Below are 64,238 nucleotides of genomic sequence, written 5' to 3' on the forward strand. Positions count from 1 at the left end.
TGACGATCTGGCGAGTTGTCCGAAGACTAGTTTGCCTGCTACCCTGTGCAAACCTAAAATCATAAGACCGTTCGACAACTAAACAATGAACTGGTAGGTTTAATGTGAGGGTGTGTGCATTTGTGCATATATTTATGTGACAAATTAAGAGCTTTTGGTTTTCATTTTACAGAGCATGACATGCAGTCGTGGGACCTCTCAGAGTCACCACCATCAGCGCTGCTAATCCAGACCCCACAGACTCCTTCACCCTCTCCACAATGCTCGCAGGACCCCCTCGTATCAGACCTGTGTGAGGAAACAGTAATCGACATCAAGCTTGCAATTCTCCACCTGCTGATGTTGGCGCGGAATGAGTTTCTACAGGAGACATGTTACGGATGTGAAGCAGGACACCCCAGTCAGGTGCAACACAGTTGCTTGCAGGAATTGCCTGAGTATTTCTTCGTATTTCTTTCGCCTGTTTGTACGCTCATACACCATAGATGGGACTGGAACACAAATCCGCAGGGTTGCAGAACACATCATGTATGAACTGAGATCAGAGCGACATATAGTATGCGCCATTAACGACAACATCGCGCACCTGCTAGAATCAAGTCGTTGTGCCTGCCGTGTTAAACCAGCCATGCTTCGCATGATTGGAAACTACTGGGCTGGGTTACATCTGGTTTAATGTGTGCTGTTCAGTATTCATTGTGTGTGTGGGTGTGTGTGTGATAATTAAATAAAAAGACGTGTTGACATCAACATCTTAGTCATTTGTGGCTTGCACCAATCATGGAAAACACATTCCATTAAATATATCATGATCCTGCCCATCCTGAAGGGTTGGCCAGTTTAAATAAGCTACGTATAGCGGCAGGGGAGGCATCAGGTGTAACGCCTCCACTATCTCAGGTCAAACATTATTTAGAACGAGACAACACTTACACACGCCATAAACCAGCAAGGATCCACTTCCCCAGAAATAGAGTATTGGTGAATGGGCTCGACAAACAGTTTCAAGCCGATCTGGTTGACATGTCTGAATATGTGGCAGATAACGATAATGTGAGATACCTGCTAACATGTATAGATGTATTCTCAAAATACGCATGGGTTAGATGCCTCACAAACAAGACAGGCACCGCTGTATCAGCCGCTTTCAAGGATATACTTAGTGAGGGAAGGATCCCTATGAAGCAACAAACAAACTACAAACTACAATGAAGGCAAAGAGTTTTATAATACAAGCTAATGAAGAGATATAATATCAAGCATTTCTCAGCAGCTAGCGAGGTTAAATGCAGTATTGTCGAGAGATTCAATCGTAGCTTCAAGGGTAGAATGTGGAAGTACTTAACATCTACCAACTCCCGAAGATATGTAGATGTCATACACAATCTCACACAAGCATATAACAATGCTTATCACAGGTCTATCCAAATGGCTCCGGCAGAGGTGAATAAGGATAATGAGAAGTCAGTCTCCAACGCGTTGTACAAAACGAGGCCTCAGAGGGAACTGCGCTATGAATTTAATGTTGGTGATACGAATATCAAAACTGAGAGAAGTGTTTCGAAAAGGATACAAGCAGACCTACACCGATGAGATTTTCACAGTCAATAAGCGTATAGGGAGACAGCCCCCCGTGTACAGACTAGCAGATCTAGTAGGAGAGGTATTGAAAGGGACATTTTATGAGCCTGAGATACAGCGTGTGGTTGTTGATAAAAACAAAACATTTAAAATTGAAAACATATTGGCTAGAAAAAAAGTGGGTCGGAAAAAGCAGGTGCTACTGAAATGGCTAGGATGGCCCGACAGCTTTAATTCGTGGATTCCAGAAATAAGATATCTAATTTTAGAACAGAGCTAGCAAAACCTATTGTTTTGAATCAGCCGTATGGGAGATACAGTACCCACGCATATGGCTACCTTTCCACAATCAGATTCACGAGTGGAAATTTATGACTCAGTCAAAGATGAAACCACCAGCTCAATCACCGTGACCGTGATTGAGCTGTCTGTGGGTCATTATGCATCTGTGGAACAGATAATAAAATAATTTAATTTTAAATGTCAGCAGCTCCAAGCCACAGGTGACATTAAAATGCAATACAACGCAGTTAGTAACCATAGAATAGAATAGAATTCAACTTTGTCATTGCACATGTCAGACGTACAAGGCAACGAAATTCAGTTTGCATCCATCCAGAAGTGCTTTAGCCATGATATAGATATATTACAAATATATATTAGCAATAATATAGATATGTAAGTATATTACAGAAATGGGTCTATTATGGTATGTTATAATGTACACAGTATGAAGTATGTACAGGCTGTAGTGAGTACAAGCTATGTACAGGCTATGAACAGGATATAAATATGAAAAACTACAGGGAGTGCAGAATTATTAGGCAAATGAGTATTTTGTCCACATCATCCTCTTCATGCATGTTGTCTTACTCCAAGCTGTATAGGCTCGAAAGCCTACTACCAATTAAGCATATTAGGTGATGTGCATCTCTGTAATGAGAAGGGGTGTGGTCTAATGACATCAACACCCTATATCAGGTGTGCATGATTATTAGGCAACTTCCTTTCCTTTGGCAAAATGGGTCAAAAGAAGGACTTGACAGGCTCAGAAAAGTCAAAAATAGTGAGATATCTTGCAGAGGGATGCAGCAGTCTCAAAATTGCAAAGCTTCTGAAGCGTGATCATCGAACAATCAAGCTTTTCATTCAAAATAGTCAACAGGGTCGCAAGAAGCGTGTGGAAAAACCAAGGCGCAAAATAACTGCCCATGAACTGAGAAAAGTCAAGCGTGCAGCTGCCAAGATGCCACTTGCCACCAGTTTGGCCATATTTCAGAGCTGCAACATCACTGGAGTGCCCAAAAGCACAAGGTGTGCAATACTCAGAGACATGGCCAAGGTAAGAAAGGCTGAAAAACGACCACCACTGAACAAGACACACAAGCTGAAACGTCAAGACTGGGCCAAGAAATATCTCAAGACTGGTTTTTCTAAGGTTTTATGGACTGATGAAATGAGAGTGAGTCTTGATGGGCCCGTGGCTGGATTGGTAATGGGCAGAGAGCTCCAGTCCGACTCAGACGTCAGCAAGGTGGAGGTGGAGTACTGGTTTGGGCTGGTATCATCAAAGATGAGCTTGTGGGGCCTTTTCGGGTTGAGGATGGAGTCAAGCTCAACTCCCAGTCCTACTGCCAGTTTCTGGAAGACACCTTCTTCAAGCAGTGGTACAGGAAGAAGTCTGCATCCTTCAAGAAAAACATGATTTTCATGCAGGACAATGCTCCATCACATGCGTCCAAGTACTCCACAGCGTGGCTGGCAAGAAAGGGTATAAAAGAAGAAAAACTAATGACATGGCCTCCTTGTTCACCTGATCTGAACCCCATTGAGAACCTGTGGTCCATCATTAAATGTGAGATTTACAAGGAGGGAAAACAGTACACCTCTCTGAACAGCCACCTCCTCCCTGTAGGCGGCTTCATCGTTGTCACTGATGAGGCCAATCACCGTGGTGTCATCTGCAAACTTAATGATGGTGTTAGAACCATCAGCAGGTCTGCAGTCATGGGTCAAGAGGGAGTAGAGGAAAGGGCTCATCACACAGCCTTGTGATTGTAGATGAGCAGTGGTTATCCAGGGGACATGTTGGGTGCGGTTGGTCAGGAAGTCCAGTAACCATTTGCACATGAGGGAACTGATGCCCAGATCTGTCAGTTTCCTGATGAGTTGTGAGGGGTGGATTGTATTGAATGCTGAACTGAAGTCTATAAACAGCATTCTGGCGTAGGTGTTGTTGTTGTCCAGGTGTGAGAGGACAGAGTGCAGTGCGATGGAGACTGCATCCTCTGTGCTCCTGTTCTGGCGGTATGCGAATTGGTGGGGTTTCAAGGTGGGGGGGAGACAGGATTTGAAGTGTGTTAGGACCAGCTGCTCTAAGTACTTTGTGATGATGGGGGTCAGTGCTACTGGGCGTAGTCATTTAGGCTAGATGGGTTGGAGTTTTTGGGTATTGGGATGATGGAGGTGGATTTGAAGCAGGCCGGTATCACAGCGTGGGCCAAGGACAGGTTGAATATGTCTGTCAGCACTCCTGTAAGCTCCCCAGAACACACTCTGATAACATGCCCGGGGATGCCATCAGGACCTGCAGCCTTGTGGACATTGATCCTGCTCAGCACCACTCCTACATCGGTGGGGGAGAGAGTCAGAGGTTGGTGGTCTGGCGTCATGTCTGCTTTGGTTGTGGTTGGGGGTTCCCTCGCTCAAAACAAGCATAAAAGTTGTTGAGCTCGTTGAGGAAGGAGACATCAGAGGATGCGGGGGAGGGGTTGGTGGTCCTGTAGTCTGTAATGGTCTGGAGTCCTTGCCACATGCGTCGGGGGTTGGAGAAGTGTTCTTCTACCTTCTTTTTGTAATGGTGTTTGGCTTTTTTGATACCGTGGCTCAAGAGTTGGGAGTTCGCCTTGTAATCGGAAGGTTGCCGGTTCGAACCCTGGCTTGGACAGTCTCGGTCGTTGTGTCCTTGGGCAAGACACTTCACCCGTTGCCTAATGGTGGTGGTCAGAGGGCCCAGTGGCGCCAGTGTCCGGCCTCTGTCAGTGCGCCCCAGGGTGGCTGTGGCTACAATGTAGCTTACCATCACCAGTGTGTGAATGGGTGGATGGCTGGATGTGTAAAGCGCTTTGGGGTCATTAGGGACTAGTAAAGCGCTATACAAATACTGGCCATTTACCATTTATTTACCTTCTTTAGATTAGCCCTGGCTGTACTGTAGGCGTGTGCATCTCCTGACATAAAGGCGGTGTTGTGGGCCTTCAGGAGGAGATGAACATCCCGGTTCATCCAAGGCTTCTGGTTGGGGTACATGGTGACCCATTTCAGGGTGGTGACACTGTCTGTGGTTTTGGAGATGTAATCCAGTACAGATGAGGCGTACTGGTCCAGGTCTGTGTGGGTGAACGTATTCCAGTCTGTGTTTTTAAATCTGTCCTGGAGCACTGCGTCTGTCCCCTCTGGCCACACTTTAATTGTCCTCACAGCAGGTTTCACACGTTGGATGAGTAGAGAATACCGAGGTGTGAGGAACAGGGAGAGATGGTCCGATTGTCCAATGTTGGGGAGGGGTGTTGCTTTGTAGGCTCCAGCCAGGTTGGAATAAACATGGTCTAAAGTCTTGTCTCCTCTGGTGTGGCAGGAGACATGTTGGTGGAATCTGGGGAGGACTGTCTTTAAGTTGGTGTGGTTGAAGTTGCCAGCAACAATAAAAGCAGCCTCGGGGTGTTTATTCTGCTGTTTAATGGCTGCAGAAAGTTCTTTCATGGCCAACCTAGCATTAGTGTCAGGGGGGATATACACTGCAGTGAGTATTGTTAATATAAATGCACAAACCTCCACCTCTGGTCTTGCCGGAGTCATCTGCTAGCCTGTCGGCTCGGTGTGTGTAGCATTCTGCTAACTCAATAGGCAGCTGTTGTTCAACCATGTTTCGGTGAAAAACATGACATTTGAGTCCATAATTTGTCTGTTGTTAGTGATGGAGAGCCGTATCTCATTCATTTTGTTTGCCAGAGAACGGACATTGGCGAGGAAAATACTGGGTAAAGGCAACCGGTGTGGTGTTAGCTTTAGCTTTAGCTTAGCCCGTAGCCCTCCGTGCCTACCTCGCCTTTGTTTACGTTCTCGGCGTCGTCTGCACCCCTCTTCCGCCCGGCCGGGGAGAGTGGGCAGCCTCCGGTGTTCTGGAGATCTCTGGGATGAGTCGGAGATCGGCGATAAAACTGTTGGAGTTATGAGTCCAGATGTCCAGAAGCTCTTGTCTGCTGTAGGTCAGCAACGCACAGCAATTCTGGATGAATAATCCGGTTAAAAGTAGATAAAAGTAGATTAAAAACAAACAAACAAAAAAAAAAAAACGCTAAATAGCAGATTCTGGAGAGACACTGAGCCTTGCGTTATTCACGCGCCGCCATCTTGCCCCCATCTTGGGGGGACCATTCTCACATTTAGAGGGAGGCTGGTAGAAATCCTAGGATTCAAAACAAGAGACTCGTTTGTACTTCATTACAAAAACACATACGCCCCGCATCCATATACGGTGGAAAATATAACATCTTTATTTATGCAGATATTGTTGGTTACCAGCTTGTGGGCGTCGCCCACACGTGGCTATTAAGGGCTATAAATATTACAGACGATGACCACCCACACTACACATAGACATAGAAATTGATTTGAAAGACACCAAAATCAACACATACCCTTTTTATACAGCAAGGTGTTTGTCAAGCTCCACTTCCGACCAATAACCCAGCATTTTTTTAAAAAGGATGGCCGTCTACAACCCAGATGAAGCAAAATATGTAAAATACTACGTATCGCAGGCTGGAGGAGAGCTCGAAAGGTATATCGGGACCAGGATGCAATATGGGGCAGGGCTGGGGGGGCTTGTTCCGCAGCATGTTTAGATTTGCTGTACCGTGTGAGAATGATTTAGGACCCAGGAAGCGGCAGCTCTGGTGCAAGTGAGTTTAATAAACAAAAGTCGATACAAACAGAAATGGCGAGGGTGAACATGAAACTAAGAAAACCTAAACTGGGCAAAACTAACCAGAAATGAAGATGCAGGGAGGCACAGGAAAATACACGGGAAGACGGACGGAAAGAAGCAGACGAACCAGCAACGAGGACGAGGGAACACACACTATAAATACACACACCAGTAATCAGGGGATGGGAAACAGGAGGGGAACACACCTAGAAGACATCACAGCTGACAAGGCAGGGGAAACGTAAACAGAACACACTGACATCAGACAGAGACCTTCAAAGTAAAACAGGAAACACACCGACTGAACACAACACACACCAACTAAACACAGACTGGGGGACACCGACATAGGAACATGAAACGTGAAACAGGAGAGTACAAAAACCCAAGATAACCAAAACCACAGAATAATAATAAACTTAACATAAACATAGAGTCATAGACTCCGGACCATGACAGTACCACTGTTTAAAAACGGAGTCAGCATAGTCAAACCCCACCTAAAAACAGCAGGGAAGCTGACATAGGATTTGTTAATTATCCCGGCTGTACATTATTTTCCCAAGTAGATATAAATATAAATATAATAAAGAAATTTAAAAAAAAAACCATTTCAGCTGTGATAAGAAAAAAGTCTAAATTCAAAAATCTAACCACTCTACAGGACACCCCTTTAATTTGTTTTTTTTATTCTTTTTTTTTATGTACTATGTCACAGTGGTCCGCCAGGGGTGTTCTTTTTTGGCGTGTTTTAAAAAAACTAGGGTCTTCAGGCAGTGTGTGATTGGTTTTATACATGGCAATGGTCTTACGTATGCCGGTGTTGGATATGGCTGATAACGGTATGTTTAAATCTGAAACAGCCTTTAAAAACTCTGTCCAGCCCATAGATCTTAAACCCTCAGAAGGTGTGTGCGTGGTTGTGATGGCTTTAATCAGATCATGAATATGTGAACCTGGGATGGTGTGTTTATCAACAACAATTTCACCTTTGTCATTGTAAGAAATGAAGTCTGGCGAACGGCTTACTGCTCACGGCAAGTTCTGCATTCCTCCTACTCCTTTTAGGTATGTGTGTCAAAACATTCTCCGCAGCAAAATCCCTCACCCCTGCATCACCATAAACAGGCAGAGTGTCCGCCGGCTGGGTTTGCGCATCCCTGTTAAATTATTCGGGTAGTGATAAAGACAATACATTCTTTTCACGGGTACCTTGTCTTACATGCGTAAGGTATTTTTGGAGAATATCACCATATTTTTTAGCTTTCTCATGCACATCTATGTCAGATTCTTGTAACACTTGAAGCATCTCCTTGTCCAACTCATTCTGAGCCTGTTGTTGATGCTGCCTGTGTGCTGCTGCTGTTGCTTTAATAAGTCCAACTGGTGTTGGTGCCCCAACACCAGTTGGACTTATTATGGGCCTGTGCGCCTGGTTTTAGAACTATCACTGCAGTATTTTTTTCTAAAGGGCCTGAATGTTATTTGCGACCATCTACTGTGTTAAATAAAAACCTAGCTGGCTCTGTCTCCCTCTTAGTTCAACATTCCGAAATCCCAATTTTTAAATATGATGATCGTATCACCCCGCGAAAGAAACCCCAGTAGATGCGTACAAACTAGTTAAATTAAAACTAGTGGTTTGATTAAATGAACAGGCTGAAATTTCCCATACAGAAGAAATTCCCATTTGTGGCGTTTTGTTTTTAAAATAAAATGCATGCATCACTGCATGCTGAGACATTTTCAGAATGACAAAATTAGTGTGATTAAAACACAATTAGTAACACTTTTGACTAGATGCAAATAAAAAGCATTCCAGCTTTGTTAAGGTGCACAGTGAAACAAAACAGCTTCCACTCCTCCACGCAAAAACAAAGAATTGCTTTTAAGAACACATATGTCTGCATAACTGAATGTTGAGACACGCCATGACCTCAGATAACCCCGGAGATATCTGAACACGCATGCATACAGGTACGAAACCTGTCAAACCGGTTTGGTTGGCCGCCATAATCGACTGCCGCCAACGTATTCCTACTCTCGGGAAAGGTGTTTGGGACTTGTGTGTGTGTAAATCCGTGATTTAGTCCGGTGAAGTGGCAGAAAATGTAAAACAGGGAGTTGATCGTGGCAGTTCAATCAGTTTCATGCGGGTGAAGAAGTGGACCAAAAAAGAGAAAATTCCCAACTACAGGCGTCAGTTGCGCTGCCATCTGAGATCACACTGGGACCTGTATTACGCAGCAGGATTTCGTCTTATCCAGGTAATTGAGGGTTAACTCTGGGTTTTCATATATGTCCTCTGTAATGGACATTTGTTTTTGGTCTGAAATGACTGAAAGATTAATAGGCTCTGTTTTGAGTTTTGTTCAAAAAAGAATGACTTCATATAGGGAAAAATATATATCACATATGCAGGACACTTTAAACTAGTTTTTTAATTAAGCAGCACAGCAGAACAAAGTCGGGGCTGTATCAAGACACGAGGACTAAACCCCAATTCAACCAGACCCAGAACTGATCCGCAATTAAAACAGGACTGCAACAGTTCAAAATCAGGACTACTGAGGACTTAACCAAGACAGAACCAGAATCAGAACTAGATGATAGTAGCACTAAAAATCATCATAGACCTGCACTACACTTTTTAATTCTACCAAAGTCCACTATTTAGATTGAGAAAAGTTTATACAATTATTTAGCCTTGTTGTGCAAACAAGCTGCAAAACTTAATAAATACAGAATTTGAAAAATAACAAACCTAAAAAGAAACACTAGGTACGAGATACATGAGGACCTATGATACGGTGATACTTTTGGTAAACAACCATTTGACTAACGTGTGTGTCTCACCTGCTCTTGTTCATCTCTGTTCTGTCCTCATTCTCCATCTCCCTCTCTGTCCCCCTCTCTCCCTCTTTGTGCTGACAATAAAGCCAAACACCAACATCATCAAATATACACTTGAAACCAGATATTTACACACTCTTCAGATAAAAACACTTTTTTAATTTTAACATCAAATCAGACTAAATGTTTTTTTTTTAGATTGATAAATATAAAAAACATATTTGTTAACTTTAAGAGTAAAAAGAGAACCTATCTGTGTTTCTTAATTGCAAATGGCACCAAATTGTATTCAAAATTGAGCCACACTTATGGAGCTCCACAATTATTTTCCTGGTGTTTTGGTTGACATCTCTTGATTTTCCCATGTCAAAAAAACAGGCTCTGTGTTTTTCCCTATATGCATCCACAGCTGTGCCACCAATTTACTCACATGGACTCTACTAACCTATCAGAAGCTTCTTCAGCTCAGAATGGAATCGTCTGGAGTTTTCTTATTAATTAACAATAAACTTAGTGTATATGTACTCCTAAATTTGATGAAAGTGATTAAAATAGACAGTTCCCTCTTTTTATTCTCACATTTAACTAATTCAAATTTAATTCAATATTTATTTATCCAAAACAAAACAAGTTTAGTCTAAATTGATGTTGTACAGTAAAAAAAATGTTCTTGTGTTTTCCATAAAGTGCATGTAAATATCTGGTTTCAACTGTGAATATACTGCTGTGTATTGAAGTTCCTCTTGTTTTGCATAGAAATATACTGAACAACATACAAAGCATAATATATAAAATAACATTTACCTGAGTTTTTTCTTTGAAAGAAGCCACTTATGTCCATTCTTGTATATCAGTGCATTACTGAAACCGATTTATTTAGCCGTGGAGGGTAACAACTGAAAATATGAAATAAACATACATGTAAGCTAAGACTCTCTAAAGAAACAGCATTGTTGTTGTTCGGCTTTTCATTTCACCATTTGTTGATTCACTTGAAGAGCAAGTACGGTAACGTAATATGGGTCAAGTGATCAGTTTGATATCAATCTTTCGTGATACACCGTCATGTTTACATTATTTGTACAGTACGAATGATTTGTCTGTGAAGGTTCTCAGTCATCCAGGTCATCGTAGTCAAAGGAGCTTGCAAAGAAAAGCGTCTGGACTTCTTTAAGTTGCTTGAAGACGTTTCACCTCTCATCCGAGAAGCTTCTTCAGTTCTAAGGTCAAATGGTGGAGAGTCCCAGATATAAACCTAGTGGGAGTGACCCCCCACAGAGGGACAAAAGGACCCCCTGATGATCCTCTAATCGCCTGAGCCAAGGTGTGGGACCCAATCAGCCAGAGAGGTGAAACGTCTTCAAGCAACTTAAAGAAGTCCAGACGCTTTTCTTTGCTCCTTCGACTACGAATGATTTGCTTTGGTATCTAGTCAAACTTCAGTTCTCCTCTGTCTGCCTAGCTCCATTTCTCCAACAGCGCACTTGTAGGCAGCAGCTGCCCTGCTTAGTGCCTGAGGGATCATACCAATATTAGGGGGGATTTACACACAGTCATAAATTCCCACAGTGTGCACTATGTGCTTCGAATATTGTGTGTCGTTTTTTGTTTTATACAGTTGTCAACCAGGCATCTAACTATGAAAAAATTACATACAAAAGACCCCGGGTTTCTGAAAAAACAACCCGGGCTTAAGCCCTGTAAACCACCCCCCCGCTCCGCCACTGGTACGAATGATTTGCTTTGGTACCTGGTCAAACTTCAGTTCTCCTCTGTCTGCCTGGCTGCGTTTCTCCAACAGCGCTCTCGCAGGCAGCAGCTGCCCCGCCCCCTCACTCAGTCGCTTAGTGTCTGAGCTCAGATCATACCAATATTAGGGGGGATTTACGCACAGTTGTAAATTCCCACAGTGTGCACTATGTGCTTCGAATATTGTGTGTAGTTTTTGTTTTATACAGTTGTCAACCAGGCATCTAACTATGAAAAAATTACACTCCAAAAGACCCCGGGCTTCTGAAAAAACAACCCGGGCTTAAGCCCAGTAAGCCACCCCCCCCCGCTCCACCACTGCTATAAAGGATCACTGTGGCTTATACTGAGGTTGGGTTTAAAGATGAAAAGATACCAAATCGCCATTCAATGAACTTAAGTGATCTTCAAAATAGCGCCCCCATTTCGCAGAAGATCCCTTGGACCTGTTAGCAGAAGTATGAAAATACACAGAGAAGTCCAACATCAATAGTAAACTGCACAGACGAGGATTGGGGAGGAATGAACACACATCACCTTTCGGCCATTTTGGATGAATGAACATACATGTTCGTATACAATGTCCAAACATACATTTTTCAAACCTTCAGAACTTAGGTTTTCTTATAGGTTTTGTCATTACATCTGCTACCATCTCATCTGTTTTACAATAATCTGAAGTTATTTTTCCTTAACTCCCATTTGACCTTACAAAGTGATACCTTATGTCAACATGTTTACATCTGTTACAGGATTCTTAGCCAATGCATCAATGTATCTTTTTAAACTTTTCACGGCGCATATTTCTGCTCATCAATACCTCGTAACAGTTGAGTTAAGTACAGGCACTCCTGTGAGGTTGTAGATAAAGCCATGAACTCATCTTCACAGGTAGATAATGCAACAGTAGGTTGCTTTTTGGTTTTCCACAAAATCAAAGAACCATTTACAGCCATACTTATACAATATCCAGTTGTACTAAGTCTGTCTGTTACATTACCTGTCCAATCAGCATCCCTGTATGCCCACAACCTCAGTTCTTCATTGTTACATTTCCTGTAACACAGTTCTTTCTCAGATGCCCCTTTCAGATATCTCAGTACATGTTTTACTGTAGTCCACTGGTCTTCAGTTGGCTCACTAAAATACTGCGACAGTTTACTGAGTATAAAACTCAAGTCTGGTCTTGTGCATGGTAGATCACACTACCCACTGCCACTCTGTACCTTTTGACATCATTCATCTTTTCTGCACCATCAGTGTAGTTCAGTTTTTGTTCACAAGGTGTCAGTCTAGCTTGGCAATCCTGCATGTTGAACGTTTGAAGTATTTTTTCTACATTTTGTTTTGTTACATTTTTACACAGTTATCATGCTGTGTAAGCATCATGGTCAAAATATATACCAATGAAATGTCCAAGTTTACTCAAATCCTTCATTTTGAATTTTGCTGCAAGGATTTTCTTCAAAACAGTTCACTTCCGTCACTGGCAGGAATGATAAAGTCATCTACCCATTTGATCAAAATCACCTTATTTTCTGTCATCTTTGCGTAAACACAATGGTCAGTGGATTCTGCACAAAGTTGTTCTCCCTCAGATATTCATGTAACACATTGTCCCAATTTCTACCTGACTGTTTTAGCCCATATAGTGACTTTTTCAGCTGATCCTGAGTATCTGTGTGTTCTGTACTCACATCAGTCATTTCTCTGGTCCTGCTGGACCTGTTTTGTATCTCAAAGTCAATGTCATCATCTGGCATTATGTCAGGTTGTGTTTGTCTCTCTGCTCTTGTTTTGGTCTCAAACTTCATGAGTCAATGCTTCTGTACTTGTCCACTGTTTGGGTAGCAGACCATATAGTCTGAACTGTTTTTGTCATATCCAACAAAGATTCCTTTCTCACACCGTGAGTTTAGTTTTCTCTTGTTCTGCTTGTAGGCATAACACACTGACCCAGATCTTTGCAGATTTGTCCTTCTTCCTGTCAGCATTAAATATGATGTCTGTTTTTTGCATCTGTTAAAACATCTCTTCCTCACTCCAGCTGCTGTTTGCACTGCATAGGTCCACAACTCCTTTGGTAACTCTTTCTCCATTAGCATACACCTGGCCATATCAAAGAGTGTGCGCCAATTTCGTTCAGCAGTAATATGAATAGCAAGTGGTTTGAATGATTCTGGCAGTACCTTCAAAACCAATAACCCATCACTCAGTGTTTCACCAGCATTTTTCAGGGCAGTGATAGCTGTCTCTGCTCTATAACATAGTCAAACTCTCACTGCTGGACTTTTGGAGCGAAGTCAGTTCTGTATACAGACTAATTATACGAGGCTTTTATCATCCAGAAACTGGATCAGCTCCGCGTATACCTCTGCATTTTTTGGTGTCTTCTTCTCCCTCCATGTTGGTAGGCTGCTTCAAAATAATGTCTCTTAGTCCTTGCAAACACAGGTGGCCCACAAATTTTGTCTCCCACAGTTCATAATTCTTTTCGTCCCCATCAAAAACTAGCCAAAACCAGCAGCTGTTTGACTCAGTGGCTCGTCGACTCATGGCGCTAGCATGGTATACTGATACTCAACGGGTACACTGTACATTGCGACGCTTCTCTCGGTGGCAATACTTTAACTCCTTTAGAAACGTCGTAGTTATCTGGGCCCATAGCCCGTCAGCAGAAGTATGAAAATGGGCAGAGAAGTCTGACATCAATAGTAAACTGCACTGACAATGATTAAGGAGGAATAAACACACATCAGCCTTCAGCCATTTTTGATGAATGAACACGCCCCCCGAGAGAGCGCAACTTTATTAACAGCCAGCAAACACACACGTACACCATGCATCAAACAGAACATAAACCCACTGGCCGTTTCCATAACTGAGAGCATTTTCTTTCTTCATGTCAACTGGACCTCTGTGCTACGATAGCAGGAGGCTCTAATGTTTTTTAAGACCGATGCTGTTTCCCCAATGAGCATCAATATTGATTAAATATATCCTTATACGCAGTTTTCCCTGTTTTGAGTCCAGCTTTGAATCCCTTGGGGAGTGCATCAAGGACATGATGCACCATTGGCTACAAAAATCTGTCAAATCCAATATGTGGAGTTACATACTCTGACTCCTCTGGGTTAAGGGAGTAGCTAAAGTAGCTTTCACTTTGTTATACTTAAATGCACTTTGCACCCTCTTGTTTGATTAGTAAAAAAGCAAAAAAAATCCCTTTGATGTAAAACAGCTGCAAACTGATCCTGCTCATTTTAACTGTCATTTCAGATAAATAATCATGGCCTCCGGTGGTACTCTTTTATTCATTTTCACTGCCCTCTGTGTTACTGCAGTCAAGAGTGGTAAGTTTATTCATAATCTGAGAACTTTAAGCATGGAATGGTGTTTGGTACTCATGTAACCTCAAATCTATTTTTACTTTCTTTTTCTACAGGATTTGTGAAAGTGGAATGCAAAGCTGAAAATGTGGGACAATATGGCCAACAGTCACTGCTGGAGTGTGTTGTCAAAACATCAACAGCTATAAAGGATCCAACTATCCGTATGGTTGCTTGGAAAAAATTGACCTCGCCAGAAGACGAAGGTGATCCCGTGTTGGATTTTAAGAGAGGGAAATTGGACCGGCCAAAGCGAGGCTACAGGTTTGCTGAACCATCATGGAACGGGAAGAACATGAATGTATCTCTGCTCATCACCAACACTGCAGTGGCAGACGATGGAGATTACAAGTGCATAGTGATCACAGACAGTGGTGATGGCAGCATAGTCACTACGCTTAAAGTCCAAGGTAACACTGAAACATTTTTATATTTTTAAATCAAGAATGTTTTTACATTTTTTAAACACCTTGTAAGCAATCAAGATTGCCTAGAGATGTGGGGACTTTCCAGGCCAATCAGATTGGTATTCCCCTTGAGCAACTCTAGGCTTGTCTGCTTACTTTCACTTCATTGTGACAGCAGTAACATCTAGAAAGGTTCAAGGTTCAAGGTTCAAGGTTCTTTATTTGTCACATGCATAGTTATACAAGTATAACACACAGTGAAATGTAGCCTGACACGCTCCTCGACATGTGCAAAAATTGGGGGGGGGGGGGGGGGGGGGTGTAGAGGAAGAACATTATATATATATATATATATACATACATATAGTATATACATTGGGTGAATGTGCAGTAGTAGCAGCAAGCAGGTGAATTCTGTACATTAATATGAATAGAATCTGACTATTTTACAGGATAGACAATATAAACATATTTAAAATTAAAGGAATTGAAAGGAATTGAAATGTACATTGTGCCTTGGTTTAGTGTCTGGAAGAGTCCTGTCTCTAAATACTAGTTGTACAAGTACTTGCAGCCATTTACTTAAGCAGCTTGTACTGTTTGACTTGTAACTTCTTAATGCATGTGAACTACTATGATTATCACATCTTAAGATACTTAATTGAGGTAATTTTATTTGACATCAAGGTGCAATGTTCAGCTCAGTGATTGTGCTTTCCATTTCGTCTCTGCAGCCAAATACAGTATCTCGACTCTATACTCCATCCCTGAGAAAATTGTCCCAAATACAGACAGTACCCTGGTCTGTGAGTCTCGTGGAGGCTACCCACAGGGAACAATTCGCTGGTTTGATGAAGAGAAACATGACTGGACAGCAAGCTCTAAAATGGAGGCAAAACAGTCAGACGATGGTTTGTTTCAACTCACAAGTAGACTGTCTTTGTTGGGAGGATCCACTTTCTCAAAGTATACCTGCGCTGTGTTCAATGCCAGTGGAGGCAAAGAGGATGAGAAAACATTTGAAATGCCACCACCACCACCATCATCCCAAGGAGGTATAGTTTATGACACACCACACATGATAGTTGTTATGCCTGCTGGCACCATCCTACTGCTCACAATACTGTTTAGTAATTTCAGCCAAAGTGGAATCAGAGAGAATTTAAATCTGAACCAGCCCCCCACCTCCCCACCCCCAAAAGATGTCAGAGTTACATAAATATTATGTAACCATTAAACACTTTGTTTGTGCATATGGGAGATTTAATGGGGGCTGAATTGAAACGAGGAACCATGCTATGTAAAGCGCGTTTTCTCAACGATATTAAAAGTCCTGAAGTTTGTTGCAATCCACTTGGCGTTGTGTCAGTCAATATGTCTGAGGTAGACTTACTGAGTCCCCAATGCTCCATGAGCAGTTTGTTGCAAGCTGGGTGACGCGCTAGCCAACGTCCTAGCAGCATCCCTGACTAACGCATACGTTGTGTCAATATGATATTTTAAGCTGGAAGTGCTTTGGTGAAAAGAAAATTCCTTCTTGCACAATGTGCATAATACTTTCTATCGGTTGATTGTTCCGTCTTGTTATTTTTTTAATACTCAAATTTCCCATCGAGAGGGCCACTGTGCATTTATCGTCTTCCAAATTGAGTTGATGGGTTCAGCTGCTCGTCACTACCAGATCTACTGCCCATTTGCGCATGTGCAAATGTAACTCTACTTGGACAAACTGCCCGAAATGCGTTGACAGAGACATTTCAGAGATTTTGAGTCATTCTGCGCTCCAGATGCACTAATTTAATCACACATTCATTTGCGTTAACACATTGATTTTGACAGCATGAACTATGACAATAACAAAGATTATTATGGCTATCTTGCTCCCACACGGAGGTGGCAGTCTGCTGCAAATCTTCCTCTGTTCAGTCTGACCTCGCCTCTATCTGCTCCTCCTGGAACCTGAAAGACAAAACAAAAAACAACCCCTGCCGAACCTTGATAATAATATTATCTTCTACTGATTCTACGGTCTGGTTCAGTATATCTTGCTCGGCCTCTCTGACACAGAGACTTGTAGAAAACCATTATCAGTGTGTATGTAAGCGTTGCTGCAAAAATCTACGTGTCCCTGCAATATTTCAGCCTAACACCAGATGAAGCTCATGACCCTCAAAACACGGAGCGCCAACTTGTTATAAGCACAATTGCATTGTGCATAAATAAAATAATTAAAACAGCTTTATTTAATAATTGAAATCAAAAATGAAAAATTTTCAACCCTAACAGGCCCACAATACTGGGTCCCACAGGTGTGCCCTATTTTTTTTTTTCTACATCTGTAAATAACAAGAAAAAAAACAGATTGGTTAATGCTTGCTGTGCTATGGAAAATCCCCCCACACATACATGTTTTAATGTTTCTGATGAAAAGAATTTCAGGTTCTCTTGGTAACTATCCCACACAGCAAAATCTCCAGTGTTAATTCAACTCCTATAGTGTTAAAGTTAACACTTTTCCAGTGTTTATATAATTCTCACTGGTTTAGAGTTAAAGTAACACTTTGCAAAGTGTTATTATTTTAACTCCATTGTAGTGTTAAAAATATAACACCCATAGTGTTAGAATTTCACTCTGTATGGTGTGAAGTGTCTTCACTCAGAGTGTAACTACCTAACATTTATAGTGTTGTTTTAGGACACTGATAAGTGTTCACTTTTACACTGGCTTGGGTTAACTCTTTTCACTGAGGGTGTTACTACACAACAACTATGGTGTTATTTATGACACTTCTAAGTGTTTATTTTCACACTGGATTGTGTTGACTGTTTTCACTTAGAGTGTTATTCTGTAACTTTTACAGTGTTATTTTGGCACTTTAAAGTGACATATATGAGCTTTTAAATACTAGTCTGTATTAATTGTCTGAATACAAAAATGCATTAAAGTGCAATTACTGTATGACTACTGTGTTACATTCAGTGAAAATCCTTGTTAAGTCCCTTTACAGGATAAAAGGAGAAAACATAAAATTGGTCACATAAGCATTTTAATAAATATTAAATTCCAAGCACCATACAGCATACGTTCACAACAAAAATAATGGCACAATGTACAGACCATCATCATCACCATAAGCACTTTGCAAATCAAAGGGCTTGTATATTTCAATACAGTCTGCTTTAACAACATCTTTTTCATCCGTTTCAAACACTTTATAAGCATGGCAATGTTCACTGAAATTTTCAACCACAAGCTTCTGAACTATGAAGTAGGTGTGACTATTGACCAAAACTATTGTTTTTATTCTGCAAAACACCGGCATCTCATGTTCAGAACCACAACAAATGACCAATCCTGTTCTGTACTCAGTCCCATTAATGTTAACCCAATTAGCAGAGAAAGCCTCTTCTGCAACAGCAGGCAAGCCTAGGGAGATCATTTCACTATTTTCCTCACTATCAACATCAAATGATTTCAAGGGCCCATACTCAACATGGCTTAAAGGACATGTCTCCCACTTGTATGCTATGGATGTTTGATGTTTTTTGGCAAGTGACACTGTGATGTTCTTAAAGTTCTTAAGGGTGTCTTTGAACACCCTATGTTTAGCCTCACCTCTCATGCTCCATACATGCAATAATGGCCCAATTTTTCTGATGCAAGTTGGGTAGTGCAACATAAAGTGGTGTTTGGGAATCATGTTCCTACCTGGATACAACAATTTGAACAAGTCATGATGTTCCATTGTTAAATGTTTTAGAAGCACAGTCATGCCATGTGTAACAGATGGAGAGAATATGATGTTAATTATTTGCAACAATAGCAATAGCATAGTCCAGTTCTGATTTCCTTCTGGCACAATATCACCAAAAATTAAAGGAATGTTTCTTATCAGACAAAGAGTCTGAATGGAGTTAAGACCTATACTATTACCACTACTGTCTAAGTTCACCCTTGTTGGACGATTTTTGCTCTCCAAGTAGCCATAGTCAAAAGCATAGATCCGTGACAAAAGAGCAGGTTTCGGCAGAAAATTGTCTGACAGATATTCCAACAGTAACTTTATCTCATATTGTGCTACCCCTTCGAGAATATCATGCATAATGTCCAAGGAAAAGTTCTGGCAAACATGAAAGAATTGAAGAGTGTTCAGTGTAGAATTCTTTCTTAAGCCAAACACATGTAGCTTTTGAGGATCAGATTGCAACTCACTGCAGTGCATTTCAAAAAGTTCTTTCCCTCGTAAGATGATCTTTGGATCATCCTCAGTATACACACTCTGTGCATCCTGTTTTGCAATTAAACACAAACGACAAAAGTAACGTCCACTGAAAGACTCAACAAAACCCAAAATTGAGTGCATCCCCAAGTTGTCCCCAGTTATCTGACATATAGTGCCATGGACCTTTTCAGATGAGAAGGGTAAATCAATGCCATGGCTCTCCAAAAACTTTATGTCATCAATCAGAGGCTGTAAAATAGGATCAAAGCCGTATTTTTTCACATCTTCTGCATGAAACAATGCAACCAAATGAATGTTCATCAATGCAGAATTTAACTTTGGAGGCAGATTTCTGAGGACAAAATAGATTGCACCAACTTTGTGAACACCACGTTTGGAACCAAGTGGATTAGCAGTCTCAAAGTCATCATAATAAAGCTGAATTTGCAAAGAAGTCTGTGGTTTTGAAAACAATGGATGACTTATAGTAACTCCCATCACAAAAGTCTTCATATCTGTCTTCTTTTGATACACATAGTTTAGCAAGCAGCTCGCAAATATAAGAATTGCGACATATAAATTTGATTGTTTCCAAAATTGGAATGTACACAAAAGTGTCTTTTACTGGTACCTGGTCATAAGTGCCTGATTTTTTTATTTAACCTTGTATCATAGCGTATTCCTAAAGTCTTTTCCACTGGATCCACAATTCCCCATTTTTCACGGAAATATGACTTTCTTTTAGCTTCAGTGTCGAACTTCTCAACTGGATTGTCAAAAGTCTCAAGACATTTTTCCACTGGAGATCTAACAGGATTTTCTGTTGGCACAACGTTCAGTACTTTATGTTTAAACTCACAGTGCAGTCCATCTGCAAAATCTTCCAAATCACAAACAAGTGATGACACAAAACCATTTGCCAAACCACTACCATTGAGTTTACCAATAATTTTAGTGCAAATTGCTTCAGAATTTTTTTAAATTCTTTGACCTGACCTATTGTTTTCAGAACACCCAACCTCTAGGCTCTGAGTAACACTTGTTCCTGCAACTGCTATGTCTGTATCTTGTAATCTGTCAAAATCAGCTTGAAATGACTCTGAGGGTTCTGCATCACCACTTTGACAACAATCTTCATCATGAACACTATTTAAATGTTTTTTTAAACCAGAATATGTAGTGAACTGACGGCTGCAACCATCTTGTGAACAAGCCAACTTAAATTTGGTGCTTGGATAAAAACTGTGACCTAGTCGCAAATGACTTATCAAAGCCTGACTGGTGCTATGCAGAGTTTGACAGATAAAACATTTAAACATGGTTCTCATTCATGGTTCATCATACACACAGGACATAAAGACAGTGCTCAACATTGTTTACATTGCAATGTGATTTTGACCAATATGGGATATAGCCTGACTGCGATGACCAATGATCACATCTTTTACTGTTGCCATCCACATCAGCAAAACAAAAAAAAAGGATTAACAGTTGAAAATATCAAGTGATTTGACTTACTAGTCCTTTGACATCCAAAAAGCGTGGAAATGTTTTGAAGACATCTGCAGTTCTTTGTGGATCATGCACCAGATCCTGGCGATGTTGGAACGTCATTTTCATCTTCTGAAATACACTTGCTTCATCAGGAGAGTGAACAAGAAATGAGATGGCCTCCTTGCAGGCATCTCCATCAAGTTGCTGAGGCAATGTGGTTGCTAATCTTCTGCGCTTAGGCCCTTGTTCTTGATGCACTGGGACTTCCTTCACTGGCCGTTTGGTTGTAGACCTGGACATGGTTTTGAGGCGCCACGCTACATATCCAGTGCCTTTCACTCCGTCGTAGAAATGCTCCTGTCACATTTAAACATAGATGAAAAATAAACATCAAATGCGATCTTACAGACTTTGCAGATTCAGCAAAAAGAAACCCAAGGACTATTATCATGTAACAGGTGCAATACATGTTAAACAACATCCACAATTTCAATACAGTTTTATGACAATAGTTATTACGAAAGAGGAATTAAGATTTTTCTTTTAAATCATTTAGCTGATGTAATTATTCCATGATGAAAACTAAATAATGTGCTGTTTTACAATCACTGCATGACTTACATAGCCGTTTGGAGAAAATGGATCCTTCAATGAGGGAAAGAGTGTAATTATTCCAAGGGCATATTTCTCCTTTTGCTTACGGGAGGGAATTCTGCTATAGAGGAAATACAATTGACAATGTTAAATCAGAAGTATGTGTCTTTACTGCAGTATACATTACAAGAATATTCCATATGGCCCATCTTTACTTTTTTATTAGGTACTATTACTCTTACCCATGTCTCTCAGTCATATCACTTGCCAATATGTTAACAAGCTGCCGCCGGGTGCGGTGGCTCAGTGAATTTTCGGCATTGTATTCTTCAAGAATTTCCTCTCCACCAGGTTTCCTAGTCAAGGCATTTTTAACCATCTGCTCATATAAAAGGGAAAATAATAACAATAAAAACTTGTTTGTCAGTAAAGGTGAAAGTTTAGAGGAATGTCAACAAACCTGTGAAAGACATATCTAGCAAGAAGCACTAACTTATTATTATTATTATTATTATTTTTTTTTTTTTTTTTTTACTATTTAATTTGTAAAAATGTGTATACACACACACACACACACACACACACACACACACACACACACACACACACGTAGGAAAATATTTAGTATACACATCCAGAAATGCATACACTATTATATATTGTACATATATTTATTAGTTTCAGGTTGGCCATTCTTGTATTTTGCTCGTTTGTGTTGTTGTGTTTGCACATCTCTGTTGCTTGTGGGGCTCGCACACAAGAATTTCACTCGCATGTGCTGTGCCAGTGTGCCTGCACATGTGATGTGACAATAAAAGTGATTTGATTTGAACTTCTACTAACATTTTTTCATACAGGGCAAGTTGGGAACCACCATGTTTAGAATTTCAATTTGTATAACAATCTACAGTATAAATGGTGTCAACTCAAAAATACAAAAGACATTTTCTGTTCTCAATTACCTCTTTTGCAGCCTCTGACACAGAAACATTTGGTGCAGAACTGTCTTTGCTGGATCTACTGCGGCCTGCAGGAATGCCCTTTTCCCTGAGGTCACTGTCACTTGATGAAAGTGATATAGTGTCCGTGAGGGAAGATAATGTATCCGAGGAGGATGGTGTGGAATGAGCTAAAGGACAAAAATCTTTGGGAGAGATGATTTGGTTAACTTTCTTTAGGCTACTCCACAATGCCATTAATAACACAATTTCAATGTTTATGTTCAGACAACATTCTATACAAATATGACCCAGCCCTGTCCACTGTCATGTATATTGCATGAAGACAGGTCAATGTCATCTGCATCAAGAGCAAAAGAACTTGGCTCTACATTGAGTGGGCTATACTATGAAAATTTAAGTTATGATAACATTTACCTTCATCTGAAATCTTTTCACGTATTGTCAGGCATAGGTCTGGTTGGGCCTCCAGTAACTCCAGAAAAATGTCTTCTTCGACAGCTGTGTCAGTTTCATCGAAAACATCAAGGTCAGCAGCATCCGGAAGTCCAAACTTGGTTTTGGCTTTACAAAAAGATAAGCATAATGTCACCTAAAACGCCTGAAAAACTTTTTTAAAAACTAATTTTGACTTTTTTATTTAGCTAATATTTATTAACAGCTGTTTTACCTGTCTTTAAAATGGTTAAATTAGACAAGTCTGCAGCAACAATATAGGCCTAGGCCTACTGCTCTGTACTGTTTTTAATGTCACACATTAAAATAAAATGTGTTAACATTTAATTTGTTTTTTAAATAGATGAGATGCAAACATGATGAACTGATACATGTGCAACAAATTTTGTTCTGCCAGGTTATCTTACCTTCACTGATGAATTCTAGATAAGTGAATCCTGCGTGCAATTTAATGTACTTCTTTACATTGAGGTATTTCACTTTCAGCAACATGTCTTACAACAGCACCTGGTGGAGAGAAGGGGGCACAGAATATTTTTTACCATATATTTAAACCATAGCTTAAGTGGCAACAAATCCGGACAACTTTAAGAAAATATTAGGCTATACATTGTGTGATGATCTGTGAAGGGGTGACAGACCACTTCAACCTCAGGAACATAATTTGGCTTCCCCCTGCGCACTAAAATAGCTGAACTTGGGTACACAGAAATAGCATCCAATGAATTATCCACCCATCCACATGTTTATAAGACGACAACGGCGATCTTCTCGTCTGCACGCAGGCTAGATACTTAGTTCTGCTATGTTGCGAGTAAATCGCTGTAGCCTACTTGGGGAAAAGCATCTCTGTTTAAACCATGTCAGGATGATAATCCACATAAAATTTCCTGTTGAACGCACACCTGCCTTCATCACGCTTTCACTTATGACAACAAATATCCCTTATACTGTAAATTAATGAGTGCAAGTCTTACATTTATATCGGGAGTTTCTGACACATGCACAGCCGTCTGGCTAGTTGCTACTTTGTGGTGGTTGTTTTGTGACACGACATGCTAGGATTATCAGTGGAGGCGACGTCAACGACCCTCAGTCGTTATACCGCTTTGTCTTAAACACTGGATGGTAGCCTATTTCACTAAAACTGTAGAAAAGGGGAAAATGTTCCCTTAGATAAGCCTACTACAACATGTATGATATATCCTAACCGTTAGCAAGCAATCCATGCACAAACGCAGCGCGCCTTGCTTGGTCACTAACATCTAACAGAATTCCATAACCCCCTGCCACTTCAAAGATTTGTAGGCTAGGCTACTGCTAAACTCGCTGGTAGCACGTGTAATTAGCCTATCTTGACGCTTTCCAAAACTTGACTTGAACGTCTCCATGTGATTGTTTAGTTCACTTTTAAATAGGATATTTCTGAGGCGAACGCATTTGTCTTAGCTGCCAGCTAGGCTACCACAAATTCAAATTTTAACATTACATTTAACATATCCAGAGGATAGCTAACTCCTCCCTCGTTTCATTTAATAAGCATTGAACACTGGAAAGCATTTCTCTTATGACATTAGAACTAACTAGAATTGAGAATTATATTGAGCATGCATTTATTTTCGCTGCAATATTAACTTGTTATAGAGGATAGTTTAGCTACCTAAGCTAACGAATCCCATCTCTTACCGCAGATGAATACACTCCACATTAGGAAAATATTGCATGCTTCTGATAAATAATGTTATAGGCTAGTTAGTTACAATATTTAATAATGATAAAATAACATAGGTCTTGTTGTATAGTTCTTACCTGAACAACCTCCTCGATCTTGACAGCAAACTTCTGGCGGACTCCTCATGCCCATGAGCGCGAAAAACCCGGATGTGGAAATCAACTCCAAATGAGTGTTATAGTATTGACTCTTTGAAATAACTCCGGCTACAGAGCTTTTTCAGCACCGTTAGTGTTACTGTAACTCTCAAACCAACACTTTTCAACTCGAAATTTTTAACACCAGTAATTTTAACTCACATCAACACTTCGGATTTTGCTGTGCAGGCACTCACCTCACAATCTATAATTTCATTATCTGTCACAATACTGCAAGTATTGCCTGCCCTTTGTCTTTTTTACACTCTACTTCTACATGATTATTGTTTTAAAATTAATGGAGAAATTGAATGTAGTTCACTGTAGTATTACAGGGAGACAAAGAGTTATCATGTATTCCTGTGTTTCTTAATTTTAAAAATGAACTCACTATTTTTTTCTTTTATTTATTTTATAGAACAATTCTCAAATAAGGTAGAGATCTACAAAATAGTTGTCCCTCTGGTGGTCATTGGTTCACTGATCATATGTGGGCTGTTGATCTACGGATGGCGATCTCGAGGTGAGTACATGCTCCTCGTTTCCTACCTGATGGATTATACCTCTTTAAATATCCTGTCTTCATCATTTAGAAACTAGTTCATGCATTTATTACTTCTAGGCTGGACTACTGTAATTCATTATTATCAGGAAGTCCCAAAAACTTCCTGAAAAGCCTTCAGTTAATCCAAAATGCTGCAGCATTTTGGATTAACATTTCTCCTGTTTTGGCTTCCCTTCATTGGCTTCCTGTTAAATCCAGAATTGAATTCAAAATCCTGCTCCTCACATACAAGGTCTTAAATAATCAGGCCCCATTTTATCTTAATGGCCTTGTAGTACCATATCACCCTATTAGAGCACTTCGCTCTCGCACTGCAGTCTTACTTGTTGTTCCTAGAGTATTTAAAAGTAGAATGGGAGGGAGAGCCTTCAGTTTTCAGGCCCCTCTTCTGTGGAACCAGCTTCAAGTTTGGATTCGGGAGACAGACACTATCTCTACTTTTAAAATCAGGCTTAAAACTTTCCTTTTTGCTAAAGCATATAGTTAGGGCTGGACCAGGTGACCCTGAATCCTCCCTTAGTTATCCTGCAATCCGGTTGTTCAGTCTGACGTCACTAGCCGTGTCTGGACCTAAACTCCGCTGCAGGTCCATATATCAAACGATCACTATGGCATTACTGAGAGTTGAAAAACTGTCTAAAGTCTTTCATCTTTAATAAAATGATCAGCGTTCTGCTCTACCAGGTGTAACAATTGAGTTTAACATCCAGGCATCCATGAAAACGGAATTTATGACATTTAACGGAGTTAGAAGTTAGCAGGGAGTTAGCTCGCTAGCTTCTATCTAAATACAATATAGCATGTCCTGACTGCCGGGTTTTGGAAACAAATTAAAACGTACAGCTCCGTTATCACTTCCAGCATAAATGAAGACAGAAAACTAAACAGCAGTGATGTTTGTAGGGTTACTGAAGTTGGGCTAGCTGGTATATAATGATGTGCTACATGACCACTAGCGACACAGCTATGTTCAGGAGAACAGGAGCCAGAACAGGAGCACAGAGGATGCAGTCTCCATCGCACTGCACTCTGTCCTCTCACACCTGGACAACAACAACACCTACGCCAGAATGCTGTTTATAGACTTCAGTTCAGCGTTCAATACAATCCACCCCTCACAACTCATCAGGAAACTGACAGACCTGGGCATCAGTTCCCTCATCTGCAAATGGTTACTGGACTTCCTGACCAACCGCCCCCAACATGTCCGGCTGGATAACCACTGCTCATCTACCATCACGATGAACACCGGTGTACCACAAGGCTGTGTGATGAGCCCTTTCCTCTACTCCCTCTTCACCCACGACTGCAGACCTGCTGATGGTTCCAACACCATCATTACATTTGCAGATTACACCACGGTGATTGGCCTCATCAGTGACAACGATGAGGCCGCCTACAGGGAGGAGGTGGATCGTCTGGCTGAGTGGTGCGACAGGAACAACCTGCTGCTTAACACCGAGAAGACCAAGGAGCTCATCGTGGACTACAGGAGGAATGCTGACCCACATCCACCCATCCACATTAACGGGACGGCTGTGGAGCGTGTGAGCAGCTTCAAGTTCCTGGGAGTCCACATCTCCGAGGATCTCATCTGGACGACCAACTGCTCCAAGCTGGTCAAGAAGGCTCACCAGCGCCTCTTCTTCTTGAGGACTCTGAGGAAGAACCACCTGTCCTCAGACATCCTGGTGAACTTCTATCGTTGCACCATCGAGAGCATCCTGACCAACTGTATAACAGTCTGGTACGAGAACTGCTCTGCCTCGGACCGGAAGGCGTTGCAGAGGGTCGTGAAAACTGCCCTGCGCATCGCCGGAGCACCACTTCCTGCCATAAAAGACATCTACAGGAAGCGGTGTCTGAAAAGGGCTGGGAAAATCATCAAAGACCCCAGTCACCCATCACATGGACTCTTCACCCTCCTGCCCTCTGGGAGGCGCCACAGGAGCCTCCGGACTAAGACCACCAGGTACCGGAACAGCTTCTTCCCCACAGCTGTCAGACTCCTGAACTCTGCCTCCTGACATCTGACCCACGTTAACACACGGACTGAACATACACACACCCACAATGGACAACTGTACCCTCAAACACACAATAATAACATGGACTGAACCACCACTCTCAACCACTAGCACTTTATATAGCCTCTGTAGAAACTATCTACACCCTAACTTATCTTAACTGCACTACTGTATAGCTCTGTGTAAATAATCATTCTGTACATTCGATAATTTTTAATCCTACAACTGTTTACAACTTGCATAGTTCCCATTTCTGTATAGCTGTATATCTCAGATTCTGTAAAGTTATTTATTTCATATTCTGTATAGTTTTTCATATTTATATCCTGTTCATAGCCTGTACATAGCTTGTACTCACTACAGCCTGTACATACTTATAGTTATAGAACATTCACAACATACTTCATATCGTGTACATTATAACATACCATAATAGACCCATTTCTGGAATATACTTACATATCTATACTATTGCTAATATATATTGTAATATATCTATATCACTAAAGCACTTCTGGATGGATGCAAACTGCATTTCGTTGCCCTGTACCTGTGCATGTGCAATGACAATAAAGTTGAATTCTATTCTATTCTATTCTATTCTATTCTATTCTATGTTAGCATAATATAAACAAGCTAACTTTTTTTTCCACTCGATAAAAGTTAACGTGAGTGTTCTCGGTGGTCAGGAACAAATGTAATCGCATGGCAGGATGCTGTAAAAGGACCAAACTTCAGCCAGGAGAACAACTGAGATAATCCATCCATAATACGAGGTTAGTCATTCATATACTGCTGCATGGGCTGTGCTGTAGTTACATCCTAAGGTTTTAAAAACTGAGCTTAAATAAATGATTAGCGGTAATAAAAGCCGAGGGAGGTCAACAGTGATCACTGACTGTTTTAGGAGCTTTTTGAGATTAAATAGAAGAAAGTACAAAACATTAAACATGTTAACAACACAAAAGCCATATTAAACGCAGACTACTTTAGGCCCGGAAGTAGGATTCGTCGTGTCATCACTGAACAACCGGATAGACGTAGGCTGCTGGGAATTCCCATGATGCATTGAGTTTTTCCTTTCCAGTCACCGTTCTCACTCACTATGTGTTAATAGACCTCTCTGCATTGAATCATACCTGTTATTAATCTCTGTCTCTCTTCCACAGAAGATCTTATTAATTTCCATCTCTCCCCCCGACCGGTCAAAGCAGATGGCTACACCTCCCCTAGTCTGGTTCGGCCAGAGGTTTCTTCCTGTTTAAAGGGAGTTTTTCGTTCCCACTGTCGCCAAAGTCCTTGCTCATAGGGGGTCATATGATTGTTGGGTTTTTCCTCTATATCTATTATTGTACGATCTACTGTACAACATAAAGCGCCTTGAGGCGACTGTTGTTGCGATTTGGCGCTATATACATAAAATTGAATTGAACTGAATAGAAAAATAAATGTAACTATCCAGAATAGTTGATGTTGGAACATATTTGACATTTTATTTGTTTGACCAGCTGTTTAAAGACTCAGTTACAATTTAACTTACCTTAAGGTGCTTGCTAGATGTATGCACTGTAACATTAAGAAATGCCACTAATCAACACATTATTCACCTGTTATTCTAGTGTTAATATTGCCATTCGTAATTTTAAAGCAAAGAAAGTGGGATAATCAGTGGTGAGTGGCTGTAGTTGTTATGTGGTCAGATTCAGAAAACTGTTTTCAAACTTTAATGAGATACTTAAAGACTGCTTTGAGACCACTGACTGGCAGATATTTGAGGATGCAGCTGATGGCAACATTAATGAACTCACAGACTCTGTCAATGGATATATTGGAAAATGCATAGATGATATCATCGCCAAAACCACCGTCTGCAAATAGCCAAATCAGAAACCCTGGGTAAGACATTCATGCTAAGCTCAAGGTGCGGACCTCTGCCTTTAACTCAGGGGATGCTGATGGATAGAAAGCAGCCAGGTATGAAAGCGGAGTCCAGTTACCACAGCCTTTATGCCCGGCGACCATAGCTGGACTAGGCATCGTGCATACCGGGCAAATGCCCAGTGGGCCGATGTGATTTTTCGTATTTATGGGCCGATGGTTTGGTTTTTTGTTTGTTGTTTTGGGATTTTTTGTAACGGTATAAACAATGAAAGGTGGAGAATTGGCCAGATGCTGGGAGATGTGTAAAAATAACTCAGTTGTTTGGTGGTGGCTATGGCAGAGCTTCCACAGAGGCCAGCAGGTGGATGAGGGAAAGGGGAGGCAGGAGGAGGAGAGACCCGAGGCGGCCCCCGGTCCGAGTGTCAGGTGAATTGAACTTCAGGTAAAAAGTTATGACCTGCAGTCTATCTGGGTCAGATATAAACCAAGTTTAGGTGGAGTTTATTTTCGTTGCGTTGACTTTTTACAGTCAGTTACAATAATGCGTACTAGCTAGCATGACAGAGTTTCTATACAGCTGGGGGGGAGTTGCCAACCGTCCCGTAAAAGACGGAATCGTCCCGTAATTAGAGAAAATATTACGCGTTTCGTATTGAGCTGAAAAGGAATGCAGTTTGTCCCGTACTTCAGCTAGAATGGAAAAAAACACAAAGCTGGAATTTTTCTGCGTCTTTATGCTGTCAGCTGCCTCTACTTCTCTCATTCTCTCCCCTCAAATTTAATTTTCTGTAAATTGCACATCTCTCGTGTTTGTAGGCCACCGTATAACGATAAGAATAAGAACATGCGTCTGTATGTATAAGACAACCAGGCATACCCTGTATTACTGTGATTTATCAGACAGGCCACAAGACCTTTATTCACTTAAACTCTGTAATAAAGAATAAAGTAAAGTCTTGAGCTAAAAAAACATCTTTGAATCAAGCCAAGATCAATGAGAGAACCATTACAGCCAAGTCATTTACAAACAATCACACCAGACTAGAAATGAAAGACTTCTGATTTCACTTGGTTGAGTGAGGAAATGTTTGTGTACATATAACACAGTTGTGTTGAGTCCATGCAGTAATTGTAACTCTTGGCACTTTAACAGCATTTATTCTCACTTTAGCTTCTCATGTTTATAATATATCTTGGGGATAGCACCACATTGTTATGTGTTTATGTATGTGTGTGTTAGGGACAATATTCTAAAACACTTCTTCAGTAAAGACTCAGAGAAGAGAAACACACAGAACTTCTTGCTAGCAAGGGCAGCCTCCAGACTGAGACTCGCGCTGAGCTTTGCCCTGGTCTTTATTTATACTTCAGTGGTGTGTGTGTGTGTGTGTGTGTGTGTGTGTGTGTGTGTGTGTGTGTGTGTGTGTGTGTGTGTGTGTGTGTGTGTGTGTGTGTGATCAAAGGGTCATAAAAGGCACATCCTTGGTCAGGAAGAGGGTAGACCTCCCTCACCCTAGATAACATTGGTGAGGAAGTCAAACAGTTAAAGCACTTAGACTAAAACAGACGTAACTACGTTAATCCTACCATAAAACAATAAAACAAGGTACGAACTTTCCCATGCTCCCAGGGTGTGGGGGCGCATTCCTGGAGTGCACCCCAAGCCTGCAGCCTGTTAGAGATCACACACAATTGATTATATGCCTCTAAGTCTACATGGTTGAATATTTCCTAATACAAATAACTACATGCAGTATTCTACCATATGCAAACTTATATCACTAAAAGATTATACTGACTACTAAATACAATTTTCCATTAACAGTGTGTCAATCTGTGTGTGTTGTTCTCAAATGTTACCAATGGAGCTTAATGATCTGTTTATGGTTTTATAATCCTTTACAAAATATAATACGTTTACTTAGACAATGATATGTAGAACTGTCTGAGACTATGTTTGATGTGTGGTTTGGCAGAGCAGTGAGGAAATGTTGGCCTTGCTGTTATTGTACTTTCTGTTTAAATCAACATTTAATTGTTATTTTGGATTTTTATTGCAATGCATTTGTTATTTTTTTTAAGCCTTAAGTGTCTTTGTTTTTTGTTTATTTTCGTTTTGTTTTTTGTATATAAAATTAAAATTGTAAAATGTCATGTTTCAAAACAGTTTATAAGAAAACAATTCAGAACATTAAAAAATGCAATGTAATGACTATAAAGTTGTACAATAAAACAAAAATGTGTTGCCAATATTTGTTGAACCCTTGTGCTTTGTTTCATATTATATGTATATTGTGCCATATAATTTATTTTAAGCGTAATTGAAGGTGTGGGGACCCTTTGTAATGTAAAGCTCACATGCTTGTTCAAAGTTAATAACTAAGTTTAAAACTAGGGCCACCAGTTTCTACTCTGGTTTAAGTTTCCACATCTGTTTTAAATACTTCTTGCAGCTGGTATCTGAAAAAGCACTGCATTCCTGTTCAGTTCTTATGATTGGAGCATACGTCTTTAGCCAGCATGCAGAATAATTGTGATATGGTACTGTGACCAGCTGTTTACTTTTTACTAAGCTAAACAAGTTGCTCATTGTTACTGCTGCTCTTAGAGGTCAAATTGTGGTCTACAAGCTTGTTTCTTTGCTCTGTGCCTCTATCTGTGGTGAAACTTGACAATCTGTGGAATCAGCAGTTTAAAACTGATTTCCAGAGTGTGCCAGAGATGAAAAGGAACTTTCTAAGGAAGACCAGCAGTTTTTGATTAAAGTTTCCAGTACTGCCAAGCTACTTAATGTTCAGTATTACATTGGATTTCCATTTAAAGATTTAAAAGTCTGCATGCCAGATAATAGAAGTGTTGCTGAACAATGCCTTCAGAATCTGAAGAAAAGCTTCATGTCAGATATAATCTGTAAAGGTTATGAATGTGAGAGTGAATGAATAGTGGTATTGTAAAGCGCTTTGGGTGCCTTGAAAAGCGTTATATAAATCCAATCCATTATTATTATTATTATTATTATTATTATTATTATGGAGAAAAAGTCTCAGACAGAAACTTGGAACGCAATGATGGCAGGAAATGATATTTGTCACATCATGGTGTTCTGCATCCACAAAAAATTAGAGTGGTGTTTGACTGTGAAGCAGAGGAGTGTCACTAAATAGCCAGCTTTTAGAAGGTCTTGACTTGACCAGCACATTGATCAGAGTTCTAACAAGATTCCATAGAGAACCTATTGTCATTGCAGCAGACATTAAATCAATTAAACGTTTAAATGTTTCACCAGGTTAAAGTGCCAGAGGAGGATTAAGATGTGTTAAGGTTCCTTTGGTGGCCCGCTGGAGACTTCACTTAAACAATGGTTGAATATAGAACGACAGTACATGTGTTTGGAGCAACATCATCTTTTATCTTAGTGCAAAACTCACATTTTGCACTAAGGAAATGTGCTGAAGATCATAAACTACAGTTTTACCTTCAAGCTGTGGATACCATCTTGAACAACTTTTACGTCGACGATTATCTCAGCTGCCACAGAAGAGGATGCAATAGCTCCCTATCATGAATTCTGTGCAATATGCTTGAAAGCTGGCTTTCTACTCAACAAGTGGATAAGTAACAGTCGTAATGTGTTGGCTGTAATACCTGAACTAACAGAGCAAACGAAATAAAGGGTCTAGACTTGATGCCTGCCCGTAACAGTGATGGGCTTCCAAGGGAAAGAGTTTTGGGTGTGCAATGGTGTGTTGAGCCCAAAGTTCAGAATCACTTTGGAAGATTGACCTTTGACATTGACATGGGATCTTCTTTCTCTCATGGGATCCTCTCTCTGGGATCCTCTCTGCGGTCAGCTCTGATTATGACCCCCTATTGGCACCAGTAATTTGATTGCTAAGAAGATTCTGCAAAAACTATGTCGAAGAAAGATTGGATGGGATGATGCATTACCTAATGTAGTCATGCAGGAACGGATTATTTGGATGCAACATCTCTACAAGCTGGAGGACCTTAAAGTTAATTGTTGTTTAAAAACCAACAGTTTTGGAACTGTGAAAACTGCTATTATGCTATTAAATATTTCATCATGTGTATTATTAATCTATGTAACTACTTCTGTTTTACAATGTCATTATTCAAGAGGTGCTGTAAACATGACATGCAATTCCTGCAAGCCAACAGTGGTTTTATTGCATTTATTTTTAGATGCAGAGATTTCAGTACACACATAATGTGCCAATAATGTCCTTGTTTATTTGTCTGTGAAGGTTCTTGTTTATTTCCATTTCCTAAATCTCATTTCCTCTGTACTCTTACTTGTAAAATACCACAGAATAGCTGCTGTGCATAAAGAAGGGAGCTTTATTTTCTAGTGTAGATATATCATTTCCAGATCTATATTATTTACTTTTATATCCAACACTTGACCCAATTAGCTTATTAATGCACCCACAGCTCTCTCTCTCTCTCTCTCTCAACCTCTGAGTACATTAAGAAGACGAGACTGAGAAAGCAAGCAAAGATTGGAACTATATAGCATTATAATGGCACTGACAGAATGTCTCTTGGACTTCCAGATAACTCTGGAAAATTGTGGTCAATCCAATTGTAGCGATGGCAGCAGAGTTTTCTTTGTAGTTTTGATATTCCCAAGAGCAGTGCCATATTCCTGGAAAAAAAAATCTGAAGGCAAAATTATTTCATTTAACTCCACTCACTTTGTGTCATGATCTGCTGTGTGCAAGCAGGAATGGGACACAAAAGCAGAGTCACTGAGGCAGAACATGAACTCAAAACATCTGAGCTTTATTTGCTGGATGAAAGGCGATACAAAACTAAACTGGGAAAGTTCTACTAATAATACACTTGTGGAAGCATAGAGAGAGACACACAGCCATGAGGGAGGGCGTGATACCAAACTGAGGGAGACCCTGACATAAATACACAGAAAGATAACGAGGGACATGTGAGCACACGGGGAACACAGCTGATATAAATAGTCATAACGAGAAAGGGGAAGAGCAAACGCCATGTGACTGATGGGAGAATATCATAGTTATACGGGAAGTACACGGAGATGCTGACTGGAGGGGGAGAGAGAACACGGAGGAGCACGAGGGAGAGAGAGGACATGACGAGCTGGGGAACATAGATAAACATGACGTAATAAAACACAAGGAGAAACACGGCACAAGAACTCACACAATTAAATAAATACAGACGCCCACAGGGAAACACAGAGAGCAAAGACACAAAAGGGAATCTAATAAACAAAAGCTAAACAGAATAACCAAGGGACTACAGAATCAACCCTAGAATAACACAGTAAACTAACATAATACAAAATGACAAAAAACACAAGAAACTCAAAACACTGGGTTAAAAGACCTAGGACCATGACAGTTTATATTTCAAGAGATAAAATAACTAGGTCCTCTTTATATCCAGACATCACTGCACCTCTGTGTGCCTGATTTAAACACATGTGAGTATCCAGGTGTGTATTTACCATAAGCTCCAGCAGCCAACACTCCAAAGATAAGCACCCCAACAGCAGCGCATACAACAGACTGACAAGCATGGCTATCACCAAACCACTGAGACAGGACAAGTGGACAGGATGGAGGGACAGTTAGGACATTTATAAGACATTACAGCATCAATTTTAAAGAGAAAATGAAGCCATAACAAAGATGTTATATTCATTCACATGTATCCAACTTAATGTAATCTCATACAAAGCCTCTGCCACAACTTCTACTGGTACCATTTACTTTTTTGCTGACACTGTCAATAAGGTAATATTTTATATTTGCTCCTGAAGCAATTGTGAGGGCAGTAGTGTATTTGCACTGAAAAATGCTCTTAATATTTACTCCAAATTATTAACCTACATGACAAAAAGAAAATGCATAGATTATGTAAAAGCAGAATTCATGTCAAGGTTCTTATTGAATTGAATTACACTGTGCAGGTGTTCCCCGTGAAGAGGATGGTAAGTGTATGCTGATAACCACATGCTTTAAACAATAACTTGGTACCTTTTTGATAGCAAACAGATCATCTGAACTCACTGACAAGTATACTAAAATACTCATATATTCGCATGTTAAGAAGAATGATTGTCAGTGATTGTATTCTGTTAGTTTTCTTATTAAGACAGAACATGTGATAAAGTATTTCAGAGCTTAAGTTCACACATGATGATCCACGGATATGACAATGTTAACTCTTCAAAGATTCGAGTGGCGATGTCCTTAGCGTTAAAGCTGTTGACTCCACAGAACCAGCCAGTTGAGTTTCTTGCGTAAAGAATATCTCTTGGATCTCCATAGAGCCAAGCTGACAGAGGAAAAAGCAAACACAAAACTCAGAAAGAAACTAAAAGCCAATCGTGTAAATGTTTGTCACAATCCATTTTGTTCATCGTCTTGCTTGTGTTTCATACCAACAGACTACAGAGCGAGTTAAACAACTGCTACCAAGACCTTTACACTGAACTATGGTTTCAATGCATCTTTTATAGATGACTCTTCTCTGTCATGAGGGAATATCAGAATCAAACATTTAAATGACTTTGTCATACTTATCTTCAAGCTAAAAAATATTGAAGACTTTGATTATCGGGGGTCAATCTAGCAGTAATGTAGTTGGTAAACAGACTAACTCTTACATAGTGCTTTTCTACTCTACTTGAGCACCCTGCCTCCTGAGCTACAGCCATCCCATTGCAAATGTTGTTGGTTTTTTTCATGAGCTTAGAATAGAGGCACAAACATTTTGGCATAAGTATTCTTCAGTAAAACTGGGAGTAGTGAAGTATAAAGCAATAAAAGTCCAAGATGTAAAGAGAGTATAAAGAGCTCCACAGAAACACGTCTACTCTATTCGGTGCTCACTGGCGCCCCCTGTTTTTTACACCTTTGACCCTCTATAGAAACAGGGGAGATTTTACAGTCCCCTGTCTCCTCTTACAGGGTCATCTAGAGACTGCTCCTTGCCTCTTCTCCCATCCTCATATACATGATCAAGAGGCTTCACAACCTGTGGGATTCCCCCACACGGGGTGTCACCCGCTTTCTCAGAGGCGTAGCTGTGTGTGCAATAAAGTTAAAATTCAATGATCTTCCACATGTGTACCCTTTAAATGACCCAAAAGAGATATTACAAAACAAGTAACCAATATTATAAAACAAAAAGACATTTCCATTACACAAACCATACAGGAAGTCGTGCTCGCTGTCTTTCCTGTCTCTGTGTATATATACTCTGTGGTTTGAAAAAAGAGCCAGTATATGTTGGCACTGCTGCAGCTACGATATCTCTCTGGTAGTATGTCCATTTACTTTTCTTACATGTACTTTTTAAATGTAGTGTACTTGTAATCCTCACAAGACCAGCCAACAGGGATTTTTTAAAGCGTGCCTCTTTGTTTGACTTCCTTGTTCACATACTGGCCCTGTGGTTTAAATTAATGTCATTTTAATGTTTGACATGTGTCTCACATAGTAGCTCCATAACCTGATATTTAATCAGTGACATCTTTCTGATGGACAGATGTCTATCTTATTATATATTTACACCCTCTGTTCAAACAGTCTTTCTCTTTCATGAAAGACAAACTCATTTTGCACATTTCATGGTTTCAAGGTGTGAAAATGGCTGGTGGTGCATTCACACTAACCTCAAAGCGAAGTTTTACATTGTGTTACATGCATAAAAACATTTGCTCCTGATAACCAAGCGAATCAGCTAAATTTCAGGCAATAGCTGAATGAAGTTACTGAAACATATTTTCAGAGCTTGCAATGAAACCTGTGATGTTTAGAAGGGATCAGGAAATCTGAGGTAGCAGCAAACAGGTAGAGTCCAGGAATAAAGTTAGAATTCCTTATATTCTTTGTGTGTGTGTGTGTGTGTGTGTGTGTGTGTGTGTGTGTGTGTGTGTGTGTGTGTGTGTGTGTGTGTGTGTGTGTGTGTGTGTGCGCGTGCGTGCGTGCGTGTGTGTGTGTTTATGCACTTGCATTTGTTAGACCTTTACTAGTCTTCAAAAGATAGTATTAATTAACTATAATAGATTTATCTCCATCTCTCCAAATCCCAGGACACAAAACATCAAAAGTAATTTTTCACCCTTCAGTTTGATTCATAGGGGCAGATCGCTGTACATCAAAACAAATGTGAACTTATCACCATATGATAACTGTTACTTTTTAAACTATTATTTCAGGTAAAGAAACATGGCTTCTAGTGGCATCCTTGTTTTCAGTTTCACTGCCCTCTGTGTCACTGCAGTCAAGAGTGGTTGTAAGTTCTTTCATTATTTGAGAACAAGCATGAAAGGTGTGTCCTGCTCATATCACCCCATCTGTCTTTTTCTACAGGTTTTATAAATGTGGAATGCAAAACTGAAAATGTGGGATTCCACGGCCAACAGTCACTGTTAGAGTGTATCATCCGGACAACAAAAGACGTACATGATCCAATTATACGTGTGGTCAGTTGGAAAAAACTGGCCTCTCCAAAAGATGAAGACGGCCTTCCCTTAGTGGCTTTTGTCAAAGGGAAATTAGAGAAAAAGCCAGGCTACAGGTTTGCTGATCCATCCTGGGACGAGAAAAACATGAATGTATCTCTGCTCATCGCCAAAACCTCAGTAGCAGACGAAGGACTTTACAATTGCATGGTGATCACAGACAGCGGTGATGACAAAGCGGTTACCACCCTTAAAGTTCAAGGTAAAACTGAAACATTTTACAAGGTTTTAGCACAGACTAATTATCTTTTTAAATGAATAATTTATACAAGAAATTAAACCTTTTAACAACTTCAGATGAAATGAAGTTTGATTGGTGACAACTTCTTATTACATGTCAGCTACTATCGCTATCACCAGGTCTGGGCTGGGACATGTCCTGGTATTTTTTAGTCCATTTAAATATCTGCACATATTCTCCACCAGTGCAGAGTGCCTCTTCAAACAGGCTTTAAGCCTGTATGATTACTGGCAAATGATATTGACCCGTCAGTCCACCAGTGGGTATCCCAGATTACCAGTCCAACCCACATCTTTTTAAGGTTTCATGTTCAGTTTATTGACACTGCTATAAAGCCCTGGCTGTCATATGTTCCCCTGCGTGGCAACTGATTGCTCAGTCTGTAGGTAACGGAGCTGCAGCAAGTTTATTGGATTTTCCGGCAGAGTCGGACTGATGCTGGCATGGAACTATAAGTTAACTTTGTGTGTACTGTGTTTCAGTATTAGTATTCATATTAGTTTTCACATTAGTATTCAATGGTATTTACATGCTAGTATTCATATTATTCATATTAGTAGTGTCAATGTAGTATTTCAGCATTATATTTCTGATCAGAGTTATTTCTGCAAGGTATGTTGTTACAGTGCAGGGTTACGATCAGATTTTGTTGTGTTATTTACCTTTATATTTAGGTTTATGAGCTACTAAATAGTTGAAAGAAACATTTAAATATTTTCTACTTATACATACAGTATTCCATAACCATTTTTCCACTGGCCACTCCATGCGCTTGATCTGTGTCAGCAATAAACCGTGACATCGTCAAATGTCTCTGACAATCGAGCATTACAGGAGAACAGCACTGATAACACATTTCAGAGACAGTGGGATTTTGTGTCCAATATAATAGACAACGCAATGTTCAGTAATACAATGAAATACTGTTCAATAATTTCAGCCACAGTTAAATTCAAGACCATGCTTTAAGTTAAATTTGAAACATGTTGCATAGAGATGTATTGGTTAAGGATTTGAACAATCAAATGCCATAATTCATAATTCAACTGTAGAATAGCTTTAAAGTTGAGTTAAAAGGTTTATCTTGAGATAGTCAAACTGAATGCCAGCATATTGACACAGATGGGCTGCAGGATCTTGCCCAAGAGGTAGAAATCCAGCCAGAGACAAGCCCTGCTCCATTACCTACCTTCACTCCCACATGGGGTGGCAGCTGAGGTGAGTTTCTGTTGAGTGTCCTGAGTTCATGTATTATTGTGAGTTAATGAGTGACTTAAATCACACTTTATTTCCTTTCAGAGTTAGCAGTCCATGTGTCTTTCCTTTAAATGTTTAAAACCCACAGACACACCCAGAGTAGTTGCTTTTCTGGTTGGCTTTGTTAGGTGACGGCTGTGTGCGGACAGGGATAGGACCCAAGATGCAGACTCCAGAGAGAAACTTAAACCAAAACAGCTTTAATGCTGAACTCAAACATAACATAACTAGAAAAAGGTCAAAAATAAACTAACACCGGCAGATTGACAAAACACACAGCAAAATAAACGGTAGATCGCGACGCAGACACTAAGAAACACAGGGCTTAAATACACAGAGGGAGCAATCAGGGAATGGGTAACAGGAGGGAAACACAGCTGGGACAAATCAGGCCTAACGAGACAAGGGGAAGCAAAACCAGACACATTAACATCAGACATGGACTTTCAAACGTAAAACAGGAAACATAACACAGACACATGCAGGCACTACAGAGGGAACAGAGATGTGGGACCAGGGCAGACACAAACACTGACTGAACACAGGGATATAGGAACTAAGGATACACAGAGACGTGAACTAGACAAGGGGATACAGGTGATAGGGGAGACAGAGCAACTAAAGAAGACAGAGACATAAACCATAAGACAGAACTCAAAGAAACCAAAGACTAGAAAATATAAATAATATAATAAACTCAAAAACCCTGGGTCAACGACCCAGGCATCCTAACAGGCTTTGGATTGTTGATCGTAGAATGGTTGGTTGCACTGCTGTTCTATAGAAGGTGATTTCTGTTTTTTTTTCTTTTTCCAACTTTGTCTTATTGATTTCAACAATGACATACAAAGTTAGCAACAGCAAAGTCAATCTTGATTTCAGAACAGTTGTATGTCCATTATACCCTCCTATAGAAGGTGATTTCAATGTGAGTACAGATCACTTGTTCTTTGTTTTGGTTAAAATGAATTGATGCGTTGTATGTCATTAAATGAACTGCATCTACTGACAGACAAAACCACATGTAGAACTACTGATGTTTTAACAATTCATCCATCCATCCATCACTTATCTGAAATCTGGTTGTTTTGGCATAAGGCTAAGCAAGGTGTTCCCATATACAATGGGCAATATCCCCACTCAGCACTTCTCCTCCCTGACCAAACAAGGCCTGAGCCAAGCGCTGATTTTCCCTTTTGAAGTCACCAGACAAATTCCGAGAACTCCTTTAAGGCTTAAAGCCCTTTACCCTCCCTCCCTGAACTCCTGCCACACATGAGTTTTTGCTTCCACAAAGGCTAAACCTGCAGCAAACCTGCAGAAATTCTCCTTTTTTCTTCAGCCTGGTGATTTTCCCCACCAGCCGTGTTCACCCATGGCTCCTCATGTTGGTGCCATGACCAGCATGGTTTCAATTATACAGTTATACACAACAACACCCGAGAGCCACCTCTGCAATGAGCTCAAGACAGAAAATGACTCTTATTCAACGCAGAACGATAAACGCATGAACAAAATTAAGCCAACAATAATAAACAAAACTAAAGCTATAGAATAACAACAAAAAACAAACAGATCTCAACACCAGTGTTTGGGTTTATCAGTCTACAAGTAATTTAAATTATTTAAAGTCTTTTGCTTGATTTGATTTTCAGAACAGTTTTACATCATGAAATGTTTGACTAGTTCAGTAACACTTTGAGATATATAGCTAAACTCACAAGTGAAAGATTTATGATCTCAAATCTTTTTGAGCTTCTTGAAATAAGTGTTTGGAATTTAGCCCCTAAATTCACCAGCTTTACATGCTGCTCATTACCAACGATTGACACTATGGACTAACAAGCCATTTGTGCAACAAACTTTACTGTTTCTTCTGATTTGTCCTTTCAGAAAGTAAAGTTTCACACTGGACATCCACTTTCTTGATCTTGGGAAAACATTTTGTTTTGGTCACATATCATGAACACTTAAAGGTCATCTGGCTCCATTTCAGACACTTACAGTGGGTATCCAGTCACTTTGCATGTCATGAACTTGTTTTTTCATGGTTTTTACATCTCCCTATGGTAAACACTTACATAGTGTTATAAATCTTTAAAGCTGATCAGTAGGGATGGGTACCGGTATCCGGTGCCATTATGGTTCTGACATAAACGGTAGTAACCAGACCGAAAAGCAGTGCACATTTCGGTGCTTTTTTTCCCTGAGATGTCACACACTTTGAATTCTAGCCAATCATTTTACCTTTCCAAGGGTAGTAGGCAGGCCCAGGTACGTACGTTCTTTTAGAGCAGAGCTACAGATTAAAAATGCCCAAGGCGAAGCGGTCAAAAGTCTGGCTGTACTCCACAGCAAAAGATGCAAACTCAGCAGCCTGCAACAAGTGCTTTAAGGTGATACTGTGCAAAGGAGGTAACACCTCGAATCTGATGAAACACCTGGCGACGCATAGCGTTTTTTTAAAAGCCGAGAAATGCGCCGTATTTGATAGCTTGCTGCGAGACCTCACACCGAGCACATCTACTTCGTGTGTCGTGTCTGTTATCGGACCCGGAGTTAGCAGCCGTTCTTCTCTGTGTGACTAGCTTAATGTTGTCTGTGTGTAATTTACATTGAGTAGGCTAACCACGTTATTAAATTAATGCATGTAAGGTGAACTAGCAAACACCGTTGTAGTTACATGCGGCTGTCTTCTTGTTTGATGGCAGATGCTCCCTTCACCCTGGCCAAAAAGGCTAAAATGACCAAAGAAAAAGAGGGAAACAGCTAAACATGAGAGGTTTTTGATTAAAGTTTGTGGTTTTTCTCCATTGTTTAAGCACTGCTTCCAGCCAAGAGTGATACCATATATGCCCTATAGCTGCAGAAAAGGCTAACATTGTTATCTTTTTACAAAAAGAACAGCTGAACATGAGAGGTTTTTGGACAAAGTGTGTGCTCTCCATTCTTTAAGCACCGGTTCGAGCACCGTTTAAGCACCGGCACTGTTTCAAAAGTACCGGTTTGGTACTGGTATCGGATAAAACCTAAACGATACCCATCCCTACTGATCAGTGTGTGATTCCTACAACTGAATCAGAAGATGAAACAGGTGTGTAAAAATAACATTTTGTTTTATTAATGTTTCCATTATTACTCTGTAAGACACTTGTAATAGTAGGCATATACATTTTTAATATCTCACTGTAATGCCCCCCCCTCTGCAGGAAGCACCAGATTCCAGATGCACATACTGAACTGTTATATCAAGGGATGGGAATAAATAAGAATTTAGCAATTCCGATTCCATTATTGATATCACTTAACAATTCTACTTCTTACTGAGATTTCAGGCTGTGTTGAAGAGTAAAAGTGGTCATACCAAAAATAACTTTCAAGATCGATAGAAATGTTTAAACATTTTTTTTTGCTTTGTTTACTGTATTTCCATATACATATATATGTATCTTAGCAAAATATAAAAAAAGACTGATGCAGAACTCAGCACAGTACTGTAACTCTGATCTTAAAGCTATGTAAATTAAAAGATTAACTAAAATAGCCTCACTTCTTTGGCCTTATTATTATCCATGTTGCACTCTACGTAATTCATAATGTGAATGAATGACATGAATTAAAATAATTGATGGTGATCTGATTCTTGTGTTTTTGCTTTTATATTGTTTGACACATTTTAGTAATTTCCTTTTTAAAAAATTTTTTAAATCATTTAATCATCTTTTTTCCTCATCTACACATTTCATTGTATCTGTCTTGTCTCTGACAATGATTAGACATAAACTCCTTTCATAGCAGCTTGCACTACCACTTTTTTAAAATAGCCAACAGTCTTGTTTTCTCTTCCTTCACTTATCTAAGAGTAAGTGAAGTACATGTTCTTGTACTTGCTTAAGGACATGTTCATACTTAGAGTGCCCTCTAATGGATATAACTACATGGGCACTTCTTGATGCGTGCTCAATCGTCCAGGTAAATAAGTCCCTTTCTGGCTCTTTCTAATAAAATTCCTTCCGTTCTTTTTAGGATTTCTCGGCTTATGCTGACTTCCACAGTGCTTACAGCTAAACTTTGTGTCATTTGGTTACAGCCAAAAGTAATATAACTCTTTTGTCTTGCATGATGAAACACATCATCACTTCATTTTAAATCATTCAGGAAACTGTGCTCGCTGTCTTTCCTGTCTCTGTGTGTATTTATATACTCTGTGGTTTAAAAAAACAAGTCAGTATATGTTGTCACTGCAGCAGACATTCAGGTAGTATGTCCATTTACTTTTCTTACATGTACTTTTCATATTTATATATTTAAGAGTTTATTTTGTGTTTGATTTCCTTGTTTACATAATGACCCTGTGGTTTAAATTAATATAATTTTAATGTTTGGTATGTGTCTCACAGAGTACTTCCAAAAACCTGATATTTAGTCAGTAAGGGTGGGTTTTAAAAATTGCATTGATTTTAGTTTGAATAATGCGATAACGATTGATGAAATCTTGAATTGATTTTTCTGGTCTTCTTTTTCTGGTTCAGTGAATTTTGGAAACTGACTAAAGTTGTTGCTTCATAATGTGAGATGTCTGCTTTCAGCACCCGACGGCACCCACACGGACATGCCGTCAGGTGTAAACGTCACTCATGAGTTGCCTCAGAACTTTGCACAACACTGTAAATCTGAAACTTTTTTCATACCAGCTTGCACTACCACCTTCTTAAAATAGCCAACGATCTTGTTTTCTGTGTCTTGCCTTACTCTTTGGTATTCCTAAGAGAGTAAGTGAAGAGTAAGAGTAAGTGAAGCACATGTTCTTGTACATGTTTTAGGACATGTTCATACTTATAGTGCCCTCTAATGGATATAACTGCATGGGCACTGTTGCATTTTATCCTTATCACTAAACCTATTTTCTTTAAAATTATGAAAATGGTTTTCTACAGAATTTAAACATAGGTGTCATCATGTTCTCAACTCTATGAGATAATCACATGAAAAAAATAACTCATAAGGTTTTACTTACTTTACTTCAGCACAACATCAGTTCCTTGTCTTTAGATTCCAACTTAGCTGGAATCATGTAGTTTATTACATGATTCCATGTTTACCTTTTTTAATCTCTGAGATTGAATGTGCTATGTTAAAGCTCACAGATTTAATGATTTAATAGATTTTGTTAAAAACAAAACAAAACATATACACACCACTTACCCTGTTAGTGTGGGGATGACCACTACTCTGTGGTGTTTGGAATTTTGCAAAACTGAAAAAAACAACAACCCAAAAAACAAATTAAACAGACACAAACTATCTACACATATAAATTAAGGGCTCTTTCTAATAAACACATCATCACTTCATATTAAATCATTCAGGAAACCGTGCTCGCTGTCTTTCCTGTGTGTGTGTGTGTGTGTGTGTGTGTGTATATATATATATATGTGTGTGTGTGTTCTGTGGTTTAAAAAAAAGTCAGTATATGTTGTCACTGCTGTAGACACGATACCACACTACTGACGTTGAAACAACTAGTAGCTCAGCGTTCCAAAATTCAGAAGAAGGAACGGCTAGAGATCGACAAGGTACAACACAAATGCTATGGCAAGGGGGAGCCAGGACGAAGTATCCAGGTCTTGAAACCTGGATACTTTGTAGCTGGTTACCAAGGCTATGTGAAGTACCCTTAGATCAGGGGTGTCAAACTCAAATACACAGTGGGCCAAAATTCAAAACTGGAACAAAGTCGCGGGCTAATGTTAATATTTATTGAAATATATTTATTCCTCCAGATATAAGAATGAATCTTTTCTTAAGGACTCAAACACGTTTTGCTGAAAAACTGAATATGGAACAAGCAAAGCTTAATACTAAACAATATATATATTAGCTGTATAATACCAGTAGGCCAGCTCTAATAGTAATTTGGTATGGCTTCGCGGGCCAAATGTAATTAGGCTGCGGGCCAAATTTGGCCCGCGGGCCAGAGTTTGACACCTATGCCTTAGATGATGTGTATGCAGCACTATGGACCACGACCAATACCAAGACTACCCAGCTGATCTACACTATGGCAGCAGTGAACAGTGAGATGCTTGGTTACAAGTTGAACAGCCACAAGGAGCAGTACCCTCCATGGAGAAGGAGACCAGAGGTCAAACTCAAGGTAGAACAGAGGGAGGTTAGCCAGCTATGGGAGCTGCAGAAAGAAGTACAGCAAGCTGTCCATACCTGAGGCCTTGGAAACTGCAAAGCAAAGACTCACAGCCTTGGCTAGCCGCTTGAAAAAGTTTACCAGAGAAATAGAGGTATACTCTCAGTGGCAGGGGAACATTATGAGAACTTTCACTTACTCTTAGGTTTCTGTTTCTGAGTCCATACATATTATGATGACAGGTTTGACCTGACCAGGTTTAATCAAAGAAATTATCCACATCTGCTCAATCTGCTTAAAAGATGGGCAAGATGGGAGGTGAGGTTAGTGAAAGAGCAAGTGTGGAAGTGACACAAGCATAAAGAGGAGTGCTAGCATAGTTAGAGAGTCATTTAACAGTTTTTCTGTTTCACCAGAAGCATCAATATTGTTTAAATGTATGCTTACACACAATTTCCCCTGGTTTGAGTGCAAGAGGACACATAAATAACTTGGGGATTACATCAAGAAGGACATGATGCACCATTAGATACAAAATTCTGCCAAATCCAATATGTAGAGCTACACACTCTCACTTCTCTTGGATAAGAGAGTAGGAAAAGTAGCTTTTACTTTGAATCACTTAAATGCATTTTGCACCCTGTTGTTTAATTTGTAAAAAAAACCAAAAAAAAACGTCACGGTGGCACGGTGGTTAGCACTGTTGCCGCATAGCAAGAAGGTCCTGAGTTCAATTCCACCATCAGGCCGGGATCTTTCTGTGTGGAGTTTGCATGTCCTCCCCGTGTTTGCGTGGGTTCCCTCCAGGTACTCCGGCTTCCTCCCACCATCCAAAGACATGCACCTTGTGGGGATAGGTTAATTGGATAATCCAAATTGCCACTAGGTGTGAATGTGCGAGTGAGTGTGAATGGTTGTCTGTCCCTGTGTGTTGGCCCTGCGACAGACTGGCGACCTGTCCAGGGTGTACCCCGCCTCTCGCCCTATGACAGCTGGGATAGGCTCCAGCGCCCCCCGCGACCCTGAAAAGGATAAGCGAATGGATGGATGGAAAAAAAAAAAAGCAGATCCCTTTGATGTAAAACAGTTGCAAACTGAGCCTGTTAATTTTAACTGTCATTTCAGGTAAATAATCATGGCCTCCGGTGGCACTCCTTTATTCATTTTCATTGTCCTCTGCATCAGTGCAGTTAAGATTGATGGTAAGTTTATTCATAATCTGAGAACTTAGTGTGCTCTCTACTCATGTAACGTCACATCTAATTTTACTTTCTGTTTCTACAGATTTTATAAAAGTGGAATGCAAATCTAAAAACGTAGGACACTATGGCCAACAGTCACTGCTGGAGTGTGTCGTTAAAACAGGACAATTTGTAACTGATCCAAATATTCGTATGGTTGCTTGGAAAAAACTGACCTCTCCAGAAGACGAAGGTGATCTCGTGTTGGGTTTTCAAAGAGGGAAATTGGACGAGCCAAAGCGAGGCTACAGGTTTGCTGAACCATCATGGGACGAGAAGAACATGAATGTATCTCTGCTCATCACCAACACTGCAGTGGCAGATGATGGAGATTACAAGTGCATGGTGATCACAGACAGTGGTGATGACAGCATGGTCACTAACCTTGAAGTCCAAGGTAAAACTGACATATATTACAACATTTTAGCACAGACTTATTAAATCAAGATTTTAAATAAGAAATTGAATTACATTTTTTATCACATATAAAGGACTATGGCTATTACATATTATTATTATTATTATTATTATTATTATTATTATTATTATTATTTTATTTAATTAAAAACAAAGTGCAGTCTTCATGCTTTAGAAAAAAGGAAAGTTTTAAGCCTAATCTTAAAAGTAGGCTTAAAACTTTCCTTTTTTCTAAAGCATATAGTTAGGGCTGGACCAGGTGACCCTGAATCCTCCCTTAGTTATGCTGCAATAGACATAGGCTGCCGGGGGATTCCCATGATGCATTGAGTTTTTCCTTTCCAGTCACCTTTCTGACTCACTATGTGTTAACAGACCTCTCTGCATTGAATCATATCTGTTATTAACCTCTGTCTCTCTTCCACAGCATGTTTTTTATCCTGTCTTCCTTCTCTCACCCCAACCGGTCGCAGCAGATGGCCGCCCCTCCCTGAGCCTGGTTCTGCCGGAGGTTTCTTCCTGTTAAAAGGGAGTTTTTCCTTCCCACTGTTGCCAAAGTGCTTGCTCATAGGGGGTCATATGATTGTTGGGTTTTTTTCTCTGTATCTATGAAGCGCCTTGAGGCGACTTATGTTGTTATTTGGCGCTATATAAATAAAATTGAATTGAATCTTTGTAATTACGTTTTTATTTCTTTAGCCAAATACAGCACACTACACCTGAGAAAATTACTGCTGACAGCTTTTACATATCAGCTATTATAATAATCACATCTTTTAAAGATGTTATTTTATTAATGTCAAGGTGCAATGTTCAGCTCAGTGATTGTGCTTCCCATTTTGTCTCTGCAGCCAGATACAGTATCTTGACTGTATACTCCATCCCTGAGAAAATTGTCCCAAATACAGACAGTACCCTGATCTGTGAGTCTCGTGGAGGCTACCCACAGGGAACAATTCACTGGTTTGATGAAGAGAAACATGACTGGACAGGAAGCTCTGAAATGGAGGTGACACAGTCAGACGATGGTTTGTTTCAACTCACAGGCAGACTCCATTTGTTTAGAGGATCCACTTTCCAGAGGTATACCTGTGTTGTGTTAAATGCCAGTGGAGTCAAAGAGGATGAGATCATATTTGAAATGCCAGCACCACCAAGACTAACACCTCCTTCAGGTATACTTTATTACACAAAATTATGCACCACACGTGATACTTTATATCATATTCCCAGCAAAGATGCCCATGCCCACAGCTGGTAGGTGTGTTCAGCTGTGTGAGCAGGGCAAACCCACACATTCTATGTGGATCTCAAGTGAGTGTGCACATACAGGGTCCAAAGCAGTTTTGCCCTTTGGGGCTCCCAAGAGGGAATTCTGTGGACATCCACAGTTAATGACAGAAACCTATGGGGAGCTCATGAAGAGTAGCTACAGTGAGGAGTTCTTGTGGGGCTCCCCACAGTGCCTCCAGTGCATGGCCCAGGGCTCTGATAGGGGATATTTGCTGGGATATACAATCAAATATGAGAATTCATCTGTAGAATAAGTTTGTATTTGTGTCACATCAGATTGTATTGAACAATAAACTCTAATAGACTTAGAGCTTTTTATTGTCATTGTGCAGTTTCTTGCACAGTGAAATCGGCTAGCTGGACCACAAAGGTGCAAAAGTAAGAAGAAGAGAAACCAATATACAACTAGGGGGGAAAAACAGTAAAGGGTTTACACATTTAAAAAAATATAAATTGTATTTCAATTCTCTTTTTTACGTCTAAAAAAATAAAACAGATGTTTCTGACCAACATCGTATTGAACACTTAAAACAGTCTGGTGTTAAAGGCCAGACCAGACTGGCTAATGCTTGTTGTTTTATAGAAAATTCCCCCACCCGTTCATTAACTATCCCAGGCACTCTCCTCACAATCCTATTATCCGTCACAATACTGCAAGTAATGCCTGCCATTTTGTTTCTTCTTTACTCTCTACTTCTACATGATTATTGTTTCAAAATAAAGGAAATGCTCAATTTGTACATTCCCCTCTGACAGGTAAAGAGACATTGAATGTAGTTTAGTATATTATAACAGGGAGAACTAAAAGACCAACAATTATCATGTATTCTTGTGTTTCCTAATTTTAGAGATTAGCTCACTATTTTTTTCTGTTGTTGGACAAGGTCCAGAGCCAATAGAGATCTGCAAAATAGTTGTCCGTCTGGTGGTAACTGGTTCACTGATGGTAGGATTGCTGTGTGTGCTGTTGTTCTACAGATGGAGAGCTCAACGTGAGTACGCATTCCTCGTTTCTCTTATCTGATGGATTACACCTGTTTAAATGAACTGTCTTTTTAAGAAGAATCACATATAGAAAATAAATGTAACTATCCAGAATTGTTGATGTTTGAACATATTTAATATTTTAGTTTTTCTGAGAATCAAGACCCACTGTTTAAAAACTCCTTTACAATTTAACTTACCACAAGGTGCTCGCTAGATGTATCCACTGTAACATTGAGAAATGCCACTAATCAACACATTATTCAGCTGTTAATGTTGCTACTCATGAAGGAAAATTCTTACAGGCAAATGCTAAAGTGAAGATGAAAAACCTGTAACACCTTTTTTTCAGGATGGGAAAATGCACTCCTTTTGTTATTTTATTGGATTAAATGAGGCTACTGTAAACTTTAATCAAGTTTAATCAGGTTACTTTTTCAATAATTTTTCTTAATAGGCATCATAAGCTGTCTCATACAGGTGATAAAATACAAGTATAGATATCTACAGTAATTTTTTTTTTTTACCAAATACTGTCTTGTAACTTTTTTTTTCTCTTTTTGACAGAGGTCCAGAAGTGCTCTACTGAACCTCGTACGGGTACGTAAATCTTTGGATATACTGGATTTACTGCTCTTCTACTTCCTTCCTCCAGTATCACACTGAACATTTCCAGTTTTCAAAAGGCCAAGACTTCTGTTTGAGACACTTACAGCAGGATATCCGTCTGTGCTTGTATGTCCTGAACGTCTATATAAGTAAAATCTTAAACAGTGTTTTAAATCATTCCAGTTTACAGACCTGAAGTGAATCTGTAGGCAGGTATGTACATCACAGTAATCTGTCTGTATTTAACACTTGGTTTTAAGACATCATTCAGATTGTGATGTTAAATCTTTCTGTAGATTGCACTTCTCACATGTTTACAGGCCACCATATACTAATAAGAATACCAACATGCATCAAAATATGTATAAGACAAATACATATCAAAAGTCTAATGCCCTAATGCTGTTTCTTTGTCTCTCAGCAGGAGGCACCACACACCAGATGATTATACTGTATCAATTTAATGCAACACTTCCTTATTCGCTATTTGCGCTATTTGTATTTACCTATTGCAAACACAGTGTATAACCAAACATACCCTGTATTACTGCGATTTAGCAGACAACCCATAAGACCTTTATTCACTTAAACTCTGTATATAAAGAATAAAGTCTTGAGCTTAAAAAAACCCATCTTTGAATCAAGCCAAGATCAACGAGGCAGGGAACCGTTACAGCCAAGTCATTTACAAACAATCACACCAGACTAGAAAGTGAAGACTTCTGATTTCACTTGGTTGACTGAGGAAATGTTTGTGTACATATAACACAATCATGTGTTGTCCATACAGTAATTGTATTGCTTTGCAGTTAAACAGCATTTATTTGCAGTTAAACAGCATTTATTCTCACTTCCACTTCTCATGTTTATTATATATTTTGGGGATAGCACCACGTTGTTATGTGGTATGTGTGTAAATCTGTTGTTCCCAACACATACAGACATACAATGATCTTTTTATGGTTTTATAATGCTTTACAAAATATATATTAACGTCACTTAGACAATGATACGGAATACGTAGAACTGTCTAAAGCCTGAATAACTGATGGAACTGTATGTTTGAACTGTGGCTTGACAGAGCAGTCAAGAAATGTTGGCCTTACTGTTATATGATGTACACTTCTCCAAAAGGGCATTAAATGGACTTTCCATCCCCCAGCTCGCTCCCTTCATGGAGGTGTATGGGAAAGACAGGATCTGTGAGAAAAATTCTCAATTCCACCTTAAATGTACAAAGTCTTGATGAAGAGGGTCTCAGGACTGCTTTATGTGAAGCTGAAGCTTTTTGAATGCTCGTCCCACAAAGGCTTCTACAAATCCAAATGACCTTGAAGCACTTACCCAGAACCACCTGTTGCTTCTTAAGACTGCACCATTACTACCACCAGGATGTTTTCAGAAAGATGACATATATGCTCACCGCACATGGAAATAAGTCCAATATATGTTGGATTTATTCTGGAAATGTGGATTAAGGAATATCTTCCACAACTGCAACAAAGACAGAAATGGTGCAATCCAAGACGAAACTTCATGCCAGGACACATTGTGTTCATTGTTGATGGTTCAGCACAATGGAATTCCTGGATAACTGGAAAAATTGAAGAGACAATTCAGGACAAAAAAGGATTTGTTCTTAAATAGAGCTATAAATAAAGTCTGTCTTTTGCAGGAAGCAGAGAACTTTAACAAACTTGAATTACTTAATCATCTCCAAGTGGCTTACTTTTTTTACTTATGGGTTATTAACTTCACAGATGGTGAACCGTGGTGTTATAAGTAGTGGTACTGGTCAATTTTGCACTACAGGGTAATTGGAATTCTTTATAAACCAGCAAAAGTTGTAAGACTTGATTATTTTGTAATTATGATTTGAAGAAGAATAATTAGGGGCCAGTATTGTAAGAGCCAAATTGAATGTTTATGTTTTGTTTATTTGTTCTGGTGGCACAGGTGTTTAGATTTTCCTGCACCTCAGGTGATTACATTGGGGTGTTATTTACCTGACGCTGGCGCACTAAACAGAAAGTACGGGTAAGTGTTGGGGTCTTTTTGCAAACTTTTCTGATGATTTTTTCAGAAATCCATCAGTCAGAACATGGTATATTATGTTTAGCTGGAAGCTAGCAAGCTAACGCCAGGCTAACTTCCCATTACGTTAAATTTCATGAGTTCTGTTTTCACGGATGCCTGGATTTTGAACTTAATTGGTACACCTGGTAGAGCAGCCACACTGACCATTTTATTAAAGATGAAATAATTTAGACAGTTTGTAATGCTAAGTGATACCGCAGTGTTTGTTTGACTTTGGGAGCTGAAGCAGAGTTTGGACCCGGAATCGGCTAATGTCGTCAGACTTAAAGACCGGGTTACTATAAGCTATGCAGAGCGAGTCCTCTTGTTAATAAACAATCTTTGGTCAACCATGGAGGCGCGCATGCCGCGTCATTCCCTGGTTACAGCAGCCTGGGGAAAAAAAAGATTTCTTCAGCTATTGGTTATGAGTTTTAGCTTCTTGTTGTGTTTTATACGTAAAGGAGGAACAGGTGCGCAACATGGCTAACAAAATTAAGCCAGAGGAAAATCCCAAATCTGAGTACGGTGAGCTGATGTCAACTAGAGATGGACCGATCCGATATTACGTATCGGTATCGGTCCGATACTGACCTAAATTACTGGATCGGATATCGGAGAAAAATAAAAAAATGTAATCCGATCCATTAAATATCACGAAAGCACCTCACAAAACTTGCAACACGCCGTAACTCACCTCAGAACGTTAGCACGTCGGCGCAGTATGCATCACGAGATAGAGCGGCTGTGGCATGCGGGACCTGTCGGTGGTCTGGATAGCATTTGGAGCTTCGCTAGCAACCCAGCATTTCATCTCCGACAAAGTTATCCCCGAGAGAAGTAAAGCAAGTGTGTAAGTCCATCTCTGAATGTTTGTAAAGCATTCCTGCGTTAAGCTTAACAAGCGACTGCCTCTTCTCGCTGCTACTTCAATCATGAAACTGCTTAACGATCAGCTGATCGGCTTTTCTGTCGCGAGTCCGTGTCTCTAGTTTGCTTTTGGCCCATTTTGCACCAGAAAGAGGAAACCAGCGGCTGAACAACAGCAGCACGTTTAAGCTTGATCAGCTGTTGTTAGAATGTATTTAATATTACTTTCTACTCGAGGATCTTTTTCTACGTAGCTGACGGCTGGTAACTGTGCAGGGGCGGATCTAGCAAAGTTTAGCCAGGGGGGCCGATAGGGCATTAACAGGGAAAAGGGGGCACAAAGACATACTTTTCTTTCTTATTCTCATTTAAAATGTCGAGCTTTTAATAAATAATTATCTGACACCCAAAGTTTTAATCTGATGTAAAAGGAATAGAAGTCCATTACTGTATATAGTAACTATTAAGTCTAATATATATACCCTTGTAAGCTATAGTACTTTTTCCTTTGGGAAGGTACCATCTGTGCAGTCTGCAATTCTGTTGAAGAAAGATGTTGAATCTATTTAATATTTCTTGAAAAATAATTGATTTCTGTGCATTTTTTTTCACACTGCATCAAATTAAGGTTGATTACGTCGATTAAGCATCATGAGGTGGAGCGTGAGGGGTGGTTCCCTATTTTTTATTTATTTATTTTTGTTGTTGCTGGGAGTTGAAACCCTATTAGTTAGGTTGCTTAATATTTATGCTAAGTACTCTTTAAAATACCAGAATAGGGAGGATGGTGTAGGTTTAAGTTTATTAGATTGATCAGTAGGGCTGCTCAATTAATCGAATTTTAATCACGATTACGATCTGGGCTTTCAACGATCATTAAAAATGACTGAGCCGATTATTAGCCCCTCCCTCATTTATCCGCGACACCTTAAAGGCCGGTCCGTGAAAATATTGTCGGGCATAAACCGGTCCGTGGCGCAAAAAAGGTTGGAGACCGCTGATTAAGAGGACCCGAGGGAAGCTCGGAAAGCTAAGCAGAAGTTATTTGGAGAGTGACTGCCGTTGGTTGAAAAGAGTTTAAAAAAAAAAAAAAAACTTCAGTGGTGTTGCACACTATTTTATATTATTTTTTTAAAGTCATTGTTAACCCTTTAAAGCCGGTCAGAGCAGCACGCTCCGTTTTGTGTAACTATTTTTAAATCCCCGTAGAACCTGAACCGTGTAAGCTAGCGCAATAATTTGTTTTGCATATGAAACCGGAGGAGTTGTACTTACATTTTATGCCATCAGCTTGTCCTCAGTCACGGTTTCGTTCCACATATAGCTTTGCAAAAATTGCATAAAAAGCGCTTGCAGGAACAAAAACATAATATTCCAGAAACACGCTTTGCCGATCCTATCAGCTGTTCGTAACACTTCCCACAGTGAAATGATGCACATGCTGTTTTCTTTGCAAATTTGCATCATAGGATTGTTTTTTGTTTTTCCTGCAGTATATAAAAATTGCTGTATCTCCAAAATAAAACTATGAAGACACTCAAAATAAATTTCCTGTGGTGGGAAACTATTTTTTGCAACTTTATTGTATTTAAAGTTTTGAGGGATAAACCTCTCCAAGTAGAAATATATGTAAACAAAACAAAAGCGATTTTCAATTTTTTTTTGTAGTTTATTGCACTTTTTTGCAATTTATGTAATTACTATGGACTTAATGCATACATATTATTAAAATATGGGCTATAACAGTTGTATTGATGTATAGCAACTTGAAATGCTCCCACAAATGGCACTACAGCATGTAAAAAAAATAAATAAAAATAATATAAGCTCTGGTGGACTTGGTTCTATAGTAGGTCTTAAAGGGTTAAATAAATATCGTCAAATAATCGTGATCTCAATTTCAGTGAAAATAATCGTGATTATCATTTTTGCCATAATCGAGCAGCCCTATTGATCAGTATTGCTGAACTATGAAATATTTTTTTTTGCATACAGGTATAACAGAATAGCTTTAGTGTAGTTGTTGTTTTAAACTTGAGTATGAACTTATACAAAATGCAGCAAGATATTTGTTGATTAAAAAACACTATATCGGATTCATATCGGTATCGGCAGATATCCAAATTTATGATATCGGTATCGGACATAAAAAAGTGGTATCGTGCCATCTCTAATGTCAACCATTGGTGTTCTCAGAGATCTGCTTTCAGCCTTTAAAGTTTCCAATGGCAGCTAAGAGAACAATGGAATAAATGAGTTTAGAGTTAAATGCTTTGTAAGAACTGTGTTCATTTGTTGTTAGAGATTTAAATCAGTTTCTAAATTTTTTTAAATAAAATTATTATTAGCATAAACCCACTGTTTCTAACGTGGATTATATTTGTATGACTGTTAGGTCGTTAAAGTTCAGTGATATCTTAATTATCTTCCTGTTTAACAGTAGGCAGTGTATTTTTATCCCACGTGCCAATATTAGTCTAATCAAACTGTTTTATTGTTTTACAGATAACCTAGTTTTAAAATGTTGTGACAGTTTTATTACTGACAAATCAGGACACCTCAGAAACCTGACTGTAAGGAGAATGACAAAATATCCAAATGGGAGAAAATAAGAGGCTAAAATAGTTTTAAATAATTGCATCCTTTCCTTTAAAATTTCTTCCATTATTAATGTAATGCTTAGATTTAATCACAGTGTCAGTTGAGCATGGCCTGATCAGTTAACATTGTTTCATATCAGTCCTTCAGTATTGCAGCATCTTTGAGGCCAAACATCTCCACTTTGGTCATGTCTGTCCAAGGGACACTGTCCCAGAACTCTCGTGATTTGTTCACATAAAACTTTGCAAAATCCTGCTGCCATGTTGTTTTGGGGGAGAATAAACTTCTTATTCCTTTTTCGTTATTTTGCAAATTGGTGTTCGAATAAAACAACCGTGTTTTATTGTAGCCACTGGAATTTCTGTCATAGTGATTATACAGCAACACCTCTATGAACAATCAGCCCATAAAATATGAATGCAAGTCCCTGAAAGTTTTCCTTATTCACTTAGAAGTAATTCATTTTAAACAGAGGGTCCCTGCTTTTAAAGTTAAACAAATCTAACTATAAGAAATATTTCAGGAACTGGCTAAATAACCCATATGGAAAAAATATATATAAACCTTATAAAGTTTGTATCCGTCTTGTGTGAAACTTGTATGAAAAGCATACAAGAGTGAAAACAGAAAAATTATATAAATGAAACTTGTATGTTCTGGATACTTACTAAAACAATAAATGAAAGTGGCCACTTTCATGAGTAAATCATATAAGCCTTATATGAGTCACTATATGAAGTAGGCCACATCTGATGCAAGTCTTTTATAAGTTTTTCTATTTCTTTTCCATATGGGAAACCTCCAGTATAAGCAGGTTAAAAGACGACAATGGTCAAAATATGTCTTTATCCAAAAGGGCCTGTTATTAATAACTGCAACTTGTCCATTGTTGCACAGAGAAATCAGCAGTTCAAAAATGTGTAAGAAACTGCTAATGTGTCCTTGATCATCTGTTCACAAATAAGGAAGTTGTTGATTAATGGCGAATGTTTGCCTTTCCCAGGACAACCAGCGCAGTTTGACCATAATTTCAAAGGACCTGTAAAGAATAGGTAAGTCTGACTCAAAGCTCACTGGATAGGTGGTGAAATTCTTACATTTTAACCCCCCTAGGACAGGGGGGCTAAAATGTCTAGCTGTGTGGTTTCTGGTGTAATGTGTAGAGCAGGGCGATATGGCCAAAAATATTTATCACGATATATATTTGAAAATTTGCGATAACGATATAACTGACGATATAATTGATGCGAGACAAAATACAACTCCACAACATTACTAGCGCAAAAAGACAACCTTCCATTTATTTTCACTTAAACAAGAAGCTGGTTTTTATGTACATTAAAGCTTTATAAAAATGTAACAGTGCAAATGCAAATTCCTTGCTGAAAGTTTAACCAAAAGGCATTTCCAGTAGAAATGTGCTGACACATCCTGAGCATAACCATGTATAATATCCACTGAAGTTAAAAAGAGGTGCTTTGCAACATTAAACTGCAGTGTGCAGTACGTATTTTTCGGACCATAAGGTGCACGGGATTATAAGGCACATTAAGCGAAACAAAGCAGTCAGATAAATCAAACTTTATTAAACTCATTCTTCTTGCTTCCTCCACTTCTGTACTATTGATTCATTAATGTTGAATTCTCTGGCAGCTGCTCTATTCCCATGTTGTTGCAGTATATTAATGACTAACCTCGTATTGTGGATGGATTATCTCAGTTGTTCTCCTGACTGAAGTTTGGTCCGTTTACAGCATCCTGCCATGCGATTGCATTTGTCTCTAACCATGAGGAACCTTCACGTTAACTTTTATAAGTGGAAAAATGTTAGTGTTCGTCCTCCAGCTTCACTGTTTATGTTATGCTAACATAGCTGTGTCGCTAGCGATCACGTAGCACATCATTATATACCAGCTAGCCCAACTTCAGTAACCCTACAAACGTGCTGTTTAGTTTCCCGTCTTCATTTATGTTGGACGTGATAGCAGAGCTGTACGTTTGAATATTTCCAGAAATCTCTGTCAGAACATGCTATATCATGCTTAGGTAACTAGCGAAGCTAGCGAGCTAACTTCCGCTAGCTTCCTGCTAACTCCGTTAAATGTAATAAATTTTGTTTTCATGGATGCCTGGAAGTTAAACTTCATAGTTACACCTGGTAAAGCAGCAATGCTGATCGTTTTATTAAAGATGAAAGAATTTAGACAGTTTTTAACTCTAAGTGATGCTGCAGTGTTCGTTTGACCTGAAGGATACGGAGTTTAGGACCCAGATTACTCCCAGATTTAAGAGCATCTTAGTCCGACAAATACGACAATAACGACGGCCGCTTGCATGTTCTGCAAAAAAATGTGCTTTGTCGTGTATCTGACGGACAAACACCAAACCAGTTCCACATCACTGAAGTTGCACCATTTTTACAAACCAATTGTGGTTCATCTGTTTCACTCAACAATCGGCCATGTGCGTATGAAAACAAAGGCACTGCGCATGCGCGTTTTACTCATATTCTATCGCGATATTTCATTTTCCTATCGTTACCTAACATTATACCGGTATTACCATGAACAGTATAATATGGCCCAGCCCTAGTAAAGTGTGTGTTTTTGTTAACCCCTGGAAGACACATTTATCACCACAAAATTAAACACCCATGCAAGACTTACCCTGTCCATGTTACTTAATGTTATCTCACTTCTTTTTAAAAAGAAAACACAGACGGTGTACTGATATAATGCGCGATATTCTCTTCCTGCTGTTCATCACCTATAGTAGTCAAAGTTTTAGTTTTAAGAGAAACCTAACCCTGTCACCCAAACTTTATCTGCCCCACTGTTTTCATATGTCCTTGTTTTTCACTCCACACTCACTGCTGCACTTTAGCAAACAAAGTCTCAATAAAGAGTCAATTATTAGTGTAGTATTAATGTGCTGTGCAACCAGTCAATTATGCTCATAAACCATTTGTTTTATTACAAGTGCATGTTTGAAACAATGTAAGACAGGCCATCAATTTACTTGTCCTTACCGCTGGCTGTGAACACTTCTGATTGTGAGAGTTCCTGTTCTCCCCCATTGTCTGCATCATGAAATGCCCACCCCTTGTCTGACCTCGAAAAAAAGTAGAAAAGTTTTGATCTGAGTCAGTGAGAGTAACAATCTGAATATAACTACTGTCCGATGCAGAATTTTTTGGCATACTGTATTTGTTAAATGCCTCTTACCGGACTCGTGATGGTATGACATATAGTCTGATTGCTGACAAAAAACCATCAAAAACGGTTGTAGCTTTGTTGTTGGTGGCAGCTTTAAGGTAGACAATTAACCTAGAAGAACCATCTATCCCACCATGGACAACAAATCTCCTTCTGACAAGGCAGAAATATAAAAAGAAATGTACTGACGACGGCTTGCAGTCTGAATAGATAACCTTCGCATCATGACCCCTTCTGGATTGACTCGTCTCATTGAATCCATCAGTCGAAATGCTGATTAACAAACAGATCATATCTACAAACAACTACAACTACACAAAGACTGTATTGTAAACACTGTGATGCATATATGACAGATCATCCTTGCTTGGTACCTGCTTTTTAAGGTACCATTTGTGCTACACTTCTGATGAAGAGGAAGAATATGTGGAAGAGGACCCAGCTGAGACAGAAGAATATATCCAGTCAAATATATAAATATCCAGTCAAAGGATGAAAAATTGATCTGGTCTTTAGTTCCTCCCAGCGACAGATTAAGCAAGTTGACAATAAAGAGAGGCAAAAGCCACCATGGTCCAACCGCATATGCAAGGTCTCGTACTGATGACATAAATTCCACTTTTTCCCAAGTTTATTGAAGAGGTGGTGCTGAACATGACAAACAAGGAGGGCCGACGTGTATGGCATCAAGTGGAGAAAGATGGATTGAATCGACCTGCAGGCATATGTGGGTATGCAGATTTTCGCTGGTGTGTACCACTCCAGTAAAGAAGCTACGGCTAATTTATGGCATGCTGAGTCTGGTAGGACAATTTTCCGTGCTAGCATGACACTCAAGATGTTTCATAAAATCTAAAGAGTGATTTGATTCAATGATAAAGACACAAGAGAAGATTGTCATGCACAAGGCAATGTTGCTCCCATACGAGATGTATGGGATAAGTAGGTGTCTCTTCTGCCAATGATGTACAATTCAGTCACTGATATGACTGTGGATGAGCACCTAGTGTCATTCAAACAGCTGTCCATTGTCGCTGTCCATTCAAACAGCACATCCCAAGCAAACCAGGGAAATATGGAATAAAAATATGGGCAGCATGCGATGCCAGGTCTAGTTATGCATGGAATATGCAAGTATACACTGACAAACCTGCTGTGTAATTGCACTACGATTCGTTATAACGTTTGACACCAGCAGCTGGCAGACTGGTTATGGAGAACCAGCACTTCTGCTCCAGCTCTACCTCTGCCGCAGTTCTTCCTCAACCAGCTGTCCCTACTTTCCCATCACCCAAGGAGGTGCAAATTCTGCCCTTGTAAGACTGATTTCAAAACATCAAAAATGGGCCAAAAATGCAATCCATACATCTGCAAAAATCAACCCATTGATTTGAAAAAGAAAAAAATTAAGTGCTTTAAAACTAACATGCCATCTTAACTTTTACATATTACAAAAAGAGTATGGTAATTTGGAAGACATTACAAGGGTTAAACTAACGGATTCAGATATTTGAGTACTTCCAGAATTCCCACCCACAAAGTGGTGACTAGTAGTAGTGTAGTAGTATCAATGGTACCAGGAACTGTAACCCTCTGGTGAGTCTACAGAGATACATTTTCAAACTTGTCTAAGAGATAATTAACTTACAGTCAATTCAGGGTCAACTGATCCAGCCCGAACTATGATCTTTATAACAAAAAACAAAAATTTCCAGCATTATCTTAAAAATAGAGAGGGATGTTTTGTGAATTCAAACTGGGACCTGGCTCCATAGCAAAGGGACCTGATAGCTGAGGGCTCTACCTCACGGTCTTGGAGCAAAGTGTTGTGATATGATGATTGATAGAGTCTTGTCATTCAGGATTAAAGAGGATTTAAAATTAATGTTTACTAATTGGTTAACAATGTCATGGTCTGGGTGAGTAGATGTATTTTTCCCCTAAACCCTTAACGGTCTGCACCTGTTTGCAATTTGGACTACCTGCATAAAAGACCAGCGCTCTCAATGAGTCCTTGCCAGATCTTCTGCTAGCCTGCGTTAGTGTGAGGCCTCCAAGTTGTGCTATGCTTTTATTGTAAATATTTCTTGACTTGCCTCTCCTTTCACCGCCCCCCTCCTGATCACTAATGTGCATGTTAAAAAACACAGCAAAGCAGCAGGCAGAGTTAAGAGCTCTGCCTGTCCGGGGTAAATCCTGATCAATTTCGTTTTAAGAAGAAACTCCGGTGAAATAAAAGAATAGTGACTGCCACTGCTCCTCTCTCCTTTAGTTGGCACCAGACAGGCAGAAACGACAGGCGAGGACGGATTTTAATTTTGTGGCTGAGGCCATTGGACTTTTTGGCTGTATTGTTTTTATGCTTTTAACTTTATGTTCTCCCTGGAAGGCGTGTTTTAACTGTTTTTGTCTTTTTCTGAAATTATTTACATAAAACAAATCTTTTATATTTTTCTATTGCCTTGGCTCCCCAACTGCTCTGTCCGCTTTTGAATGGTTTCCCATACCTGTTGTCCACACGCTCACTCAGGTCGGTTCCTGCAACAATAAATGAGTAAAGATTGTATTAGTGATGTGTCGGTTGCGAACGAAATGCCTCTTAGAGCTGCCTCTTAGAGCCGGATCTTTGACGTGAACGACGTGAGCCGGCTCCTTATCGCGAGCCGTGGGGTTTAAATAGTTTTAATTTCAATAGTTGAAAGTTGAAACGTGAATAGTTTTGTATTATATGATTTCTTTATTACATTTTACGTGGAGTGAATAAATAAAAGTATATTTACGGTGGCCCCTAGAGACGAAGCACGTACAAACTTCAAAACACGTCCGAACTCTGAAGCACGTACAAACCGTGAAGCCCGTACAAACTCAAAAACACGTAAAAACTCCAAAACACGTACAGCTCTTTCGGCTCGGCTCACTAAAAAGAGCCGGCTTTTTCGGCTCCGAACCGGCTCTTCAGATTGTTTTGTTGCTTTAATTTATTATTAACAATGATATAAAATTATGCACAAAAGGAATTACTAATGTTTAAAAAAAGTGGTTTTATTTATATATGTTTACATATAAATATATGCGGTGGCCCCTAGAGACAAAACACGTACAAACTCCAAAAAGCACGTACAAACTCCAAAACACATTTCTAGCGTTAACTGAACTTCCAAAGCAGAGCTACCTGGATCACTTAAATTACACAATTGAAAGCATATGTGTATTGTTTGTGTATTTATACACAAGCACTCATATATATTCAAATAATTTAAAAAAAAATGTTCATTTACCTGTTACTACCACACACCAAATCCGGTCGTTGGTACTTGCTGGGTTGTGTAGCCACTAGGTAACAAAAGCTCAACACTGCGCCTAGCATCCTGGAGCACTTCTGTTGTGTTTTGTACTGTTTTGAGTTTTTATGTGCTTCTGAGTTTTTACATGCTTCGAAGTTTGTACGTATTTTGGAGTTTTTACGTGTTTTGGAGTTTGTACGCGTTTTGTCTCTAGGGGCCACCGCATATATTTATATGTAAACATATATAAATAAAACCACTTTTTTTTAACATTAGTAATTATCATCCCAGTCATGGTGTGGGTGCTTATCTTTTAGTGTTGGCTGTAAAACCATTATTTTATTCATATGTTAACCATATTAGGATATTTTTCTATCTTATACCCATACGGAAAAGAAATAGTAAAAACTTATATGTGATTACTCATGAAAGTGGCCACTTTCATGAGTAAATCATATAAGGCTTACATGATTTACTGATGAAAGTGGCCACTTTCGCATTACTTTCATACATTGTTTTAGTAAGTATCCAAAACATACAAGTTTCATTATATAATTTTTCAAGGGATCTTATATCTGTTTTCACACTTATATGCTTTTCATACAAGTTTCACACAAGACAGATACAAACTTTATAAGATTTATATATATCTTTTCCATATGGGTATAGAGGTTCATATAATAAACTCTTGTTGTTTGGTTTTTACATGTTTCATTTTATTTAAAAATCTTAAAAGTCACATTTTAACATTTATTTTCACGTTTATTTTTGTGAACTTTGAACATTATATGTTTACACAAAAAACCCAAATAATTCAAAATTGTTCATCTTTCTTTTTTTAAGTTTATGTTTTTGCAATTTATATATGTTTTACAATTTTTCAATTTTAAAGGAAATAGCAGGCAGACTAACGTGATTTTTTTGGAAGAAAAAAAAGGTAATTTCGGCTGTTTGCAGTCTTTCATTGGACAAGGCCTTGTATCCAGCATGATCAAACAGTACCCATGATAAATGGATCTATCACAAATGCTGATAAGAATAATGTTCAGATATGTATATCATAAAAGACCCTTTAGAATATAACATTTAATAATACAAAAGTATTTATATATTTTTGAAAATATAATTTATATTTTAGATATTAATAAAATGTTATACATTTTTTTCAATCATCTGCAGTATCGACCTGTCAAGTCTGTGTCAAAGAAATATTATATATGTGGGAGAGTCTGACGGAGACATAAAATAACTAGCATGAATGAGTACCTTGAATAGTACCATATAGTAGTGCTGTTTGTGCTATAACTGTCAATATTAAAGGAGGGGGAGGGGGCAAACTGACAAGTTTTCTGTCTTCATTTATTTCACAAGTGATAGCAGAGCTGTATGTTTTAATTTTTTCAGAAATCCCTCAGGCAGAACATGGTATATGTTTAACTGGAAACTATTTGTGCTTTATTTTATTGTTCTTATTCTGCCATTGTTTTACTAAGTGTTTTATCCTATTGTAAAGTGTCCTTGGGTGACTTGAAAGGCGCTCATAAATAAAATTTATTATTATTATTATTATTGTTAGTAAGCTAACTGCATGCTAACTTCTAACTACATTAAATTTGATAAGTTCTGTTTTCACGGATGCCTGGATTTTAAACTTAATTATTATGCCTGGTAGAGCAGCTACTGCATACATTTTAATTTAAAAAAATTAAATTTATCCATACGCAAAAACTGAGTTTTCGAAAATCTCCACCGTGGCAGGAGTTCTTAAAAATCTGTTTTCAGTTATTGAAAACGCAGTTTACATGTGGATGAAAGGTGCAAATGCATAGAAAAAGCTGCGTTTTCAAAAATACGTGTGTACGTAGCCTTTGTTTCACTGCTGTTGAGCTGTTTTTTTTGTTTTCAGTGATTATTTTACACTTCTTAGGCTACGTCTACACTACTCTGTTTTCCTTGACCAAAAAAGCCATCTCACTGAGACACTAATTGTCTTACGCAGTTTCAAACAGCTAGAACAGATTCTGTTTGGCAGAAACTTGTGAGTTCAACTTTCTCAACAGTTTTCCACTTATTTAACTTCAAATCTCAAATATCTTACTGCAATGATAGATTACCAGAGTTTTGAATGAGAGTGTATAGGAGTCAGTCACAGTGATCAACCCACAGGGCGTTCCCTCTCAAAAGACAAGCAAGGCACGTCAGAGAAAAACCATGCCATGAAAGAGCTCAGGTCTTAGGAGGTTGAAAATGTCTCTGCTGATGAGACCAGTGAATGTGGGGCGACGGTGGCAAGAAAAAACTCCCTCCTGGAGGAAGAAATCTTGGGAGGACCAGGCTCTTTGGGAGGACCCTTCCTCCTAAGGGCAATACTTCTACAGTATTGTCCTCCAGTGTGCGATGGGTGGGCTGGGACGACTGCTTTTTATCTCTCTCCT

The 64,238-nt window shown here is 39.4% G+C and overlaps 3 protein-coding genes across 6 annotated transcripts; 2 read left to right on the forward strand and 1 right to left on the reverse strand.

Annotated features, from left to right (window-relative positions):
- The first annotated feature begins 8,585 nt into the window (after positions 1 to 8,585).
- LOC113023418 (uncharacterized) lies at positions 8,586 to 44,749 on the forward strand. Its single transcript, XM_026169417.1, has 8 exons — positions 8,586 to 8,838; positions 14,453 to 14,526; positions 14,619 to 14,972; positions 15,704 to 16,024; positions 22,688 to 22,768; positions 24,983 to 25,087; positions 28,326 to 28,446; positions 44,560 to 44,749. The coding sequence occupies exons 2-8, from the start codon at positions 14,463 to 14,465 to the stop codon at positions 44,747 to 44,749; spliced, it is 1,236 nt and encodes a 411-aa protein (XP_026025202.1). The 5' UTR covers positions 8,586 to 8,838; positions 14,453 to 14,462.
- On the reverse strand, positions 20,678 to 22,719 carry LOC113024012 (uncharacterized). The gene is made up of 4 exons (XM_026170562.1): positions 22,243 to 22,719; positions 21,523 to 21,659; positions 21,308 to 21,401; positions 20,678 to 21,043 (listed from the first exon to the last, which is right to left on the reverse strand). The coding sequence occupies exons 1-4, from the start codon at positions 22,474 to 22,476 to the stop codon at positions 20,693 to 20,695; spliced, it is 816 nt and encodes a 271-aa protein (XP_026026347.1). The 5' UTR covers positions 22,477 to 22,719; the 3' UTR covers positions 20,678 to 20,692.
- LOC113024013 (uncharacterized) lies at positions 38,944 to 52,021 on the forward strand. 4 transcript variants are annotated; one of them, XM_026170564.1, is made up of 7 exons: positions 38,944 to 39,029; positions 46,339 to 46,415; positions 46,498 to 46,851; positions 47,723 to 48,046; positions 49,049 to 49,156; positions 49,716 to 49,748; positions 49,941 to 52,021. In XM_026170564.1, the coding sequence occupies exons 2-7, from the start codon at positions 46,349 to 46,351 to the stop codon at positions 49,964 to 49,966; spliced, it is 912 nt and encodes a 303-aa protein (XP_026026349.1). In that variant the 5' UTR covers positions 38,944 to 39,029; positions 46,339 to 46,348; the 3' UTR covers positions 49,967 to 52,021. The 4 variants fall into 4 exon arrangements, with proteins under 4 accessions (XP_026026349.1, XP_026026350.1, XP_026026351.1 ...); XM_026170565.1 differs by lacking the exon at positions 38,944 to 39,029 and having other exon boundaries at positions 46,280 to 46,415; positions 49,941 to 49,970; positions 50,179 to 52,021; XM_026170566.1 differs by lacking the exon at positions 38,944 to 39,029 and having other exon boundaries at positions 46,280 to 46,415; positions 49,941 to 49,970; positions 50,182 to 52,021.
- The last annotated feature ends 12,217 nt before the right edge of the window (positions 52,022 to 64,238 follow it).

This window comes from Astatotilapia calliptera, chromosome 6 (genome assembly GCF_900246225.1).
Source record: "Astatotilapia calliptera chromosome 6, fAstCal1.2, whole genome shotgun sequence".
In the NCBI taxonomy this organism is placed as follows: domain Eukaryota; kingdom Metazoa; phylum Chordata; class Actinopteri; order Cichliformes; family Cichlidae; genus Astatotilapia; species Astatotilapia calliptera.

Excerpts from the sequence above, each read along its gene's own strand:
- LOC113023418 (XM_026169417.1), top strand. The coding sequence starts at position 14,463 with ATGGCCTCCGGTGGTACTCTTTTATTCATTTTCACTGCCCTCTGTGTT. Across the intron at positions 16,025-22,687 it reads ACCACCATCATCCCAAGGAG|GCATAGGTCTGGTTGGGCCT; the intron begins GTATAGTTTATG and ends ACGTATTGTCAG. Across the intron at positions 25,088-28,325 it reads CTACGGATGGCGATCTCGAG|AAGATCTTATTAATTTCCAT; the intron begins GTGAGTACATGC and ends TCTCTTCCACAG.
- LOC113024012 (XM_026170562.1), bottom strand. The coding sequence starts at position 22,476 with ATGGCATTGTGGAGTAGCCTAAAGAAAGTTAACCAAATCATCTCTCCC. Across the intron at positions 21,660-22,242 it reads TGTCAGAGGCTGCAAAAGAG|ATGGTTAAAAATGCCTTGAC; the intron begins GTAATTGAGAAC and ends TTATATGAGCAG. Across the intron at positions 21,044-21,307 it reads CATTTTCTCCAAACGGCTAT|GAGCATTTCTACGACGGAGT; the intron begins GTAAGTCATGCA and ends TAAATGTGACAG.
- LOC113024013 (XM_026170564.1), top strand. The coding sequence starts at position 46,349 with ATGGCCTCCGGTGGCACTCCTTTATTCATTTTCATTGTCCTCTGCATC. Across the intron at positions 46,416-46,497 it reads CAGTGCAGTTAAGATTGATG|ATTTTATAAAAGTGGAATGC; the intron begins GTAAGTTTATTC and ends CTGTTTCTACAG. Across the intron at positions 46,852-47,722 it reads CACTAACCTTGAAGTCCAAG|CCAGATACAGTATCTTGACT; the intron begins GTAAAACTGACA and ends TTGTCTCTGCAG.